Source organism: Candoia aspera, chromosome 4 (assembly GCF_035149785.1).
Source record: "Candoia aspera isolate rCanAsp1 chromosome 4, rCanAsp1.hap2, whole genome shotgun sequence".
Classification (NCBI taxonomy): domain Eukaryota; kingdom Metazoa; phylum Chordata; class Lepidosauria; order Squamata; family Boidae; genus Candoia; species Candoia aspera.
The window spans coordinates 34,193,157-34,265,245 of record NC_086156.1 but is presented as its reverse complement, the minus strand read 5'-3'; the positions used below and the strand labels follow the sequence as shown (position 1 = coordinate 34,265,245).

General features: G+C 38.7%; 1 protein-coding gene and 1 long non-coding RNA gene across 2 annotated transcripts; one reads left to right on the top strand and one right to left on the bottom strand.

The window, feature by feature from the left end:
• Positions 1–21,970: 21,970 nt before the first annotated feature.
• On the top strand, positions 21,971–26,841 carry LOC134497843 (uncharacterized). Its single transcript, XR_010067961.1, has 2 exons — positions 21,971–22,098; positions 26,145–26,841. It is a non-coding gene; the product is annotated as an uncharacterized LOC134497843 (long non-coding RNA).
• Positions 23,607–65,385, bottom strand: SNX10 (sorting nexin 10). The gene is made up of 7 exons (XM_063303788.1): positions 65,317–65,385; positions 53,859–53,906; positions 46,177–46,263; positions 41,578–41,678; positions 40,261–40,359; positions 26,090–26,302; positions 23,607–25,665 (listed from the first exon to the last, which is right to left on the bottom strand). The coding sequence occupies exons 2-7, from the start codon at positions 53,880–53,882 to the stop codon at positions 25,584–25,586; spliced, it is 606 nt and encodes a 201-aa protein (XP_063159858.1). The 5' UTR covers positions 53,883–53,906; positions 65,317–65,385; the 3' UTR covers positions 23,607–25,583.
• Between the last annotated feature and the right edge of the window lie 6,704 nt (positions 65,386–72,089).

Sequence of the window (72,089 nt, the reverse complement as noted above, 5' to 3'; positions counted from 1 at the left end):
GTGATCATTAAGTGAGGACTACCTGTATATTTTCTGGAATTTTCTACTATTTAGTATCTTACTGCTTCTGTATATATGTTTTGTGTGGGATTTTATTGTAAATTGCCCAGAGTCCCTCTTTTGGGGGAAATGGGCGGTGGCTAAATTTGAGAAATAAATAAATAAATAAATAAATAAATGCAGAAAACTCATGCATATAGAACAACCCTGATTCTCCTATGGATCACAAAAGCTCTTGTCCTAGTAGATATTCACCTGGCACTTTCATTATTCTTGGCTCATTTACATGGCAGACCAAACTCCAGTGTGTCATGTCAATGTATACTTTGGGAGCTCTTAATCAAAGGATCATTGGCAGAGCAGTGCTGTAAAATTTTTGTAGGAACTGTCATGATGCAGTCATTCAATGAATACTTAGCAACACTTCCTTCTGCATGTTGTTTATAGTGCACCATGTTAGTGGATACTTGGGAGAGCTTTTAAACTTGTAATCACAAATCATTTGTAATCCCAAGTAACCAGGTGCAACAAAAAGATTTCATATAATATATAGTATTCAAAATACTACATATTACAATATACTATGCAATTTTCTAAAAGTATTTGGTTGGTAAATGAAAAAAAATCAAGTACCACACATGACAGTAGACTTCATATTTGCATAGCCTGTTTCTGAAACTGGCCCTAAAAGGCCAAAATTATCCTACAATATACAGTATCTCTGAAAGTCAAGCAAAATCAATGCTGCATTTTTCTCACATTTAATTTTAAGAAGCATATAAATATATAGCATCTCTCCAGTGTTACATAAACATAGTGTAGAAATCTATTCTTGTTGCTGGAGCATGGTGAGAGGACCAGATGCACAACTAAATATTACAGAAGAAAGGAAGTCCTACCATTTTTATTAATCTTTCTTCATTAATAGTTAAAACACTAGCTTTCAAAGAATTACATCAGAAAAGGTAACGCTAATGATATGCCCTAAATGGAGTCAGTGGCTTTAGTGAAGTAACTGTGTCATTTAAGAGCTAATAAATTCCTTGTCATAGTATAATACTTGCAGCGGATAAGCATTTGGTAGACAGTGTTATCTTTTATCAATAACAACATATTATCAGCCCATTCAACACAAGAAATATAATGATCAAATGCAATGCTATTGTATTACTTTCCAAGTCAACATGGCACCCTTCCCCCCAAATGACCAGATCCTAAAACAGATGAAGCTTGATGAAGTTTCTGATAGTTGCAGATAGGAAGAAGCTGTAAAATTCTCCTGGGAGACAAATTACTGACAGGTCTATCTTCTAATTTCAAGTAGAAGTTTACCAAGGCTCTCAAATAAGGGAAAATATGTTGAGTTCTAAATAATGCTACCTTTAAATTTGCTCTTTTTGTTCATTTTCTGACTCAGTTGAGCCTATTATTACTGGTAATAGTATAAATAGTATAGTATAAATCGCATGCATTGTTTAGGTTACTATTCCAGTTTGTTGGCTTTAAAATCTATTTAAATATCTGAAAAAAATCTGCAACTTTCCATATGATACTTTTAAATGAAACTTTGTCTAATATATAGCTGTAATTCTTCACACGAATGTCCTAGTCCTTTCATTACATAAAATTCTATGAACATTTTTCAATTCCTTTAGCAGTACATATGCAGTTTATTATTGTGTCCATTATTGCACATTTGTAGTGTATGAATTTCTAGTTTTGTTGTGTGTAAGTATGCATGTGGGAAAAATTATAATCAAACAATGACTGTACATACAAAAATGAAACACAAACCAGCTTTCTAACTGAAGGATGAGGAGTGAGGGAGGATCAATTGTTCATAGCCATAGTTAGCTCAAAAATGCTTGGACTTCTATAAAGATTTTTAACGATCCAATGCTTCTAAAATACTACTAGCAAAATTTTTACTCTTCAGAAATTTCAGGACTAATAGTTATTGATCATTTTCATAAGTGCACTGAAAATATACTTTACTCTCAATAATTAACAAATCAATGACTTAACATTGAGAATGAGAATATTGGCATAGATAGTTATCAATAAAATCAGTTAGTTAATGGCCCAAAGTCTATGGTGTTATATATTGAAAGCATCTTGAAAACGAAGTGGTTAAGTTGCAAAACTTAAAAAAAAGTAACAACTCTGTCAGCATTCAAAAAAATGCTACCACTTTAAAATGCAACACGTACAGAACAAATGCAGAAGCAGAAGTCATTAACTTTGGTGAATCTGGGCTATGAACTCTATGAACTCTATGTTTGGTATTAAACAATTATTTGATTGTTTGGTATCAAACAATCGCTAATGCCAAACTGTTAGGTGGACAAGTTTTTAAGCACATGTATATACTGCCCTGGAAACTGATGATGTTGAGTAGTTTAAAAATATTGTAAATAAATATATCATTGCTAATTTTTCACATTGTGAGGTCATTATTTATTTGCATTTGTAACTTGATAACTTGGCTTTTTTCGGAGAGCTCAACACAGCATACATGGGGATCTCCATTTTATCTTCACAAGAACAACTTTGGTAGGTTAAACTGAGAGTAGGTTGCCCAAAGACTGCCACCTGTTGGGGAGCTTTGGTGTCCTGCACTGGTCAGGAGGATGGATACAATCTCCTAAATGGCCCTTTAAACTCTATGATCTTAAGTCATTCAGTGAATACTGTGTCTGAGTGAAGACTGGGCCTCTCAGATCAGAGTCCAACCACTACGATACATTAACCATCTAAGTAACTATGCATAAGACTGCATTGCAAGAGACAATACGCAATCCAGTGTATAGAAAGCTGGATTCAAATCCTTGACCTGTCACGGACACATTGCTTGAATCTGGGCAATTGTTGATTATTTTATAGCCTTAACTCTTCATCTGTGAAATAGGAATATTACCAAACTATGCCACAAGCTTATTGGAAAAGGCATCAGCAGGACTGTAAAGCACATTGTTCTAGAAAGAAGAAATAACAACACTACTCCTAAGGCTAGGGTATAGAGGAATGAAGGAAGGCTGACCTCACACAATTTATTAACACTACTTTTTAATGGAGTGAATTTGTGCTTGCCTGATCCCTATACGCTTAGTAATTTAAAATATACATTTTATCTCCCTTAGTTTTACATTTCCCTCCATTGTGAAATTCATATGCAAATCAATAGATTCCAGCAAACGCTGGCAGTGGCTGAATCTGTACAAGACTTCTTTAAAAATCTGCCAGAATGTCCATGATAGTAGCAACCATGTGCAAAATCTAAAAACTATTCAGAAAGCCTTTGTGGAACATCCCTTCTTGTGACTCTATATAAAACTATAAACTGGAAGAGGTGCAAGTAGAGCCTGGATCTCAGGGCAAATGTCCAGGGCCCTGCAATCAAGGAAGAATCCACATGACTATTGAGAAAAGTAACTGGCACAGCAGCAAACAAATCCAGCTTCAATATCTCAATGTGTCACAGCCCACAGAGCTCACCACCGCATCTTTTCTTAATTTTTTAATGAGTATGCACATTGGTGCAGATGCTCATATTATTGTTTTAATTTTTTTCCTGAAAGAAAATGGTGCTTATTGCCTGCAAAGCCATACAGCTGTCTAAAGGCAGTGGTAGAAAGGATTACGCTTACAATTACATCCAGAATGTAAGATTAGCTAGTGGTACCTTTATAAAGTACTATCTTACTGTATATCCTTGACCTCTCTAGCATTTTATGTAACTATAAAATGTTAGAGATATCAAGAAATATAGTCCAGCATAATGCAACACAAAGAAGCAAACACTGCCTTAACTAAGAGCATCCTGTTAGTGTGAGCAGCGCTCTCTCCTCGGTCATTAGCAGTCAGACTGTGACATCTACTATCTGCAACCAGTCTGAGCCAGTGTGGCCACCCAGAGCTTCACAAACACAGACGCAGCTGTGATGCTCCTTCACCAATGCAGAAAGCAAACGGGAGGAGGGGATCAAGGATGAACATTCAGTGAGAGTAAGTGCTTGTGGAATCCATGAAACGGTTCCCTTGGTTGTTTTCTGATCAGCTGTGGGGAGGGGGAGAAGGGGAAGTGCCAGATCTATTTGAATATCAAGCCCAGCCACACTCAGAGCTTTGTTGACAACTTCATTACCTCCACACATAAAAATGACTGCAGGGTAATGCAAATGGCTTTTGCGTCACACTCTCCTGCATTCCACACGCATACTGCAGCAGAGGAGGCCCTGAGAGGTAGCCCAGAGGCAGACAAGCTTTTGTCCAATTTAATAAGATCTCTTTTGGAGACATTATCCTCTCCTCCCACTCGCCTTGCTTTATGCAGTCAAGTGACCCAGCTTTTCAGACAATGGGTGTGGGTGTATATGCATAGTAGATGGGAAGGATGGTCTTCGCTTGACCTCCCTGTCCATCAAAGCTGAAAGAAAGGTAGCAACAAGGAGAGAGATGCCCATCTATCTTTTAAAAAAATGAACATTTAGCAAATTTCCTACAAACCTGACAAGGTGATCTGATTAATATTATAACACTGTCAACAGAGTATCACTCGGTAGATAGGATTCATCACCAAGGACAGCTGCATAACTGAAGACAAAGGAATTGACACCTTACTACCCCACCATGCTGATGAAATAAGACAAGTATCAATAGGATATTTTTAGAGGCCAGAAATGCCATGTTGTTGCTCATCAGTTAATCAGAGAAGGGGATTTAAAAAATAGACTATTTTTTTTGTCTATATTGTTAAAGAACAGAAGGAAAAGGGAAACCAAAAGGCAAAGGTGACAACTCCACAGCATGCAGAGTGATTGTTCAAAAGCTTAACTTTGGATATTTGGGTTTACTGACTTCTATGGTAAATAAGTAGCCTGATTACATTTAAGGACTTTGGGGGGACCTAAATTTTCCATATGGTGTTAAAAATATTTGCAAAGGATGTCTTGTTTTGCTACTGCTTCATGTCATTATCTTTGTTTCTGAAAAGGCCTATGGGCCTTTGACCACAGAGGCAATTGGAATGAATGGCAAACCATTCTCTGCAACCCTAGTTCCCAATATTATCTTAGGGTGAAGTGGACTTGTCAATTAGCATTTTGAAGGCAAAGAAGTTGTATATCCAGGCAAGTAGGACTGGGAAATAGGCAAGGTGACTGGAGACAGGCATTGGAAGAGGCAGAACATCTCCTCTAGTATCTGAGCAACAAAGTCTAAAATATACATAAGGCCGTCTATCCCTACTTTAGAAGCTTTATACTGCTAGGTGGAATGCTGCTTGTGTAGAGCAGTACAGGATATATATCAGGAATTCTGGCAGTGTAGCCTAGATCCCCCTCCAAGCCATCAGGAAGTTCTCAAAGACTTTATTGGACTACACGTAGTACTCTATACAGGCCAGGAAGAATCCCATGCTTCAGTGACTTGAGAACCAATAGTAGCTGAGTTCTAAGCCTGGTTTCTCACTTTGAATGTCCTTATCCTGCAGTAGTAGAAGGTAGACCAGCAACTTCTGCTGCTGCTAATGGTGTATTAAGAGTGATATCCTTAGGTCTCGTTCCCTAATTTGAGATCTTTAAACTATTCACAGTCTTTTCTTGAGGGCCTTACATGAGTGAGTTCTGAGTTATGATTCAAAAATTGCTGTCATGCAAAACCAGAGCCAGACTTCTTTTGAAACAACACATTCTGTTTCAGGTAGCAGATTCCAGAAGCTCTTTAAGTATTTCAGTCCAGTACTTTTTGTACTATTTTGAGATATGGGGAGGGGCACAAAATGGCCTGTACTGACCATCAATATAATTAAAACATGTTAAATTTAGACACTAGAGGTAACAAGACATCTGGTAACTGTAGCTTACAAAGAATGTCCTATAGATGTATGAGGGGACAGGTGTAGGATATCAGTCTACTGGGTTTCTGGCAGGATCAGAAATGCCTCCCCCAGTTGTTCTTCCTACCCAATATGCTCATTACAAGTCTTTAAAGAATGCAAACAAGCCTCACAACCTCAGTTAATTTGAAAATGTAAACTATTAGCCCCTTAGCAAGCTAATCAAACCATGTTAAGGACACTAACTTATGGGGAAAAAAACTAAATTAGCACACTTTATAAAATATTTGCTGATTGTTAAATGGTTGTGGAAAAATTATGCCTGTGACTACTTCCACAATCTTATCAACTGGTATCTATTTAGAAAGTTCCACTGGCATCCAATTCCTTAGTGAATAATCCTTTTCTTGGTAAAACAGAAAGAAAATGAAATTGCACAATGGTTTCTCAATCACCCTAAATGCTGAAGAAATAAGACTTTTTTTTTCTTTTTGCAATGAACATAGGCCTTACTAATGAGTAGATGGTTAGGGAATTTCTTCACTTAGCATTTCTCATTATTAATAAATTTTGCACTGACAACTATTAAGTGAACACTTTGGATTTATGCACCTAACCTAATTACATATGCTGCATGTACGCATTTCATTATTTACTTGACAGATTCATTCCTTGAAATCATGCATAATTAAAGAAGAATCAAATATTAACAATTAGATACATGTTAATTTTCTCCAGATCTAGTGAAACAAATACATTTTATTCTTCTATACAACATAGACAGCAAAAGATGCATTGATTCTTTCTAGCTGTTGTTTTATAAAGCTAAATTCTCTAGCTTTATTTTACTTGTAATGAAAATGATATGTACAATTAATTGTCCCCCGCCCCTTTACTGAAAAATATATCAGTAGTTTTAATAAGTGTAAGAGGTTAGTAATTTCTTCCTGACATTTTATAAATGAAACAATTTGTTCTGGTTGTTTCTTAGCAATTCCCAATAAAAGGTCTGTTCTTGGCCTCACTAAGTCAGTGGCACTTTTGGTGACCTCAGATGAAGTCTTAGTAAATTGAAATACTTCTATTAACTTTTCCAAAGGAGTAAACACAAGGGGTGGGGGGCATATCCACAACCAGCATAGATGTTTCAGAAAGAAGACTAATCTCTCATCATTTCATACTTTTTGTTATTGTCTTTTAATACAGTCTAACAGTTCTTCCATTTTCATACGCTGTAACAATTTCATTACCACAAGTGTAGACCTCTATGATAACCAGTTCTTCTTTCCCATCCAAAACAGTACAAACAGCTTTTGTTGATAAAAATGTTTTACCCATTATAATTGTGATTCCCTATGCTAATTACTACTCTGACATTGTGGAGGATTAAAACTGGAATAGACAGTGTACTTACTTTTTTAAACTATAGACCACGCCTATCTAAACTCATTATTTATCACTTTAATTTTCTCCAGATCTAGGAAAACAGAGGTTCTCAGAAAATATCTACATTATTTAGAAAATTGGTTTCATCAACACATACCATGTGTTTACAAACATAAATGTTTAATTCCTTAATGACATATTGCATGTGTGTGCATGTCTTAATGAGGATGAGATTATGTACTCAGGACACTTCCCTTGTACATGTTCACAATTCTTGATTGGTATTTATGGTATATTACAATAATCTGAATTACAGTAGCTTGTTAGGAATGGATTCCTACATTCTACCTTTCTGAATTGGCCTTTTGTCCTAGCAGGTATGGATAATCCAAGAGCCAAAATGACTCTGGGCAAGCCATAGATGAGGCCACAGTGAAGAGTGGATAGGAAAAGCTCCATGTAGCACAACATACTTTTTTCCACATACACTCCATTCATTGTTACATATGTGTACACACACACACACTTTAGAATATCAAGGAACTGTCCTTGAAGACCAGAACCTGCAGCTGTTACAGCATGCAATGGCCAGGTAGTTAAGGGCATGGCTAGGTTTGTCCATCGGCACTTCTTGAGGAGCTGCATTGACTAGCTTCTGGGTGCAATTTAGAGTGGATGTCTGTCACGTTTAAATCTTGACATGGCTTAGGTCCCAGATTTCTTTGAGACTGCCTGCTCTGGGGGAATTCAGAAAGAAAAGGCATGTTAAAGGTCCCACTACTATCAGGGATCCCGATGTTGAGCCTTCTCAGTGATGGCTCCCTTCTCTAGAATAGTTTAGTCTTTCCCTGATATAAGGACAATCCCTTCTCTATTACTTTTCTAAAGAGCCTTGACGAACTAGCTCCTTTAGAATGCCTTTGGGGTCAAGATGGATCCATGAACTATCCCTGAAAAAGAAACATAGTAGGCTGATGAAGTGAGAGCAATTGTGTTCTATTGATTGATTTTTTTTCTTTGTTTTTATGTTGTTTTAACCCTGTCAGCTCAGAAGCTCCAAATAAACAAACAACCTCCACAGTGTATACATAAACAGTTTGGAGACATAATGCTAACATTAATGGAATAACCTCCCCAAGTATGCAAACTTATGACTAATGGAAATGGTATTCCTGTAATATTATTATTTTTAGGTGGGCTCCAAAATATTTGGCCTTACAGATATATTTTGTTTGTGTGTGTGTGTGTGAGAGAGAGAGAGAGAGAGAGATTAGCTGTGACTTTCCTAAGGTATGTCCTAAGGTATGTCCTAAGTAACCTTTTTCTATAATGATTTATACTTATCTTCAGAATAAGTTATAGGCAGAAAACAGTATTAATGACTTGATCAGCCTTCCCAAATCTAAAGGGAGAGAACGTACTACTGAACACTTATTTTACAATGGATTTTCAAAATTATATTATATTTTACTTCTTACATTTCTATTTTTGATCTCCTACTGTTATAATGCTTATGCAATAATAAAACTAATCAAGTGCGAGAGAGAGAACAGCCTTCCCAAATCTGATATCCAACATATGCTTTGGGACTACAATTCCCAGACTTCTCAGTCAGCATAGATGTTGGTCATTTAACTGAAAATTCTGGGGACTGCAGTCCCAACACATCTGGAGGATACCAAGTTGGAGAAGGCAGGAGTATTTTTTGCATCCCTTAATCATACTGCACTTACTAAGCAAAAAGAGACATAAATAGCATACAGAACAATTTAAGGATTCAGAATCTAGCCTTTAAGCTCAAAAGTATTAACACAAAGTACTGATCTATTAATGAACTCTCTTCAGCTCCTTATGAATTCAGAATGCTCAGCAAATTACCAAATTACAGACAGCTTTCAAGATTTTGGGTACCACTCTTGGGTACCACTCTCACAATCCTTACACACTATAATAATAAGTACAGTTTGTTTTAGAGAACTCAAAAATATATTGCTTCTGAAAAAAATCTATTTTTCTTATTACTAAATTTGCAAATTTATTAAGTGACTAACCTACTTAACTTCCCAGGACAAACTAAAATAAATATTGTTTTATTATCATACTATATAGTATTGCACCTAAATGGATGCTTAAACACTGTTGTACATGTTATTCAGCATTTCTATTTGATGAGAAATATTCTCATATTTGATCAAATTTTCTTTTGCCTATATCATCTTACAGTCTCATCATTTTAAAGATGTTAAAAATTCATAAGTTGCCACATTATTCATCACGTAAGATTAATGCATGCTTGACAGGTTTTGTAAAGATCTGGATTTCTCCACCGCCCCCGGTCCACCCTCATCCAATAGCCCATCTTCTTGAGTGCATATACTGTCTCTGAAGATGATGTGTTTTGGATGTTGAATATTGATTACTCCCATCTTCTTTTTTCTCTCTGATGCTAAAGGGAGAATATTGTTATTAGGGTGTGATTGTCAGGGTTAGTGTCTCTTTGACCTACACATGTATGATTAATAATGTATGAGTTGATTCAAAACAGATCTCCATGGAATAAGCAGGAAGTAAGTACAGCTGCTGAAGATTCAGAATGGGACAACTAGTGTACAGAAGGAAAAAGAAAAGAAAAGCAGTTTTCTTTTCCAAACATTTAAGAGATTTGAATGCATATACAATAATTGTTATCCTGTTACAATCTACTTCACTCTTGTTTGATCACTTTTCTAAAGACTTTCTGAGGCATTCTGTTCATCTGAATGTAAGTTTGTAGAATGTATTATGTTTAGGGTGAAAAATACAATAGCAGCTGCTGTTTAGCCATGGCAGGTCAAAGATATAGATACTGTATAGAGTAGATATATAGATATAGATAGATGATAAATGTAGAACTACATGAGAATCACTCTCTTTTCAGATATCCAGGGGATGAAATGTTGATATGGGTTTAACAAATCAGATATTGACACACTTTGTTATTAATCACATGAAGGGGACTCAGTAAGTACAAGTTTCTTGATTCTCTCCCATTGCTGTGGGTCTTACTGTCTGTCACTGGAAAACTTAGCTACCTCGTTTAACTGGGGTTGCTGGTAGCCTTTTTCATATTTGAATTCCCACAGTTCTTTAAAGGACCAGATGTAGCATTACTCTGAGGCACTGTGGGAGATTTAAAATGGCAGTTCATTCCCATCCATGGTGTCTGGATTTTTAGTTGGGGCCATGACGTATGACTGATCACTGCAGGGTATAAATCAGCAATTATTGCAAGGGGTGGGGAATCTGTGGCCAGTGCCCATCAGCCCTGTCCATCATGGCTAATGATAAGAGATGATGAACATTGCAGTTCAGCATTACCTGGAGAGCAACATGTTCCTCATCCTTGCTCTACCAGTTCCATAGCTGCCTCATTTTCAGATAGTTGATCCAAGCCTGCTACAGAATTAACCTGCTGCAAAGATAGTTGTTGATACAAGAAAAAAGATGTTGTTTCCCTTTATGTGGCCTCTTCCTTGTCTTGCATACAGGGTATAGGCTGGAAAAATCAAAAAATGTTTCAGATGACAAAAATAACACCATACACATTTTCCTCACATTAGAAAATTATCTCTGTGAAGGTAAAACTATCTAGGAAGGATTGTGAAATATTGTAAGATCTAGCAAAAACAATTTCATCTCAGATTTTGCCTAGAATAGACAAAATGAAAAAATGCATCCTTAAGAGCCAGCAATAGCCATTAGATTTCTGAAATACTGTTGTCTGTACTCAGCAATCAGCTGTACAAATAAAAACCGAATGGTCACTTTACACTTGACAGGTGCTACAGAATCATTCATTGGAGCAAGATCTGAAAATTGTACATTCATCTATGAATTTCTTCAAAATAGCTAATGTAATATCTTGTAAATAATCTTGTATCATTTTTAATACATATTTACCTCATAGGACATCTCTATTCATTTTAAAGGCTTAAAAACTTTGATTAAATTATCTCAAAAGATAACAATATGTGGTTACTAATTTAAAGATCAAGGACTCACTTGCAATCACTTAAGAAACCTGGTCTAGCAATAACTGTATATATAAATAAGCATCATATAGTCCACTTTCTGAGGAATGCATTCCTTGGCATTATATTAGTATGCTTTCAGTGTTCAGGTTCAACTGAAACAAACCACATTTTTCCAGTAAGACGATTAAACTTAGATTGGGATATTAGATCTAACTGCCAGAAGTTGGCAGGAACAGAAAACTCCTAGCTCTTTGTCCATCTTATGATAATTAGGATGTTTGGCAATCAGATGAAGGAGCCCTAATTTAAGTAACCCTTTTATGCATTTTGTCTCACTGGGCCTATGAAATAGCACAGCAGTTAAAAGTCTGAGCTATGAGCTTGAAGTAATAGCTTCACTTTTTTAAAATGAAATAAATGGCTCTTAAACTCTTTGAACATTATGAAGTGCTATAGGAATGCTAACTATCCTGTGAAGCAAGGAGGCATTAGACCCTGGGGATCAGGATAAAGGGCTGCAAATCAAAGGTGGGAGCAGGCATACACACTTCAGCACTGAAATGCCATCCCAAGCTACATGCATGTATTCATATTATTATACGCAAAGATCATGTGGGCTTTGTTCACACAGCCATGATTTCTTTTAACCATGGTTTACTGAATAACCTACAGCTGATCGATTTTATACATGATATTACTCTATAAACCATAATGGCTGAGTTTGTACATGTTAAGCCAAATTCAAACAAATCAAATGCTAGTTTGGTACAGTGTATGAGCTGAACCACTGAACAAGCATACTTCTTGACTTGATTCATGTCCCCCCATATTTAATAATCTTTTTGCAAATGTTTGAAAGGTGTCATACTGACCAGGCAAATTGAATTTATCCAATTTACAACGCATACAGAGGAAACCCCAAGACAGTCAAATACCTACCAGAGCAGAGTCAAACACAGCCATTCAATTCAACAAGTAGCCAACTCATGGAACCCCTCAAACTAGTTAAAGCCTAGTAAGAAGTCTGAAATAAAAATGTTCAGCTGAGAAAATGACACCAGCTGTGGAAAAAAAGGGTGGGGAGGAAAGAGAACAGCCTGTCGGACTCATGCAAGTGCTATACTGTAGTGACATATAAACAATAAAATGGAATGGCACAGGTCCCTCTCAACAGGAAGGATTTTTTTTCCTGTTGCCTCCAGGGAGCTTCCTTTTTTGTCTTGTAGGAAACCTTTCAACTTAACATGTCAGGAAGCCCCTTTGAGGTCTTATTAAAATTCTTCCTTCATGCTGCAATATATGTTGTACAAGGCAGATGACAGCACCCCAACAGTTAATTCTTTATAGTGTAAAAATGGAGGCAACAGAGGCAAAGCAAGAATGCAGCTGACATCTCTGGATAAAATTGCACAGTTGGCATCTTGGAACAAGAAATTAATCAGGAGGGAGAATCAGCTCATAATCCCATGGCCAGCAGTCCTGAGGAGCTGGTCTGCATTATTTACAGTACACAGCTGTGAACTAGATTTACAGGCAATGGCTGCAATCTTGCACCTGGTTATACAAGCCCAGGATCCAGTGACCCCAAGGGGACCAACTTTAGAAAAGATCTATAGTACCAAAGATGACTAGTACACATTCTTGACTGATCATGCAGTAGTAATTTTGACACTTACTGAACTAGAATCTCCTATCTTTACTCTGCTCCTGGTTGTGTAAAAGTTTGCTTCATATTCATATTCAGAAAACCATCTTAAAAGAGTCAGATCTTTGATCTATAATAGCTTGTTACTGTTGACACTAACCAGGAGCTGCTCTTTTCAAAAGCAGCATGAAATTCTGCTCTTGAAATTCTGGTTATCAGAGTGTTCTAGCATCAAACCTTGATGCAAAACAGCTATACCATCCCACTACAGAACTTGGAAGATATTACAGCATCCAGAGAATTTCATTACTTCTCATGATGTTTGGTCTAGAGATGGTCAGACAAAAAATTAGTATACTTTAGTGAAAGACAGAGGCATTATTAGAATTAATGCAAGCTACAGAGGACTTTTATACACCTGACATACTAATTGAGGTAGCAGAAGTAACTTTCAGATCTTCCTCATCTTACCTTATATTCATTTCTGTAGAAGGGCTAGACCTTAGCATGCAGCCTTTTATATGCTCTTTTATTTGCAGTTATAAAAAGATTATCAGCATCAAGTAAGGTGAACTATTGTTAGAATTAGCATGACTGTGAACTGTAAGCAGGAGGTAGTCGTATATGTAAATGTCAGTTACTTATCTGCACTACCTGCCAATAAGGGATCTAAGCTGAGAAGCAAGAAATGCCAAAGCCGAGAGTCCAAATCTGTAGGGGGTGACCTTTATTCATCACATTATTTTTACAGCCTAGAGCATTTCTACTGCTTGGAACTGTAATTCTCAGTCTCATGTTCCCCAATATTGCTGGGCTGCAATATGAATCATTCCAGACCACTGGCCCTTCTGCCTAGAGATAATGTGAGTTTTAATCCATTACAGTATCGGGGACCTAATGTTGGGAACCACTACTCTAGAGCAGTCTTCCCAAATATAATGCTCTTAAGATGTTTAGGGACTGTAGTCTCAAAAATTCTCAGCCAGAAATTCTGGGGGTTGCTCTCCCATACTACTGAAAGATACGAAGTTGGAAAATGATGATGGACACAAATCACAAAATAATCTTTGCCTCCATCCACAAAATTATTGCCTGACTTTTGGGGGCCTATTTATTTATTCATAACATTTACAAGTCATCCTTTGCCCTATTTCAATTTCAGATGAAGTACAATGCAAAATTTTGTCATCATATAAAATATATTAATAAGATATCAAAAAAAGATTTATTTTTCAGAAGAGTGAGAAATGAAAACAATTTATAATACTTGGGTCATCTAAATGTTTTTGCCTGGTGTCAAAAAGACTGCAGTGTTAGCTCCAGGTGAATGCCTTCCATAATCAGGTACCACTGTCAGAAATCTGTCTCCCTTTTTATTGAATAACATGCCTCTGGTAACACGCTGCATCTGGACAAGAATCTCACGAGAAAAGCTTTATTTATGGACAAGCTTGTATAATCCTGTTTCAAGTATTTGGGTCCCAAGACATTTTAAAAATAATCTTGAACTATTTTTATAATAGCAAAAATTAAGTGATTAATGGGAGATAAAAAGCGTCCATCCTCTGAGAAACAAAAGTATTAACTTGTTCACATGAGCCATGAGGTATGCAGAAGTAGAAAATTGAGGCTGTTTAATGGCTTCTAGCAAACAAACAGAAAACCTGGGATGCAGAAAGCATCTCCTTTCTTGAGCCCTTTTCAGTTTACAGCCTTCTGGAGGGAGGTATGATATGTTGGCCTGCTAAATAGGACCATTCTTATTAGAGGTAAGGATCTAAAATGTTGCAATATGTACATGAAAACTGGAGAGACCTATTTTTTTTTCCATCAGGACAGCCAATCACATTCTCATTCAGATGCATGCTCCAATGCAAAAGGGATAAAAATGTGCAAAGGGTTGATGTACACAAACCATTGCCTCCAACATTTGTGTTTCTGCCATCAAAATTCCTTTGGTTGTCTCAAATTCTTCAGCACAGTAATTTTCTACTGGCTCTACGACCAATTACACACTTTCAGCAATTATTCTAGACATCTAAAAGTCCAAGTTTTGTTGCATGGAAATTATTATGCAAAGTCCAAGTTTTGTTGCATGGTCCCCTTTTCAGGGGAGATGGGTGGTGATAAAAAATGTGAAAAATAAATAAATAAATAAATAAATAAAAATAATTTAGTTCTAAAATGTCAGCAATAAGAAAACATGTATTTTACCACAGAAGTAAATGTCCGATTACCACCCTTCAAAAGGACCACAATGGTTTGTTACAATCAATTTTGTACAAATCCTTAAAAAGCATTTTTCCTACTTGGGTTGCATTCCTATACCCACTTCTCTGGAACATGTCCAACTGAGTTCAATGAACTTATTGAGTTGATATGTATAAGATTGCAGAGTTTTCCCCTGTCATTTTCAACTCACTTTTCTTTTTTCTCTCTTCAGAAAACTCTACTTGCCTAAGATTCACAGTTCATTGTTACTATATACAGGCACACATCATTAAAATCTCCCTTCAGATCTTTCTGCTCAAGGAAGATGAGGCATGGAGGGAAGGCCAATATATGCAATGCCATTTAATATAAACCAGATTCATGCATCACACAAAGTTATGGTTTGCTTAACTATAGTTTACAAGTATAATAATTATACAGTATCGTACAACTGATTGGATTTACACATCTGGCTAACCATAAACCATGGATTATAAACTACAATGGCCAAGTTTCCATAGCACAGTCAGAATCAAACATATCTCATTATGGTTAGCAAAAATGTATGAATCCAGCCATTAACAAAACTATTTTTAAGCATTAAGCATGCTTGGTTTTCAATATGATTTGCATATATACAAGTAGACCTGCAAAAGCAGTGAGACAGAAACCCAATTATGTTCTCATTATATTTATTACATTTATATCCTGGTTTCTCTCTAAAACTATAGCATACATGGTTCTTTCCATGTCACCTCTATTTTATTCAACCTATGGGGAGGGTCTGCCTGAAAGATACTGATTTCTACTCAGAAGCAATTATGAATGGACATATCATTGATTGTCCTAGTGACTGATGAACTGATATGTCCCAGGCCTTGAATCTGCTTTAAATCCATTTCCTCCACAAAGTCTGAAATCTCATCCTTGTAATTGTCTTCCACTGGCTTTCCAGGTACAGAGAAAGAACACATCAACAAATATGATGCCATTTATACTCAGAATGGTATGAGCAGGCAAGATACACATTCATAAACTCAAAAGAAAACACAGTATTCCAGGCAGCTGAAAGATCAGAGGACCACATGGGTAGGAAAGAAGGTAAAAAAGGGAATTGGCAAATAGCTCTTCAATTATGATGACAATGATCTCATAGTATCAAAATAATTTCTATACTAGCACATATTAGCAACCCACAGGAAATGTGCAACACGCCCTCTCCCCCAGTGCCCATTTATGGGGCCTGGAGCTCTTCAGTGGATTTGATTTGCTGCCAAAATTCAGCACTGTAATTTGCTGTCAAGGCTATTCAAGAATTGTAACATTCATTTTTACTGTAATATTTTTAAATGAGTTGGAGGTAAAGATTTGATTTCCCCTCCTGTCTCACCCGCTTACTCCCATGGCATGGCTTAGCAGCCCTCTGCCATAGAGGGAAAAAAGAGCAAGTGAGCCCTTACCTGCAATCAGTGAAAGGCTGCACATCCCTACCATATATTTTTATGTACTTATTCAACAATTATACCAACTGCTTGTATTTAGTGCTCTGGAGGTTAACATTTCTTTGCTTTTCCAAGCCCATAATTCCTTTGAAAAATGCTAACCTCAAAACACACTTTTAAGTAAGAATGAAAATAAAAAAGACTGGCAATAAGATGAGGTTTTGAGGCTGTTCTCCTTTTCTTTTTCTCCAAAAAGTTTCCTTCACTTTATGATTGCAATTAATATTTTCATTCTCCTGCAAAAGCTGGTGCTCAATATAAATATTAGCCGAGCGAGCAAAACTGCCATCCTTTCCTCTGCAGTCAGGGTAAGCTCCCCCCCCCCACCCCGCCCCGCCTGTATTTTTCCCATTATTCGTTTAATGCAGAGCAGGGCTGCTGATTACAAAGAGGCAGTTTGACTCCAGCAATAGGTCTTCTTCACTAATCCTCACTGTCATAGAAATTCCAGCTGCTACATGAATAAGAAGCTCAATCCATATTTGCCAGCTCTAATATGAAATCTGTCAGCGCCCAAATTAATGAGTTCCAAATTCCTTACATCACGATAACAGGTTAAGACTGGTCAATTAATTACATAAATCCTTCCCGATTCATTGTGCATTTTCAGGCAAGATTGTGTCTTACATTACTCCATGACACAAGGCCTTTTGGCTCTTGTTGTTCTGGAAAAAAGGCCCCTCATTTAAGCACAGCCTGGCTGCCACCATGAAGTGTTAAATGTCATGCACTGGATTTGCACTTTTCTGTAATTGCTTTTGTTTAAAAAAAAATTAAATTAAAAGCTTTAGCACAGTAGTGCTCTCAGGGAGGGAGAGGGTACATGGATGGGACCCTATAAATCCTTGCCACCTTGAAACTAACTCCCTCATTGCATGTGAGTGGGTCTCTCATAGTCAACTATATTCTCCATATAGGCTTTCCTGGTTAAGGCAATTTCTTCTATTTTGAATAATAGCCTTAAGTTTTGTGATCAAATGTGTAGTGTGTGCTCTTATTCAGAACTCTATCTAGACTATCCTGTAGCCAATGAGAAGATACTGTATCTCTACTGTATTCTCACTGCACAAGATTTTTTTTTTTTTTTTGCAAAACCTTTCATCTGTACGTGCCCCCTTGTGGTAAAATCTAAACTTACCACAGTTTTGGTCTTCTCAATTTTTCATTACTTTCACCTGATTATCCCCAAACTACTTCTTATACCTTCTTCATGTTATTTTAAAAGATATATATAGGCACCTAATATGATACTATATAAAATGAATGGACACAGTAGGAAAATTCTTGTTTGCGTTTACTATTTCTAGTATTGCAAGATTTTTTTTTTGAGAGCATCCTTAAATTTTGTAACAACCTTGCCCAGCTTTCATCATCCAAAGGACTTGGACTGCAATTACCAAAGTTCCCAATCAGAGGGCACTAGATTGGGAAAAGCTGCTAAGTAGCATACTACAGGACTCTTATGCATGATTTTAATTTTGAGTGAACCAAAACATCCTCAAGAACACGTTTTACTTTCTTACAATAAAGCCTTTGGAATGCTCCTTTCTCATCTGGTGAGATGCAGCATTTCTTAGGCATGTTTCTGTAGTTTAAAATATAGAAGGATAGAGAAGTACAATTTGTGGAAATACTCACCCTGAACATATTGTGGCTAAAGTAATAGTTTGCTCCTTCCACATCATTGCCAACTTTGCTACCCCAAGACTTCAGTAGCTTTTTTTGTCTTGAGATCCTCACCTTCCCTTCCCCCCATGATCCATCCAGCACTGCTGATGCCCCCTCCCTTCCTTATAAAATACAACTGGTTACTTGTGCAAGGGAATGTCAGGTCTGCCTCTCAGAGCACCCAAAAGACAATGGCAACGGGTGGGAGATCGGGAGGCAGTAAGCATTATAGTGCCTTTACTTCACAAGGGGCAGGAAAATCCCAGGAGCAGGGAGGTACAAGGAAGTAAGGTTCCCACCGATAGAGAACCATCCATCCAGTATTTGCAGAGGAAATGCAGCAAATCTATCTTCACTGTGTCTCTTCTAAAGGAGCAACTAAAAAGTTTGCCCAAATTTTGGAATTCATTCTACCCTCTGTCTATCTGCTGAGCTTGCCGATTGGAAGGTCGGCAGTTCGAATCCGCGTGACGGGGTGAGCTCCCGTTGCTAGTCCCAGCTCCTGCCAACCTAGCAGTTTGAAAACATGCAAATGTGAGTAGATTAATAGGTACCGCTTCGGCGGGCAGGTAACGGCGTTCCGTGTAGTGATGCCGGCCACATGACCACGGAAGTGTCTACAGACAAACGCCGGCTCTTCGGCTTTGAAATGGAGATGAGCACCGCCCCCTAGAGTCAGACACGACTGGACTTTATGTCAAGGGAAACCTTTACTTATACTTAATCCAATCTATTTCCACACAATTCAGACCATTATAACTGGGTTTAGACAAGATGCTATGCCATTATTAGATTTGCTTGATTTTGGCATAGCACAATGTGTGAATCCAGCCAATGAAATAATCATTGCACCTTAACATCGGCATTATGTGTCTCTCCACATTTCTGTCCAGTACTTAATTTCAGTCGACCGTTAGTTGCAGGAAAATGTAAACGCCTCTGAACATGTGCTGAATACCTCCTGTGATTGAATAACTACAGTTTACTACCATACATCGAAAGTTACAGGAATTGGATTTGAAGCTTCTATTCAGGCTAACTGTATGCCAATTGAAAACAGCCAAAATACTATGAATGTTTTGCTTCTAGAAATAGGAAATTATTATTTAATTACTAGTAGGGACAAATAGAGCATATGGATATAACACTGCATATATTATGACTGCAGTTGGGCGGGTAATGAAATTTTGCAGTATCAGAACATTCTAATCCGCTCTCACTTCATGCACAGATCCTTATATTTTAGATGGTGCATCAATACTGCCACACACATTGCTCTTCCAGTTCCATATACATATAAACTTGGAGGGGGGGTTGGATGATGATGACATAGATTTTATCAACGACATTAAATTCATCTCACGCAAAAGCTTTCCCCTGTTAATTTTAGTTAAATATTTATTTATTGGATTTATCTTCTACCTTTTGTATAGGAATGGAAGGTGTTGATATCATACTCCCTGTGAAGTAAGTTGGCCTGAGTGTTGGCCCAAAGTCACCTGGGGAGCTTCTGTGCCTAAGGGAGGTCTAGAACCTGGGTTTTCCTATTCCTAGTCCAACATCTTTATACCGCATTAGCTTCTGGATAAAAAGATGGAATATAAACTGAATTTATGCTCAATACCATTTGTAGCACTTAAATGCAAAGGCCCTGAGTACTTCACTTTCCCAGAAAAAGTTGCCAACTTTAATACAGCCATAATCCCACTCTCAGGTCCTTCATTGTAAGCAGCACTCAATATCTGGTATCATTTGACTAGTCCTTCTACGCCATCTCTTAATGAATAGAGAGGGTTAAAATGTTTAAATAAAAAGCCTAAGTTAAACAGGTAAAATAGGATCTGGAATAAAATAATGTGGTTAAATATTGGATGTAAGAGGCCTCAATTTATGGATTACTTCTGTCAGCTATTCCCAGTCAGGATTTCTCATCTCCTCCACAACTCCTAGCCAGTACAAAGGTGTTCTTGCACTAAACAATAATGTGTTTTGCCTGATTTTGGATTAGCTTATTGCAGGAATCCAGATGCTGTGATTTATAAATCACAAATTATGGCTTAGTATTACATGAATCCAGCCAGTTAATTCAATAAACCAGGGTTACAAATGTTGAGACCCTCCAAAAACTAACATCAAATTCTAATGCTTAATGTGAGAGAATGGGAAAATTGTGGAATAACCATAATAATTGTATGAAAATCATTGATTGATTGATTGAACTGATTTAACATTAAATTTACATTTAAACTGAATTGAATCTAGATTTTTCCTAGGACTTCCATATTAGTCAACCAGGCTTCCCAGCCAATTTGTGATCTACGTTTCTTAGGCTCAAAACCCCTTCTGTAGAATGGTATTTTCACACAACACACTGTGCCATAGTTTATTAACAATTATAAACCACTCAGAGTCACTGGGAGTTGGGCAGCATATACATTTAATAATTATTTAACTGAAACAACACACTGAACCATAAACTACTGTAACCACATTGGCTGTGTTCATAAATATACTGAGCCATAAAGTACAAACTACTTTACAGCTTATACAGTGGAAATTGAACACTAATGATGTGACAAATATGTCACAAGTCTGCGAGGCTTTCATTGGCAAGAGTCACAGATTAAGCCAAAATGTGGTTTGCCTATTTGCAGTTTAGCTAGTGTGTGATGCACAGCCAACCAATGGCTTCACAAGCCTTGGTTTATGGTGTAATAAACTGTGTGAACCCTCCAGCTGTGATTCCTTCAGTATATAACGTTTAAGCCAATCATGGCTTAGCCTATTGCATGGTCATGTGGTATGTGGAGATTTTTGTTTATTTCAACCACAGGAGCTTGAGAAATTACCAGTGTGTCTTATTCTGGAAAATTCAAGGCCTACTGAGCAAACAAAAATCTTGCTTTCCAGTAAATCCCCTTCGTTAAGAATATGTAACCTAGGTTTGAGTTTTTAAGGATTTTTTTTTAATCCATGCAGTCTTCCTCGTTTTTAAAAGGAGTCCAATCTCCCAAGCCAGGCTTGCAAGCACCACATCCTGCTTTCTTTCCCATCGTTTCAGCTCCCGTATCACTGCAGAGCGCTGAGAAAACAATAACCCTCTTCTCCTGTCCGCCCCCCTCACCAGCTTCGCTGACCTTTATTTCAAGGAGTCACCCGACTACCTCAGTCCCTGCATAGAGAACGACAGCCGGCTGCCTGCGCTTTTGTATAACAAAAGCCCGCCATCCAGCCGACGCCTGGGAATGTAGTCGTCGCCCCTCGCCCTCCTTCCCTGTCCTCCCCCTCCGCCACCACAGCATAGTTGCCTCTCATTTTCCAGCCTCCTGTGTCTGTCATTTCATACATTCATCCGCAAAAGGCGTGGGGGGGGGGGAGCAATGAAGTATTTGCAAGGAGAACGATGCCTCGAAAATCCTTTGTCGTTGGCAATCTCGTCCCCGCATTGTTGCTCCAAGGCGACCGCATCGCTTTCTGGGAAGGGAGGGAGGGGTGCGCGTTGACGTATTCTCTATGGGTCTTTTGGAGGAGTGGGCTGCTGCTCCCTTGATTTGGGCCGTTGCTATGGGTTACGGGATCACGGCCGGCGACAGGCTTCTCTCTCTCCCTGACAAACAGCCCCCAACAAAGCTCAGGCACATGGAGGGCGCCTGGAACACACATTCCCCGGACGGGAGGGGGAGGGAGGGAGCGGGCTGCTGCTGCTGCTGCTGAGCCGTCGCCCTGCGCGCACCGGCAGTTTTGCGTGCGGCATTTGCAGCTGCGGGGGGAAAAGTCCAGCATGCGGGGTTGAAAAGAGGGGGGCGGGTGGAAGAAAAAGTGGATCAAGGCCCTGAGGTAAGAAACCAGCGGACTACTGTACTCTATTCCAGGTCGTGGGTTCAAAAAGTGGCCTGAGAAACCAGGTTTGGAGAGAGAGGAAAGCTAATCGCTTACTGATGACGAGGCATTCCTGTTTTGCTTATCCTAAAATGAAGCCAGATGGCTTGCGGGTGGATTTTTTGCTTCGTGCGGCGGGGGGATGGGTGGGGAGGATAACAAGCAGGGGAGGGAGACCGGATCTTGATGCTGGAGGTGATCCCAAAAAATCAAGCCTATAGCAAGGAATGGAGGTGTCGCTGAATAGAGTGACTTTAAAAAAAAAAGTTACCCAGCGAAACAATTAACCAATGAGAGAAAACTTTTTGAGTTTGAGGAAGCGGGATGACGGTGCAATGCTAAGCAGTTGGTTTGTCGGTGGGCGACTGTTTACAGAGGCCAGTAAGGAAAGGGTTACGTTGAAAAGCGATTTGTCAGAAAAGTTAAGAGATGCGGCAGTCCATGTCAACAGATTCTTTTTCTCACACACACACCCGGCCTTTTACAGTTACAATTCTCTTTTTATGATTTTATTTGAAATTAAACTCGACAGCTAACCAATTCATCGTATGGACAACTGTAGGCAAAAATAACTATATTCCCAAATTATTTTTAATCGGCGTAAAATCATGCAGGAAGAGAGAGTAATATATGCGCAGAAGAGCTAAGCATTTTCGAACAACAAAAAGGTGTATAGAATTTTTTCCTCTTTGAATTTTGTAAAATGTGATCTGACTAAAAAGAAATGGCAGCCAAATGCACCTTTTATTTGCTGATCTCTATAAGGGTTTTGCTAAAAAGAAACTTTGGGAAACTTTAAAAAAAAATTAAAGTATCACTGCAAAAACAAATACTTTTTAAAAGTGCAAATATTTATTATGGAAAAAAATCACATTAGTGGACTACTGCTTATAGTTACCAAGAAAATAGAGGGCTTTATAGTCTGCTAGATATTTTTGCCTGCTTTACATGCACTTTTTCCAGATGTAGCTGAGAAAATGAGCTGTACAAATTACAAGCGAATAAAGAGTGAATTTATTCTCAAAGCTTTGTAATAGCAAGTTGTTACAGAAAATCTTCAGCATATGAAGGTGTGTGAATTACATATAAAATATGTAAATCGTCAGATTTATCTTTCCATAACATACTGAACAATAACAAAAAATATGGCTGACAAACTATGAAAAATATGAAAACTTAGAAAATAAATTCCTTTTCCTTGCCTTCTATATTTATATTGCACAAAATAAAAGGAACAATTTAAACATGGGGGAGAACAAATAATCCAAAAATGGGACATGTGACTTGGAAAATTCATGGTGTCTTTTTAGAAAACTAACAACTTGCTTTTATACATGCTTACTCAAAAATGTCTCAGTAAGTTCAGTATGGCATATTCATAAAAAGTGTGTATAGAAGTACAGGCAAAATAATTGGAGATAATCTTGCCATTTTTCAAAATCAAAACACCACAAACAAAAACAAAAGAACATAGAAAATGTTTTATTTTGGAAATGTAACAAAATAGGAGCACTTTATAGACATTTTAAGACTCCAAACATTAGCGTTTAGGTATTTCACTAATATTTGATAGACATAAAATATTTTAAGGGCCATGCTGCAATCAGATACACGTACCTCAGAGTAAACAATTCAAAGGGATTTACATCTAGGTAAGCATGTATGGGTTTGCTGTATGAAAGGTAGGAATACAGTAATACTGAAGCAGCGCAATTAATATGCACCATATTGATAAACTGAACGACAAACTGCATCACATCTAGCAATTCACAATGGAATTTGAATGTGACAGTGGATCCCAAGCCTTGTTTGCTATACTTAAGGCTGAAATGTTTATTCTCCAGCAGGCATCAATTAAATGATACCACGGTCTTTAGACTTCATATACTAAAATTAGTAACCACTAAATTTATAGCGTACAAATTGCTTCAAATCAACAGAAATGGCTCTAGATTTCTGTAATCTTAGTAAGCAATAATACCTTATTTCATTTCCTTTGGTCTTTTTTTCTCTTTCCTCTGTTGGATGCCTTTTGTTCTTTTCACTGTAACAGTTGCAAGCACTGCACTTGCGACTTTAATTACGTGTTCTGACAGTTACCTAAACATAACCAGCTAGCCTTCTTTTGGTAATTAGGCCTAAATAGTTTTATCCAATTCAATAAAAAATGATCTGCAAGATTCTTTTATGTTTATGCTCAACCACAATAGCAAAAGGATTGTTGGCTTTAAATATGCTTTACCTGCATTTCTTTTTTCCCCTTCAGTTCCTAAATATATTCCATGACCTTCAAAAATATTACTTAATGTGAATAAAACTTGAATATGAAAATGAATTCCCTAGGTTGTCACCTAGGGAGATGCATGCATTTTTTTTATTATGTACTAGTTAATTTTACTGGGCTGTCCAACATGAATAAGTTTAAAAGTTGTGCAGCTAGATACTTTAAACATTCATATCCAAGAAATTCAATTATCTTTCGTCTACTCCAGTATTTCCTGCTCCCCTGTTTACTGGCTAAAATCTAGTTCCTCCATTGCTATCTCTAGGAAGAGAAAAAAATCAATTTGAGAATATAGCAGACATTTTTATAACAAGAAAGTTTGCTGCATGATGCTGTTTCTTCATTGCATCAAAAAGCAAGCACACTAGGTTTCTCCAACCTGGCGCCTTCCAGTGTGTAGGACTTCAATTCCAATGGGATTATGGGATTGAAACATACATTTACGTGACCTGTGACAATCGTTAGGCAAGCTTAAGCCTATTGACTTCAACTGCATCTAAGCATACCTAACTCAGCACTTGATGATACTCTATGACTTTGACAATAACACTGTGCCCAAGAATTTATTGAGATGAAGCTAATATTTTACAATGTCTATTGAAAACTCGTTTGGTCATTTATTCCTCTATTGCTGAACACTTTTGCGTACTTACCTGGCAATGCGTCTCATTAAAAATTGTTATTTTTTTTAATTAAGTTTTACATATGGATTATGATTTAGAACTGTTTGGTTTGTATAGTATAATAGAATTTTGTAGCTATATTGTCATTTAAAATGCCAAATGAAAATAGAATTTGTACATTTTGAGGTCAGATACTCCAATATATTTCAACACCATTCTTTAGGAGATTTTCTCTGCTCTCCTTTATAATGTGCCCCACAGGATCACACCAGGAAATCTAAGATACTGAAAGTGTCTACAGGTGTAATTCATACCATTCAACAATATAAACCAGCTTTCACCTACTTGGCCCCCAGATTTCTTAGACTATTACTTCCATAATTCCCAGCCCATAGGAACTATACTGCATACATTGTATATTTTTCAAAACTGGTTTGAAAACAGAAAACACGTGCTTTGGCAAGTGGGTGGAAGGGTCACATGCAACTTTCAAGTTATGCCTGTCATTGCAGGGACAGCAGAGTGCAAGTAATATTTCAGGGTTCTTCAGGAGCTGTGCTTCCTTTATGTCTGTGTGAATTGCTATCATCGCTGCTGTGTTCAAGCCCAGAGGATGAACTGCAGAGAAAGGGGGGAGGGGGGAAGAGAGAGAGGAAATTGGTTTTCACAACACACTCAAAGCCTGAGTAACAGAGGAGAACTTTAATTATCCCCAGTCACAAAAGAGAGACAGGAAATTTGGACTTTTAATTAGTCATTTGGAGTGCAGTTGGATATTTTTTTTAGTGAGATAATTTAAACGCGAATAATTCAAGTCTGACTAAATGAAATTCACATAATCAGAATGCAGATAATTGAATTTCTACTGCATTCATTAATTCAATGTGGAGGTGTATGCAAAGACTTCTATGATGAGCTGTCACAGCTCAATAAAATCTCAGTCAATTAATTTTTTCATTATCTTAGTATTGCATCAACAACAAAAAAGCTGAAGTGTTTTTATTATCATGTGTGCATGTTTAGCAGAATGTAAGGAAGTAACCTCTCAGAATCTGAATCGGCATAATTTTCTTTTTTCTTCTCTTCATGTTCTGCAGGAAATCGTCGTTTCAAACTGGCAAAGCCATGGATTGCTTCAGCCACAGAATATTTCGTGTTTCCAGATACACAGGCCTCAATGTCTTCAGGACTCAGCTGTGTTTGTACGAAGAGATGAAGTCTACTGTCTGAAAGCAACACTGGATTCTGGAGTACCCTTTAAAAAAATACAAAATTTGAGCTGCCTTCCAAGAACATTTACTCAATATTGTTTTGCCTTAAAGTTACTTTTAATTTCATACCCATTGCAGTTTGAATGCAGTATAAATATTATAATGTGTTTGAGCAAGTGATACCTACCTTTATTAAATTATTTGGAATTTTAGGTGAGTAAAAAACATGAAGCTAATAGTTATGAACATCTGTTATATAAGTAATTTTCAAGGATTTTTTTTTAAATTTACCCATCTGTTACTACCATGTGGATCAATTACTTGTTTGGCTGGGAGAAAGGGTGTGTGCCTCTATGTGTGGTGGTGGAACTAACATAATATTATGGGAAATGATGCATAATCGGTAATTTTGAATATGTGATAAAATTATTGCCTTGGTATTATAGAATTTACAGAAATCAAATGCCTATGTAAAATAGAAATTATTTATTTTGCAAATATATGTATTTTTCTCAATATAAAAAGTGCAATTACCATTATGTATGTTACCTTTACAAAGGTTGATAAAATTACTTGAGATGAATGGGAAAAAGAATCTTTTACTTCAGTTAATTTTAAAAAAAAATTTAACGGCATATAATCTTAAAATGAAAATGTTCAATTCAGCATGTATTTAAGACAATTTAATGTACAGTTAACATTAAATACATCCAACTATAGTAGCATTTTCCCAGGAAATTCAATAAAACAACAGAATGGTTTTGCTTGCACAACACCATGTCATAAAATCTATTTTTTTCAATCTAGTTTTGTTCAACATCAAAATACATTTCTATTGGTTTATTTAATTAAGCAAATACAAATCCTAAAAGATCATTACTTATGTATTAAAATTGTAAAAGTTTCGATCCTTTGCTGTTTTACTTAATATTTGTTGATGTCAGTTACTCTTATCCTTAATGTTCTCTTAATCACAATCCTGAAATTTAACTGGGGGTAGTCAAAGTAAACAATTTCAGGACTGCAGTTTATAATTGGTAACACATTCATGATAATTTTCTCCCAGAGAAGCCATTAATTTAATATGAATAACTAAAGCTATACTCTGCCTTCCTTACAGGGGACAACCTAAAAGCACATCTCATAATTCTGTTTTGGAGAAAGCCCATTTAGATTAATCTTATTAAAAATAGCTGTGAGGGGATCAATATTGACATTATACAGCCTTCCCAACCTGGTGCCTTACAGATATTATGGGATTACAACCTCTGTTATCTATCATCAATGATGGGACTTGTAGTCTAACACATCTCAATGATGTCAGATTAAGGAAGTCTGATACAGTAAAACAATATTTTGATAATTAATGGCTCATCGGGTTAAAAAAAGTAGAAAACTAGGGTTGGAACTATTTCCTACAGGCTGTATAATATGAAAAAGAATGGCTGTAGTGTATATATCCTGAAGAGGAAGGAAGAAGAAAATTAAATAATTTCAAAATTGGGATGTGGGAGAAGAGAGAAATAAAATGAGATAAGGGTTAGACCAGCCTCAATTATGTGTGCTAGAAAAGAAACATTAAGGCATCTCTCTTGATCTGGGATACTCATTTTAAATATCTAAGTAAAACTTTGGAACTTAAGAAGTTTGCAAAGGTTTAACCTGTTTCTCAGACAGCTGGGCAAGAGAATGTCTGAATGACTAACAGTTTCATCAGAAGAATGAAATTAGTATTGAAATACAAGTTCTGTCATTAATTGTGTGCAACATCATGATGCACATATAAATGGAATGGCACTTGTATCATGATGCCTGTTTCATCATTGGCCCCTACAATGGACATCCATAGTCCTGAATTTAAGTCCCCACTCAGCCATAAAGCTCCTTGGGTACCTCTGGATTCTATTCAAGCCCACTTAAGTCTAACCCACTTTACAAGGTTGTTGTGAAAATAAAATTGGGAAGAGGGGGAAGCATGCATGCTACCTTGAGACCTTGGGGAAATAAAAAGGAGATAAACAGGAAGCATACCAAATCCTGAAACTCTTCCTCCCTTAAAATTGAGTCTACACTATTCACATCCTTCCTCCAAATTTCTAATTTAGCCTTTAAAACAAGGACATCTTGGATAGTGCAGGATGTATGGGTATGTGAAGCAGCACTCCTGTATGGAACCCCCCAGTTCACTGCAAGGTGGCACCCCCCACCTCAACCCCCCAGTTCACTGCAAGGTGGCACCTTGATACAGAAAAGCAAGTTGCTACACCTTGATATCTCCAATTGCTTTCTTCAGTGAAAATATCTTCTGTGTATGCATGCACAGAACACTACTGAACACCAGTGAAGTGGCCAATTTGTCATGCAGCAGCTCCAATACAATGCTTAGAAGCAGGATACTATGCTTTGAAGAGCTGTGTTCAGAGGATGCTTCACCCAAGTCACAATCGAAGCAAAGCAATCCTTCAAGGTTTTATACAGATGTAATTCATACATGCACACAAGTATGCTCTGATATATTATCTAATTGCATGCACATTAAAAACAACATTATGCAGGAACCTCAGATGATGATGAACTCTAGTGGACTCCACTAATTGCCATGGCCATTAAAGGTGCTGCATATGTCGTACTCCTCATACTACAGTGATGAAGGTGAACAGGGAACAAAATACTACTGATAATCCAACTTGGTATTATGTTCTCTTACTCATACAACTATTCAAACACCAACAATCTAAAATATCTAATGTCTATACTGTATTCATTTTTGACTGAGTATAGATTACACTTTTCAGCACATCAGTGTAAGATACTGGACACTGTTCATAAACAAGGGCGGTTCAGTAGGGGAAATTTACTGTCTTGTGGAATTCATGAAAATCAGTTGGACTTCAAAGGACTTCTTAAATTTGAATTGCGTCCAAATGTGAATGGAGAACAGCAGCAATGTCCATGGCTTTAAACCAGAAGTACATAACCTCAGCCTTACTTTCAGCCCCAGAAACACTCTAAAATCTGAAGCAAAATATAATTCTAATATGATAAAAAGGGAAAATTGATAAATATGTGGGAAACAATCACATTAACGGTATCTAAACAATGTATTATAATGTAAATTAAATTAAATCTAATTTAATTTAATTTTTTGTGTTGCCCTATCTGATTCCAAAAGTTTTTTGTCTTATTTTCGGTAGTATACCTTCTACCTCAGCACCCCACTGAAAGACTAAGTGTGGCTCTTGATCTGAAAAATGTATGCAATTCTGCTTTAACTTCCATTTCAAGCTGACTCATGTTACATACGAAATCCCAAACAAACAAATCTAAGCATTAACCATCCCTCCCCACCCCAAAAAAGTCCTACCTATTTCCTAACAGATACTCATAACCAAATACTATTGTTTGAAATATACATACAATTCAATTCTCAATAGATATTTTCAACGGTACCTTCAGTAGTTTGTGTCACCGAACTAAAACCTAAGTAACTGTTGATAAGATTACACCACAGTTACTTCTTTGTTACTATTTGAAATGTATTTTATTTTCTTTGTAAAATAATGGGTAATCTTTAAAATTGATTTTTGATGGTTTGAGGCACTGCACCGCAAAAATAATGAGCACTAATGTCAATGATATTGGACAGAAATTCATTTTAGCTTTATTTCATGTCCAGTGCAATTTTGCTAAGCCTTGAACTGCCAAAGCACTGTTATTAACTTGCTGGTAACCTAACATATGGGAACAGCAAACAAAAGTGATAAGAGTATAGGTTGATCTAACCACATCAAGGCTAGCATTGCCCCTCCCCCTCCCTGCCACTATAATTCAATTTCCACTTTTATTTTTCACTGGATTCATTATTTTACAGTCATTCTCTTTTCTGCTTAATAGTGCCATCTGGAGGTTAAAAGAAATGATCAGAGATAATAAATTAGAAACAGGTAGGGTATCCCAGAAATGCAAACATGCCAAGTGTGAACAGACATGTACTCAAAGGTCTGTAATGTCTTTCTGTCCTTTGAGGTAGGCCAGGTCAAGAAAAAGGCATGACAGGAATTCCAGAAATGCTCTTTATTGTAGCAAAGTAGAATAGCAGAATCTTGTCGCAATATTGTTTCTGCCCCATCTTATACTGAACAAAATCAAGGTGGATTATGAGCGTTTTTTCCCCTCAAGTTTCCCTCTATCTCAAAACTTCGTAATCTTTTTCTCAAAGTCCCCCCTTAACAGATTGCTCCTTCCTTCCAAGTATCCCTAAGGTCAGTTCTACATTCCTATATATTTTCCTACCCCTTTATTAGGAAGAATAACATTTAATGTTTGCCCTTTGCATCCAGGGTCCAGATTTTGATTGAAAAGGGAGAGAGTGGGGCAGTTTAAATCATGGTTTAACCAGCCCTTATGCTGCCCCCGACCTCCTTGCCTTGTACACTTGGCTTCTAATTTACTGGCTTGTAAGCAGTCCTTAAGCCAGTTTTAGGCATCACAGGAAATTATGTTTCAGAGATGGGAATCAATGTTTGTTCCTTCTTTCTTCCCTTGATAGAGATATACGTGGAAACCAAATCCACATGATAAAGCCCCAATTGAATGCAAGTAGTCCATTCCCACATCCATCTTACAATGTTGCTGAGTTAACACACAGTTCTAAGCCATAATGTGGCTGGTTTGGGTTTGGCTTAGCATGAACCATAATTTATAACTTATCATTATATCTGAAACTCATGGTTGTCATTAGTTCAACCCCCCCCCCACTAAAATTAAGCATGGTTTAGCATGCTGTGGGAACCTGGTATGTAACTAAAGGTAGTCCTCGAGTTAAGATCATTTGTTCAGCAACCATTCAAAGTTATGACAGTGCTGAACGAATGGTGGTTACGATCAGGCCTCAAAGCTCTGGCCATCCCAGCATCCCCGTGGTCATGTGATTGCAATCTGGGCATTTGGCAACTGGGTCACACTTACGATGGTTGCAGTGCTTTGCAGTCACAAGATCGTGATTTACGGCCTTTCCTGCCAGCTTCCCACAGCCAAAGCCATGGGGAAGCCAGCAGGAAAGGTTAGTTACTTGGGTAAGTCTCCCCCACCTGTGCACCCTCCCCCAGCCCCTCTGCGCCACAGCTAGCTAGCCACTTGCACACCCTCCCCTACCACTCATGCACCCTTCCCCACCTGGCAACAGCCACCCCAAGCCCCACCATGCTCACGCCGTGCTTCCCCTGCCGCTCATGAACCCTTGTGCACCCTCTCCCACCAGGTAGCAGCCACTTACCTGCCTGCCAGCCTGCTTGCAAGCCGCCTGGGACTTGCAACTTCTTGCTGGCTTCCCCACTGGCTTTGGTTGTTGGAAGCCAGCAGGAAGTTGTGAGGAAGTGCTCACTTAATGACCCATGATTTTTGCCTAACGATAGCAATGGGGTCTGCAGGGATTGTCGCTAAGCAGTGCAGTCACGTGACATCATGCTTTATGATCACATCACTTAGTGACAGAAATAGACATTTCCCATCCCAATTGCCATCGCAACTTGAGGACTACCTGTACATGCAGTCTTAGTAACTGAGCCGGCCTTTTAAATGCATTAGCCTAATAGGGATTTTCTAATTTAATAAATAAGGTTAGAAAATGTTGAAGCTGTGTATGCAACCATTTTTTCTGGGGTTGATACATCACTGCTTGTCAGGTTGAGATTTGAGCTAGCCCTTGTTTCCAGTTATCAGAAAAATCCATTAGGTTGCAGAGGGCTGCCAAGAGAAGCTTGCTTTCATCCTCTGATCAGCTGAGATCTCCAAAGCATAGTTTGCAGCCCTCTGTTGGACAGAATTAGGTATGCTTGAAGCATATTAATTTCACTTGCCTAACTGCATACGTGGTGAAGAAACAGGCTTTCAGCTCTATTTGTAACTGGCTTCTATATGCTTTAAATAATTATTTTATCTTCCACTTTAGTCTAAGCAATCCTAGGTGGCCATGAAGCCTTTGGCAGCAATTGGCTTAGTTGATAAAAATGTTCTAGAATGTTCACAAACACTTCAACTGTTGAGATAATGACAGACACTTTCCAACTTTGAATGTTTGCAACCTGTATTTTGCTGAAAGAAGCAAAAGTCACTTCAGCTATGGTGATGGAGAGAAATGCAAACAAACTGGGGAGGGGGTGGAGACTGCAGCCCAAAACAATGACAGGATTGAGAGATCAATGCAAAGAAATAGTGGGAATAGAAGTGCTTAAAGGGTAAAAAGCCTAGAAGGAATATGGCTGGGAAACAGGATTTTTTTTTAAAGGCAGATAATAGACAAATAGACAACAGGGTGGAGAAGAAAAATTGTTGAGATGATGGACCACTGAAAATAGTGACTTGAAATGAAGGGAAGTGTCCTAGCACTACTGGGTAAGAAATGTGTCTGCAGCCACTAAGGTATCTCCTATCACCAGGTTCTATGTCTTGACCACTTTTTTATTTTTTTATTCTTGTAGTTTAAAGAAGAAACTGGCATACTACTAAACAAGAACTAGAAAACAGGATAATGTATTATTGTGATGGTGGAATAAGAAGATTGCACTGGAATGGCAGACAGTATCCTGGGCAGCTAAGTTACCTTCCAGTAAATTGATGTTTTGGCATCCATGGCAGACATTTGTGAAAAAGCAACTATTTGTGAAATTAGCCTACTACATGCTCTCTAAATGTGCTTCCAGCCCCAAATCTTGCCTATCTCTGAGACAACAAAAACCATACAGGTATGTGTGGACTAGCTACCAGCTTCTCCACGTATTCAATACTTATATAAATTGACTGTCCACCTACCAGTATAGACTTCTACTTGAGGGGAGGCCCTACCCTAATCAATAGTTTTTTTGTACATTGGATTACAGCATGTGTACATTGTCATACTCACAGAATCTCATACATGCACGGCCAGCAAATTGGTCTAGCTTATGATAGATGAAAGAAGAAAAGCAGAATAACTATCAAGTGTCTCTCAGATTTTAGGTCCATAATGCCTATCAGTCTCAAATTGCCTGAGACAGCACTGTTGTGGGATTGATGGAAGATCTGGACCAAAATATTTGGCAAGATTCAAGTTGGGGGAGGCTAATTAAAATCTTGCTCAAATGTACACATCTGTGAAAAAAGAGGAAAGAGAAAATGGGAACAGATAAACACTAAACTGAAAGTGCTTAAGCAAGTCAACACAAAGAGTACAAGATAGCTGAAAGTATTAAGCAGTAGTTGTTATGAACCTTTTGATCATGCATCTTAAATTACAGGAGTTTGATTTATGGTGGTATCCATTACTTTGTATCAAACTGAGATATTACCTATAACATATTTACAAAGCATTAGAAAATAATTATATACGTTTGTGTATGCTAACGTTCAGGTACAGATCTGCCTACATTGCTAAACTCTCCAATACCGAGAGTCCAATTGTCCAATAAGAAGTGTGGAAACCAAGTCTTTACATCCTCAGACACATCTACTGCTTCATATAGCCCTACTTCCATTATATTCAGCCTAGAGAATTCAACTTTTTCAAGAACTGAATTCCAGAGATTAAAATCAACTTCTAAATTATGGTAAGAACAATTTGTGCATAAGGCAGTCTTCAAGCTGTTCAATTTATTTAGAGATTCTATGTGAAATTTGGATGTGCTTCTTTCTAAACTAAAGCCATATTTTTTAAACACAAACAAAATGAGCGGCCTGTCTTGTTTGGACAGAAGAGAAGTCTTGGGGGGGGGGGGCAGGTTATTATGCATATTGCAAACTATTCTGTTGGAAGGGAACATATGGCTGAGCAGTGCAACTTAATCCTAACTAAAGATTTTCTGTATCTTCTGCAACCCAATTTAGTGACAGATGCATGCTTGCGTGTGTGCAGAAAGCTAAAACTCTGATTTGTTTTCAACAAATTTACTCAGCCTATTTACTTCATTTCCTGTGTATGTGTGCATGAGAAATCTAATCTACAGAAACAAGCAAACACAGCCTGTGTTTTGGTGCCCTCTATTGAATGCACAGAGAGATTTGAACAGGAATTCATGAGGAATGCAGCCTACAGTAACGTACAGTAGATGAGGTTGCTCCTTTTTCTATTAAAAATAAAACAAATCAATGGGTCTTAAAGGTTGAACAGAAAGTTAATCAGTCTTAAAAGTAGACCCTCTTAGAATAGACTCAGTGAAATCAATGGGACATTAAGAAACTTACATCCCATTGATTTCAATGGCTTTGCTCCATGAATTGTCAAAAAATAACTACAACTACTTCTACTACTCCATTCCTTATTATTATTCTTGAATGGAAAAACAAGCAGAAACAAACTTAGAATGCACAGCAGGAAAATTTTCATTGTATTTGAAATGGAGGGAAGCAAAAGTAAATATTCTGAGCTTGAAACAGCTGTTTTAAGTATCACAACTTTTGTTCCACTCTGATTTGGTTTGCTTGTTTAATTCCTTTAACCATGGAAACTTGCAAAGAACCTTAGCAAATAATAGACACAAGGTTCATTTCTCCTGTTATTAACTACTGAAAGGAGGAATTGGGAGAGAAGGTAAGTTAAATGCATGTTCCAAGACTGAGAACCATTTTGGATATAAGAAAATGCAACATCAGAACCACTGTTGGCTGGAAGGCAGTTGGCATCTATAGTATCTTCAGGTTGTTTTTTTTAATGTACTTCACACTTGTAGGACTGCTGCAAGAACCAATCAATTCTACTCCAGAACTGGCAGCTTCCAGGAATGAGGGACCTGCCAGTTGTAGTGAGCCACCACTGATGAGTCTTTGAGAAGTGACAAGGACAAGGGTCCACCTTTTGTCTGGGATCTGATGTGGGGCGGAGATGAAGGGAATTATGTAATGGGCTTCTCAGAACTTGAAAACAAAGGTGGCAGTTTGAAAATATTACAAGCACAACCTTTATCATGAAAGCGAGCAACCCCCGCCTCAGTGTATCACCAGGTAATTAGCAAGAGGTTCATCCTAAAGAACTTAAGACATAAACTGGGTATTAAAGAAAATGTATGCAGTTATCAGGATTTCTGTAACCTGTAACCTCTTCCTTTTCCATAAATCTTATTAAGTCTCCAAGGAAACCTCGATTCTAGTTATAAGTGGCTGCTAAAGGCTTGGTAAATAAAATGGAATAAGCTATTACTGAAAATGATACTGTAGATATCTAGGCTCAGTACTGTTAATTTTAGAATTCAAAGCCTAAAGTCATATGTGATGTTTTTCTATCCCTTGCCAGTCACTGTATCTTGCAGGCAGCTGATATAGTGGCTCCTAAGTTGGAGCAGCTGTGGACAATAAAACACGAGGATAGGTGGGTAAAGCAACTTCGGTACAGGTCCAGGGGCAAATCTGACCAAATACATCAGAGGCATTATTGTAAGACTTATGATATTGTAATCAGGCAGACAGGAATATACTGTGGAATTTCTCTCTGGTTGCATCCACAGAGAACCATCCAAGAGTGTTCTTCTAGGCTGTCAGGTGGAAAATCAAACCCCCAAAAGATTTGGCTGATGCCCTGATGCCATCTGAACTCTATTATGAGCAACTAGGGTGGTCTTTAGCAAACAAGACCCTTGGATTTGTTCTAGGCTTGATGTCGTTTGGGGCAAAATCACATGTCTTTCTACCAACTGTCTGATGTCATAAGTGTGCTGGTGATATTCAGCTAATAACCTCAAGGCTGAACTATTACATTGTGCTCTTCATGGGAGATCCTTGAACTGTGAAAAATTGTAGCTGGCCCCTACTGTGGCAACAGGCATGATGAGTGGAGCCTCCTTGAGATCCTTGATTATCCCCATGTTGAAATAGCTTTATTGGTGCCAGTTGTCTTTCAAATCCAATTCATGGTGCTAATGATGTTACTTTACATAGCTTACAGCCAAGCTAATTACAGGACTGCTACTTGCATACAATCTACCCCATACTCCAAGTCATCAATATACCATGGATAAGTTCGACATCAACAACAAATTTAGTTTTCTCTATAGGGGGGAACAGGTAGACTCAATTGCCACTGGAATTAAAGTAAGCCCGTTCCTCACAAGTTTAGGAGGTATCTCAAAGCATTTATTTTCCCAGGCCTCTTCTATTTTAGCTTCTATTTTTTATATCTACTATATTTAAATATTATTTTTATTAACGTATTTACCATACCTTGCAAACTGCCCAGAACCATTATGAAAATGGACATTTTTCTAAAGAAATAAAGAAATAAATTATTGGTCCTGCCTGGCAGCTGTTTATCGCTGTTTTTAGATTCCTTGCTATGGAGAAGTTAGCACACTTGCACTTTAATATAATGTTATTGTTTCTTTGTATGTTGTGTTTTTTTTTCCCCTGAAAGGTTGCCAAATGTAAAAGTGTGCTTGGACAGTTTGTTGTGAGCTGTTCTCCTTCCTGGAAGGTTGACAAATGCAAACCATGCGCACAAGAAGTACCTGCATGACCTTACCTTTGTAGGCAATTTGCAAAATGTAAAAATGTTGTTATGCTGTTTGTTGGGACCTGGTTTCTTTACAGGCAAGATGACAACTCTGAGTGTGTGTTAGAAACTAGTCTCAAGCCCACAGAAAAAGCAGTGTGTATTTTCTAATGTGATGTTGTTCATGTTCATGTTGCTGGAGTAAATCTATCACTGTTGCTTGTTTATAGGCTAAGTTCTGTGAATGATTTGTGCAGACAGTCTAGGCTGTAAAAATATGCTTAACTTTTGTTTCCATTATTTGCTATAGGGTTTTTTTAAAAAAAGTTTTACAATTAAAACAAAAATGCTCTTGGCTAATTTATTGGTAGGTTGGAGCACAGTATTCAACATGATCTCTCTTCCACCTATTTTAAGGGCTTAGGTCAAAACAGCAAAAAACACCTGTATAAAGTCCGAGAGGAATTATGTTGGGAGGAAAGGATGTCCTTCCCCTTCTTCTCCTCCTTGATTGTGAGTTAGCTATCCAATCTCCTCTGTCATACAACCAAGCCTTCCTTGTGGCCAAGGAAACAAAAGCCTGCAATGGGCTCTTTTTTAGGATCCTGCAAGGGAACTGGCTCTAATCCTATCAATAAACCTGTCAATTTATTGACGCCCGTGCAAGATCTGAAATTAACAGGCAAAACTATCAGATAAACTTCCCTTCTCAGTATAAATCCCTCTTACATGCAGACGATGGATTCATTACACAGACAGGTCTAGAGAGAGGAACATTTGCTTGCTTCTCTGCTTTCTTTTCCTCAGTACTTTTTTTTTTTTTTGGTGCCTTCAAGTTAGTTTTTGACTCCTGGAGACTGCCTGGACAAATCCCTGCAGTTTACTTGGCAAGATTTTGGAAGTGGTTTGCCATTGCCTGTTTCCAAGGGCTGAGAGAGTGTGACTGGCCCAAGGTGACCCAGCTGGCTTTGTGCCTAAGGCGGAATTAGAACTCACGGTCTCCCGGTTTCTAGCCTGGTGCCTGAACCACTACACCAAACTGGCTCTCTTTTCCTCAGTACTAGATAGCAGGAAGTAGTAGCACCAGAGGAAGTGGAAGTAAAGTATCACGGCCATCCCACAAGGAAACTTCTTTCCTTTCTTCTCTCCACTTAACCTCAAAAGATTTCAGTTTCTTTTGATCAACTCCCATAAATAAATAGGCACTAAGAGACTACAGTTCACAACACAGACCAGTCAAGAGCTGTCTAAAGGAATCAGATCTACAACAAAAGACAACATACCACAGTACCAACACAAACTGAAAGCCAAAAATGAACGCTATTTCTTTATTTTACATTCAAAAACATTCACTTTCGTTTGTGTTGGGAACAGATCTGTCCCCCTGCTGCACAAGATGGTGAACTGGAAAGAAGTGAAAGAAGCTCACCAAAAGTAGAAACCAGAACCTATGCTTCAGTATTGCCTTTTTTGTTTTTTAAGGAGGGTTTCCTCAGAATCCAGAAGAATCAGAGGGACAATAAACTTCTCCACTGAAAAAAATGCAGGTATCTACAGAACTGCAGGCAATTAATTTTTATTTATTTATCATTTATTTATTTTTAATCTCCTGCCTTTATTATTTTTATTAATAACTAAAGTGGTGAACATACCTAATACTCCTTCCTCCTCCTATTTTCCCCACAACAACAACCCTGTGAGGTGAGGTGGGCTGAGAGAGAGTGACTGGCCCAAGGTCACCCAGTTGGCTTTCATGCCTAAGGCGGGACTAGAACTCTCTGTCTCCTGGTTTCTAGCCCAGCACCTTAACCAAACTGGCTCTTTTGGTGCAGAAAGGCAAACGGGCTATGCTTCAATTAATTAAATGGGTACATCAGCCAGCCTTCAACTTTTAGGTTCACTTTGATGCACAAAGGAAATTGTTTGTATTGGGGTAATCTGACTCTTTCCTGTAATTTATAGCCTGACTAGAGATTTCATTGGTTTAGGAAATGGCAGATTTCTGAAAACTTTTAGAAACAAAAGCTGTGGAGTTATGTTGAGTTAGGCTAATGGCTTCTTTAGAATACAGGTAGTCCTCATTTAGCAACTGCCTCAGATAGTGACCATTTGCAGTTATGACAGTGATGAAAAAGTAACTTTACAGCCAATCCTCACACTTATGTCTGTAAAGCAAAGGAAAGCTGAAGTAAGATCATAAGCACAGCCGTGGTTTCACTTAGTGACCATTTTGCTTAATGACTGAATTGTCAGTCCCAATTGTGGTCACTAAACAAGGACTACCTGTAATATCAATTCTCTCAGTTTTGGAAATGCAGGGAACTGAACCTGCAATCTTTTGCATGCAAAGCCACTGGGCTGTGACCTTTTGTCTAGAGAAGAAAAAATATCTAATGCCAACTATTGAAATGTTTACTTTTCACAGTACTCTAAACTGAGGGTAGAATTCTAGTGCTAATGGAAACAGAATATCAGAATTCACAGGGTTCTTTCACTGTAGGGGCTGAAACAGTTTTACGTTCTGAAAAACTAGATAATATTCAGGCAGATGCCTCCCTGATTCACCAGAGAATAAGAAGGGGGAAGAGGTACAGCAAAACCAGACTTGGAAGATTCTGTTATTATAGGCAATCTCAATAAAGGTAGCTTTAGCCATGGATCTGCTGGAGCTGGCTTGCACTGGCTCGCGAGAGCCAATGGTTAAATTTTCTGAAATTTTGCAATATGGTTGAGAGCAGAGCTGAGCTACTACCCTAGTGTACCAATCAGCTTTTCTGCAGTTAGCAGCACAGCATTGGCAATGGAGCTAGCAGAGCCTGTTCTTAAACATTTACCAGTGCACCATTAGTTTTAGCCATCCTGTGGAGTTGATTTCCTGGTCTGGTCTACCTAGTGGGGCTGACATCAACTAAAACATTTCAGCCCATTCTGGCTAGGTAACAGTTCCTGCATAATTCTCTCAAGGTTATCTTCATTACTCTCTACAGGAGCTTTCTAAAAATAGAAGATCTAAGTTCTTTTCTTTCTTTTTTTTGCTGGGGTCATATGGCCCATGGCCTGCCACCTTTTATCTAATCTGATGATTATCTAATTTTCAGCTAGTTTTTCTTTAAAAAGATCACAGAGAATTCTGGTTCAGCTATTACCTTCACCTGACATATTATGGAACATTTCTTTGCCTTGTATGAACTTCAGATTTAATTAAGTACTACCACCTTTCTCCACACTGCCAAAAAGGCCAATTCATGTATCGCCGTTTTAAAACAACTTGGCTTTCACAGTTCAGCAATAACAACACACTGTTTAAGAAACTGTTAGTTCAAAAAGGAAAGCAGAAAAATTCAAATGCCAGAGTAAAGAAAGAATATGCACTATGTAATGGAGCCCTTTCCATACAAGACGAGATGTGCAAATGCATAATTATGGCCACAAGGTGGCTGCCACGCGCAAGAGATGAGCTGGTATTGCAGGTTCAGTACAAGAAATTAACAAGTTCATTAAAGCAGCAAGAAACCAAATTAAAACTACCCCCAAAGTCAATCTACTCACTTTTGGAGAAATTCTTGCAAACCTTGCTGGCGCTGGTCCACATGTTGAGAATTATTTGAGTTAAAAAAGGGAGTTCTGGGTGGAAGATCTGGTAATTGTCTTTAAAAGAAAAAAGAAAAGAATAATTAGAGTTCCCAAATGAATACATGACTAAAATCACTTTGAAAAAGGAGTCCTGGATTCTTATAGAAAAAAGGGAATGCAAAAAAAAAAAAAAAGAAATTCACCGGCCAATTCAAATGTTAGCTATGTTAATTTGTTGCTAGAAGCAGTCTTGGGTCATAGTTAGATACAAAGACATCCACAGACTCCAGTAAAGACCTTTTACAACCCAAGAATGCCTTGGGAAAGGTGACAACGTTACAATGAATAGACAGAGCTGAGACGTGTGCACTTGATTTGGCTTTATTATTTTCTAAATATGTTAAACTTTTTTTTCTTTGCTTTTTATCTGAAAATTAGTGAGAAATCCAGTTCCATAATTCCTACCAAATATAACAAATATAGCAGCACAACCTCTAAAAGGTCTGGGAGCTACAAAATAAAAAGGATTGGATGGGCTCATGGTGCTCATGAGTTACCCAATCCAGAAGTATCATCATCTCCTTTATTGGATATGTTAAGTGTTGGATTAAAGTTATTCTGCTCTATCCCAGGAAAAATGACATTCCCTCCTAGCAGAGGGTCATTCCAAATCTGAGGTAAATGTTAAGAATAAAGTGAAGCCCTTGAAAACAATGACTCAGTACAAATTCTTGGTTAGAAAGGTTTGATGTGATACCTGCACTGACAAACTCTGATCTGTGATCATCCACCAATGTGTAAACCATGTAATGTTGCTAAGTTTTGTTACCTAGCCTGTGTTTTTTTTCCACTGTGTCAGGGATGCACAGTGAAAAATAAGTCAAAATATTGTATATGCTCATTATATTTGTTTCCCAGTTTTTGTCTTTTCTTGTTTTGTCTTTAATATTTATTTGCTGGATTATGCATATCATAAATTGAAATTGCAAATTATTAAACTATGGTTTGCCTAAGCACTGAGGTTTGGGTTCTGTGCTATGGTTGGAATTGAATGAATATGCCAATGAAGACTGACAGATAGAGAAAGATCAGTGACAGGAAGAAAAGCAGAGAGAGTAAATTTCTAAGGATCATACTGCATACTATGCAAATTACATAAAATGCAAAAGACCCTGTGGGTTCTACTTACTCACTGTAAATTAGTCAGATTCTAATTAGGACTATCATAGGTGGGTATGGGTTGTATAAATCTTGAGTTATTTTTAATTTAAAGGTGTTTTGTAAATTACTCACATTAATACAGCATTACTCTGAAGTTTCTGTCTCAGCCATACAAATTCTCGAAAACGGCGTCGGACACAAGATGTTTTTCTTGTAAAACACATGCTATTTGTCTGCAGAAACGCAGAATGTGTTTGATATGTTAGTAGAACTTAGTGGCACAGTATTTTCCCAGTAACAATATTCTGACAATCCAAAATCTTGACTGTCTGAATGGTGAACTAATGAATGTTCAGCACCTCCGTTTCCTAACCACAAACTTCTGTGCTCCCTAAGAAGCATGAGAAGCACTCTGCTCCCAATCTCACTTGAGAAAAAATGAGTCTCATAACAGGAAAAGGGAGAGGATTAAATAAAAGGACTGAAGCCAAAAATACAGCTTAAATAACCAAACTCAGAAATACAGATTTAAATACAAGTAGTTGGATCTGCTCCGCAAAGGATCGTTACCTTGTCGTGGTGCTGGAGCTTGAGCACATCAATGATGCCATGAGCTAAACCGTGAAGGGCCACCCAAGACGGGAAGGTCATGACAGAGATGTCAGACTAAATGCGATCCCTGGGGAAGGTAATGGCAACCCACCCCAGTATTCTTGCCGTGAAAACTAAATGGATCAGTACAACCAGAGATATGTCGGTATACCATCGGAAGATGAGACCCCCAGGTCGGAAGATGGTCAAAATGCTACTGGGGAGGAACAGAGGATGAGCTCAACTAGCCCCAGACGTGATGACGCAGCTAGCTCAAAGCCGAAAGGACGGCTAGCGGCCGACGGTGCTGGTGGTGAACGGCGAATCCGATGTTCTAAGGATCAACACACCATTGGAACCTGGAATGTAAGATCTATGAGCCAGGGCAAATTGGATGTAGTTATTGGTGAGATGTCAAGATTAAAGATAGACATTCTGGGCGTCAGTGAACTGAAATGGACTGGAATGGGCCACTTCACATCAAATGACCACCAGATCTACTACTGTGGACAAGAGGACCACAGAAGAAATGGAGTAGCCTTCATAATTAATAGTCAAGTGGCTAAAGCAGTGCTTGGATACAACCCAAAAAATGACAGAATGATCTCAATTCGAATTCAGGGCAAGCCATCTAACATCACAGTGATCCAAATATACGCCCCAACCACAAATGCTGAAGAAGCTGAAGTAGAGCAGTTCTATGAGGATCTGCAGCACCTACTGGACAACACGCCTAAAAGAGATGTTATTTTCATCACAGGAGACTGGAATGCTAAGGTGGGCAGTGAAATGACACCTCAAATTACAGGTAAGTATGGCCTGGGAGAACAAAACGAAGCAGGACACAGGCTGATAGAATTTTGCCAAGACAATTCACTCTGCATAACAAACACTCTCTTCCAACAACCTAAGAGACGGCTTTATACATGGACTTCACCAGATGGACAACACCGAAATCAGATTGATTACATCCTTTGCAGCCAAAGGTGGCGGACATCTGTACAGTTGGTAAAAACTAGGCCTGGAGCTGACTGTAGTTCAGATCATGAACTTCTTCTTGCACAATTTAGGATCAGACTAAAGAGATTAGGGAAGACCCACAGATCAGCTAGATATGAGCTCACTAATATTCCTCAGGAATATGCAGTGGAGGTGAAGAATAGATTTAAGGGACTGGACTTAGTAGATAGGGTCCCGGAAGAACTCTGGACAGAAGTTGGCAGCATTGTTCAGGAGGCGGCAACAAAATACATCCCAAAGAAAGAGAAAACCAAGAAGGCCAAATGGCTGTCTGCTGAGACACTAGAAGTAGCCCAAGAAAGAAGGAAAGCAAAAGGCAACAGCGATAGGGGGAGATATGCCCAATTAAATGCAAAATTCCAGAGGTTAGCCAGAAGAGATAAGGAATTATTTTTAAACAAGCAATGCGCGGAAGTGGAAGAAGACAATAGAATAGGAAGGACGAGAGACCTCTTCCAGAAAATTAGAAACATTGGAGGTAAATTCCAGGCAAAAATGGGTATGATCAAAAACAAAGATGGCAAGGACCTAACAGAAGAAGAAGAGATCAAGAAAAGGTGGCAAGAATATACGGAAGACCTGTATAGGAAGGATAACAATATCGGGGATAACTTTGACGGTGTGGTCAGTGAGCTAGAGCCAGACATCCTGAAGAGTGAGGTTGAATGGGCCTTAAGAAGCATTGCTAATAACAAGGCAGCAGGAGACGACGGCATCCCAGCTGAACTGTTCAAAATCTTGCAAGATGATGCTGTCAAGGTAATGCATGCTATATGCCAGCAAATTTGGAAAACACAAGAATGGCCATCAGATTGGAAAAAATCAACTTATATCCCCATACCAAAAAAGGGAAACACTAGAGAATGTTCAAACTATCGAACAGTGGCACTCATTTCACATGCCAGTAAGGTAATGCTCAAGATCCTGCAAGGTAGACTTCAGCAATTCATGGAGCGAGAATTGCCAGATGTACAAGCTGGGTTTAGAAAAGGCAGAGGAACTAGAGACCAAATTGCCAATATCCGCTGGATAATGGAAAAAGCCAGGGAGTTTCAGAAAAACATCTATTTCTGTTTTATTGACTATTCTAAAGCCTTTGACTGTGTGGACCATAACAAATTGTGGCAAGTTCTTAGTGGTATGGGGATACCAAGTCATCTTGTCTGCCTCCTGAAGAATCTGTATAACGACCAAGTAGCAACAGTAAGAACAGACCACGGAACAACAGACTGGTTTAAGATTGGGAAAGGAGTACGGCAGGGCTGTATACTCTCACCCTACCTATTCAACTTGTATGCAGAACACATCATGCGACAAGCTGGTCTTGAGGAATCCAAGGCTGGAGTTAAAATCTCTGGAAGAAACATTAACAATCTCAGATATGCAGATGATACCACTTTGATGGCTGAAAGTGAAGAGGAACTGAGGAGCCTTATGATGAAGGTGAAAGAAGAAAGTGCAAAAGCTGGCTTGCAGCTAAACCTCAAAAAAACCAAGATTATGGCAACCAGCTTGATCGATAACTGGCAAATAGAGGGAGAAAATGTAGAAGCAGTGAAAGACTTTGTATTCCTAGGTGCAAAGATTACTGCAGATGCTGACTGCAGTCAGGAAATCAGAAGACGCTTAATCCTGGGGAGAAGAGCAATGACAAATCTCGATAAAATAGTTAAGAGCAGAGACATCACACTGACAACAAAGGCCCGCATAGTTAAAGCAATGGTGTTCCCTGTAGTAACATATGGCTGCGAGAGCTGGACCATAAGGAAGGCTGAGCGAAGGAAGATCGATGCTTTTGAACTGTGGTGTTGGAGGAAAATTCTGAGAGTGCCTTGGACTGCAAGAAGATCAAACCAGTCCATCCTCCAGGAAATCGAGCCAGACTGCTCACTTGAGGGAATGATATTAAAGGCAAAACTGAAATACTTTGGCCACATAATGAGAAGACAGGACACCCTGGAGAAGATGCTGATGCTAGGGAGAGTGGAAGGCAAAAGGAAGAGGGGCCGACCAAGGGCAAGATGGATGGATGATATTCTAGAGGTGACGGACTTGTCCCTGGGGGAGCTGGGGGTGTTGACGACCGACAGGAAGCTCTGGCGTGGGCTGGTCCATGAAGTCACGAAGAGTCGGAAGCGACTAAACGAATAAACAACAACAAAAGTTGGATCTGGGGTTGTCCTAAGAGAGCTCGAGAAAGGGAGCAGGGTAGTGATCTTTTCCAACTCTTCCTTCCCATACAGTATTTGACGCCCCATATTCTCCTTCCAAATCTACTAACTGTAAAATGGTACTGGGGCTGCAAGGGGAGAAAGACTAACAGAAAATTGCCACTGTACTTTCTTATTCTGTCTCTATCTATCCCTCTACCAGTGAAAGGGCCCTTGTTGAAGGATAACTCTGGATCCAATAAAATATCCAAAAAAATCTTAGGAAAAATGGTGAAATATTCAGTATAAATATTCAATGCAAAATTCCCCAGCTTTTCCATGGCATCAAATGTACCTTTATGAAAATGCAGGATATTCCTGTAATAAGACTGAAGCTGTTGACTTAAGAGTGAGGAATTACAAAAAGGAACAGAATCTAATCAAGAAAATAATTCAGTAAGGCAAGAAAGAAAGGAAACCCAGAGAAATCAATTAATAATAATTTATTAAACTTGTACGCAACCCAACTCTCAACAACTCTGGGCAGCTCACAACAATCAAACAAAGAAATTACAATAAAATCAATAAAAAATAAAGATAAAAAACCCTTCTCTCTAATCCCTTAATATTTTAACCCACAAAGGCCATTTATGATTCAATCACTGCAAAGTAGGGTCAGTTTTTTATATGCTGGCTGGGGATGATTTGAGTAGCAATTTAAGCTAAGAAAGCTGCTGTTAAGGCCTTTCGCCCTCTACCTCTCTGAAGATTCAACTTCCATTCATTTTCTAAGACAGCCTTCCCCAACCTGGCGACTTCATGAAAAGCTTGGACCAGATTTCAAAATTCTTAGAATTCCACAACTGGGGATTCATAAGCACCTTCCACATAGCTTATCACATATACAGTTCAGAGTTTATGGCCAGAAATGCCTTAAAAACCACTTTCACAGAACAGCATATCTACTTACATGAATGAAGATTTCATAATCTATATATGAGTGCCAAAAATCTTCCTTCTGTAATCTGGGATCTCGCACCAATACTGTTACAAATTCCTGCAAGAGCATAATAAAATAATTAATAGTTGACGAGCCTCAGAAAAGTTCCTCTCTCCACTGGCTGGGTATGTTTTTGTCACCCTAAGCTGTATGTATTAAAAATAATTCTGAAGGAGGAAAAACAACATGCAGACAAATATAACACCAGATAACTCCTTTGAAAAGCAATGACTCATCTCTGTTGCTTGTCTGGGAAATTTCTTGTCAACTAAACAAAGGGGAAATTCTAAGTTAGATAATGCGGTATATTTCCAACTAGGAAATGTATTTCTTATAAATACACTAGTCTTAGAAGAATTTTTCTGACCTGTCTTTAAAGCCGTGCACAGGACAAACAGAATAAGAACAAAGCAAAGATCTTCCTTAAATCTGTTCTTGGAAAATCACACTGATGTGCAAGCTTTACAGCAGGAATGAGAAATCCAGTTGAGATTTCTGAAAAAAGTCTGCTGTCAGTATGCATTCAGTATGCAAAATTCTTGGCTGGAGATGGATAAATAAATTGCTTCCAATGCTATGCCTTCTTAGAACTTTCTATTTCTCACCAGATTCCCTTGTTGTGGTTTGTGAACTGAGCAATAGAACTATTGTTATAATAGGAGAAGTTCTCCAGTTCTCCAATCAGGACACAGGACATTCTTTGGGTGAAATTATCTTCTTTTGATGCAATTATTTAGCCACAAATTACTTTTGTAAAAAAAAAAAAAAATCATGTGATATAAAAAAGATAAAAATAATTTTATATGTAAATGTTATCTTTGAAACCACCTTCTTCCAGGATGTTTTTCAATTTCCTTGTTCTACTGCCTTGGTATTCCATGGTAGTCTCCCAAGTACCAACCAGGTCCAACCAAGTTAACTCCCAAGCCCAAACAAGATAAGCTAGGTGTTGCCACTTGGTAGGGCCACAACGTATATTAAGATAACTGAAATCTTGAATAATCCAAATTGTCAGCAGCATTTCTCTATCTATATTATTCCTGCTTCACAACAAAAGTTTAGTCTGTTGTTGTTATTATTATTATTTTAATTTCTACCTCCTGTCCCCAAAGTCTCAAAATCCAACCTGTATAGTAAATTGCACTATAACCAAGAAATGAAGATGCTTATGGGACAGCACAGAATAATTCTACTGTAGGCACAATAGGGTCTAACGTGAGCATAGAACAAGCCCAGTAAATGGCATCATCTGCGGACCCACAGTGCAAACCTAAATAGGGGAAAATCCATCTATCACTAACGGGTACCCAAGGCAAGGTAGCTTCTGTAACCTTGCAGCTTTGCATCTGTCAGTTAAGCAGTCTTCCCTCCCCCTCCAAGAATTTATTTATTTTTATTTATTTATCAAATTCTATCACCGCCCATCTCCCCCCAAGGAGGGACTCTGGGCAGTTTACAAAAAACTGCTGGACAGGCTGAAAGAAAGAAGCAATTTAACCAAGATGCCAAAGGGAAGTAGACCTCTAAAGTGGGGAGGGGAAGCAACAGTAGAAAAAATGTCAGTTAGCCACAAAACATGTTGAACATGCAATAGCAGTTCAGCAGTTTTCCTCTTCGAATCACAGTAGCAACACAAGGAGATAATTCCTTTACTCATTGTTTGCCACTCATTTCCTGCAAGCTCACTAGTAAGAAGCTAATAGGTAAGACTAAAACTAATAGTAAGAAAATAACAAGTCAAAACAAATTTGGTTTTAAGATTAATACAATATGCATTAAGGACTGGAGGCTATTTTTAATTTTAGCCATTTTAATTTTACAATATTTCTGGTATAGCAGAATTATAGTAATAATCAGTATATGGATATCCTTAATACTAGCCCACCAAGATGTCAGTAAGTTTTAAGATACTTTCCTAAATACAATTATAACCAAGTTATTAACTTTTTCTGGCATGTAGATTTGTTTTTGTCAACCTGAACTTCTGTTGGTTTAGTTTGGGCTCATGAAAAAAACAAATTCATATATCAGATTAGCTGAATTTGCACAATATTTTAAGCCAAAATCTCTGGAATAAGAGTGTGGGATTGGGACCCATTCAGTTCCCATTCAGCCACAACGGGTCACTTTCTCTCAGCCCAATCCTATCTCAAGGCTGTTGAGATGATAAAAATGAGGGATGTCCTATATATGCTACCTTAAGCTTCTTAAAAGAAAGTTGAATTAAATGCAATTGGTCTGTATTTAATTTGTAAATTTTCTGCTTGGATGAATGTACTATTCATTTATGGCATTCTGATGTGCTTCTGATACCTTTTTGAACCCAAAACTTGTCTGTTATAATTGTGGTTAAGAAGGTATCGAAAGACCTCCAAAATAGAAGCAAGCAGTACTTCTAGACTGAGTTTATTCAGCTCAGAATAAAAAGGTTTCTGCATATGTCATGGTTCTGCAAAGAGGCAAACCTGTAGAAGGAATAGGGAATGGCCTTGAAGGACAAGAGGCAGAGCAGCTACAAAGGCAACAATCAGATAAAAGGGGTCTGAGCCCAGGGCCTATAATGTAGTGTGAGTAAATGTCTCAGACAAGCCCTTCCCTCGTTCTCACAAAAATAAAGGAAGAGGGGGTAAACATTCAGCCAAATTCTATTACTAAAGCTTTACAATAAAAGTAGTTCTGAACTACATGGCATTGGTTTCCTAGTCTGGTCTGCCTTGAAGGGGTGACAGAAATCTGACTTATAAAAATCCCCAAAAGGGAGAAAGCCTCAATAAGCTTTACTCATATATTTTTTTGCACAAAGCACAATACCAAGGAATGACATCCTCATTCAGATACATAATCAAATGTTTGTGATGTTCATGGTTCTCAAACTACAATACTACCCATTCTGTGGTAGCCCACAAGGTTCTAGTCCTTACTGTTAATGATTTTCCTACTAACAGATTAAGGTGCTATTGTATCTAATCATTTTGGCTGGGTGCAGAGGTTGAATTCAACTGCCCCCTTTTCGAATGTTAATTATTTGCACCTGGGGGGAGGAACCTGCCCAGACTTGTTTCAGTTCCTCTTTCTCTTGTCTGCCGGCGTGTAGTCAGCCAGGCTTGCTCTCAATGAGAGCTAAGTCCTTTAAATGTTTTGCTTTCGTTTTGCTTTCTGTAAATAAATTATTTTTATAGAAATGCCTGTGTGTGACTTTTCTGATCTCTCCTGGGCTAAAGGCTTTCCCAGCAATCTGCCAACAGGTTATGGGCCCAGTGAGCAGCCCAGTAAGCCCAGTAAAACCCAGAGAGAAAAGAGAGATCAGCTCCACACCTCATGTACAATTTAAAGGCAGGTAGCAAAGACCTGTGAAGATTTTCTTTGGAGCCACCTGGAGATTTTCCAGCAACTGCCGGTCTACAGGACAAAGAAGCCAGCTGAGGTGACTTGCAAAAGAAGGAAGAAGCCATGGCTACCTCCCAGCCCTCAATGATGCCTCTGGAGCACCTATCAGAGACCAACTATTTGAATTGGGCCCTGAAGATGGAGATGTATCTTCGCAGAGAATCTTTGGCTGCCAATTGGTGAGCAAAACCCCCCAAATCCCAGTGCTGAATGGCTGAGACAGGATGATCAGGCTAGAGCCGCCATTATCTTGGGAGTTGAGGACAATCAGCTAGTCCACGTGCGAGGCATGCAGTCTGCAAAGCAACTTTGGGATGCTTTGAGAGACTTGTATGTAAAGGCAACAGCAGGGAGTAAAGTTACTCTGACAAAAAAGCTGTACAGAGCCTACCTTGCAGAAGGAGATAGCCTTCCTGAGCACCTGCATTATATTCAGTAGCTGTTTGTTAAGTTGCAAGAGAGAGGAATGGAATTTACACCTCTCACAAAATCATATATCCTCCTGTCCTCACTGAATGAAATGTGGGACACGCTGATTTGTACCCTGGAGGCTATGCCTGAAGCAGACCTCACCCCATCGTATGTTACACAGCACTTACTCGCTGAATGGGAGAAGAGAGAGGAAAGATCCTCCCCCCCCCCCATCTCTTCTGGAAAGCTGCAATACCAGAAAATGAGGGAAAAGAAGAGAAAGGAACCTGAGGCCACAGCGCTAGCCAGCCAGCGATGCTTCACTTGTGGTTCAGCTGGACATTTGCAAAGAGACTGTGCCATGAGACCCAAGAGTAGAAAGACAGAGAAGAAGAACACAAGGGCAACACAGAAGAAGGCTCTTCAGACAACCCAAATTGCACAGGTTGCTGAGAAGGGTAATTCTGATGTATGGGTGTTAGATTCTGGGGCCAATTGTCATTTATGTAATTGTAAAAGCTCTTTTGTGTCACTGTCTAAAACTGAAAGACAAAGTGTATCTTTGGCTGATGGGTCTATGACCAAAATTATGGGACAAGGTGACTTGTATTTATCCTGCTTAGGAGAAACTGTAAAAGGTGTGTTGTATGTGCCAAATTTACAATCAAACCTTTTATCTGTGGCACAATTGGCTGCAACAGGGTATATCATAACATTTAAGAAAAATGGTTGTGAGATACGAAAAAATGGGAAATTGTGTGCTACTGGTATGTTAAAAGATTCCTTGTACATTGTGCAAAATGCAAGGAAGCCAAGCTGCAAGGCTGCAGTTGGCAACACTCCATATCATGACCAATGTGTACACCTGATGCACAGGAGATTTGGTCATGCTAATTTCAAGTACATAGCACAAATGCCACAGCTGTGTGCTGACCTAAAGATAAAACCCTGTGACAAATACTTAGATTGTATAGTTTGCAAAGAATGCAAAACACTAAAAGCTCCTGTGAGTAAGCACAGTGACAGAGTTACAACTAGACCTTTGGAAATTGTACACTCTGACATTATTGGTCCTTTTGCTCCAAGTCTTGGACAAGCAAGGTATGCAATGACCATCATTGATGATTTCTCAAGATACACATTTATCTACATCTTAAAACATAAAGATGAGGCATTTGAGAAATTTAAAAGTTTTGTGACATGGGCAAATGGAAAATTCCCTAGGCCTGTATCTGCACTCCAATGTGATAGAGGAGGAGAATACCTTTCTCACAAATTCAGAAGGTTCCTAGTGGAAAAGGGGATAGAACAAATTCTTTCTAACCCTTACACCCCTCAGCAAAATGGTGTTGCTGAAAGAAAGGGCAGAACCTTGCAAAATGCGATGGAATGCATGCTAAAAGATTCATATTTATCTTTTAAGTATTGGGGAGAGGCCATATCTACTGCTTGTTATGTACAAAACAGATTGTATAACTGTGATTCAGGACACTCCATTCCATTTGTTTTATGGTGTGAAACCAAAGGTAAACCATCTTAGAGTGTTTGGTAGCACTGCATGGGTTCACATTCCAAAACAGCAGAGAAGGAAAGGAGGCCCCACAACAAAGAAAGCCATCTTTGTTGGCTATGAACAAAGCCAAAGGAGCTACAGGTTCATAATGGGAGAGAAATTAATAATTAGCAAAAGCGCTTCTTTTGCTGAACAAAACTGGGGGAGATTAAATTCTAGCTCTCCAGTTGATCTGACCACCACAAGAGAATAGCAAGGACTTGCTGATGGTGATTTTTTGCCTGATGAGGATGTTAAACCAGAAAAGCAAACTGAAGATCTGCCTGATGAGACAGATGCTTCTCAGGAAAGTGATAGGAGTCAAAATTTAAGCCCTGTATTACCTCACAGATCTCAGAGAAGTAATAAAGGCGTTCCTCCATCACGTTTTCAGGCTGAAACAGTAAAGGCTTTTCACATATTCACAGAACCTGAGTCTTTAGAACAAGTGAATGCTTTACCACCTGAGATTGCACAAAATTGGCATTCTGCCATGCAACAGGAATTAGCACCCTTGAAAGAAAATAAAACATGGAAACTGGTACATCTACCTCCCAATGAACGCTGTCTGGGTTGTAGGTGGGTTTTCAAACTAAAAAGGGATGCTGATGGCAAAATCCAAAAATATAAAGCAAGGTTAGTTGCAAAAGGGTTCACTCAAAGGAAAGATTTAGACTTTGACAAGACTTTTGCACCAGTTACTAAAGGTGAATCAATTAGATTACTGTTAAAAGTTGCTGCACTGAAAGGAATGTCAGCTAACCACTATGACATTCAGACTGCATTTCTCTATGGTGATTTAGACCACAAATTATACATGCAGCAACCCCCTGGCTATGAAAAAGGGGAGAATCTAGTCTGTGAACTGCAGAAGTCAATCTACGGGTTAAAACAAGCTGCTAGATCCTGGAACCAAAAAGTAGATGAAAAACTGCAGAATTTTGGTTTTGAAAAAGGAAAAGCAGATCCCTGTGTATATATGAAGGACAAACAAGGCTGTATGTATCTGTGCATTTATGTTGATGATTTGCTGCTGTTCACATCAACAGAAAAACAGGCTTGATTTTGAAGCCTGCATGAAAAGCTATTTCACATTAAAAAGCCTTGGAATTATAACAACCTAGGTTTGGAAAAACACAGGAAGAAGAATGGTAGCTTTCTGTTAAACCAAAGGGGAGATAATGGTAAAATAATGTGAAAGAAAAGACATACAGAGTTGTCAGAGAAGATTGTTTTGCATCTTAATCTACAGTATAAAAAGGGGAGTGTTAATGGTTTTTCCTACTAACAGATTAAGGTGCTATTGTATCTAATCATTTTGGCTGGGTGCAGAGGTTGAATTCAACTGCCCCCTTTTCGAATGTTAATTATTTGCACCTGGGGGGAGGAACCTGCCCGGACTTGTTTCAGTTCCTCTTTCTCTTGTCTGCATGTAGTCAGCCAGGCTTGCTCTCAATGAGAGCTAAGTCCTTTAAATATGTTTTGCTTTCGTTTTGCTTTCTGTAAATAAATTATTTTTATAGAAATGCCTGTGTGTGACTTTTCTGATCTCTCCTGGGCTAAAGGCTTTCCCAGCAATCTGCCAACACTTACAGTATTGCTGCAAAGGAGGATGTGTGTGTATATATCTAGCAAAGTTACTTAACATTCAAAACCTGTTTTGCTGTACAAATAGAAGCTATGTTTACTAAAGGGAAAACAGCTATGAAAATTAATAGCAACACTGCAAGAGTACCATAATTTTTCACCTACAGGAAAAATACTTCTGTATTAGTTACTAGAGTCCTGTGGGAAATTAAACTGAGAGGCTTGACTTAGCTGCCTAGTGCCGTCCCTGCTGCCAAGTAAACTTGCTAGGACCCACTGATGGAAACAGAGATATTTTGCCGAGAGCCTCTCTAACCTTGAATTGTGCTCACTTAGGTCAGAAATTTTACTTTGGGAAAAATTTACTTTAAGGAACTTTAATGTTTTTTTAAAATGTACATTCCAAAGGCCTCTAGTTTCTCTTTGCTTTCAACCCTTAAGAAACAGAAGGTGTCAGTGGAATTTCCTCTGCTTGCACCCATACTTTCAAAAGCTGCATGACTCTAAGTATTTCAACATTCAGTCAAAAGAGCGTTTTTCCTTCCGAGCAGGAGTTATGCAATCTTCGTCATGTCCTAAGATGCTACCAAATATATCTGCAAAAGGGAAACTGAGTTTCGCAGTTCATTCATCAGAGTTGGTGATGTTTCCACTTTCACTGAGGTAAAAACCAGCTTAGTGTTGCATTTTTAAAATGTAACATTACAACACTTACCTGTTTTTCATGCTTTGGGGTCATCTTCCAAGCTGCATGTAAATCAATCTAAAATATAAAAAGTCATAAAGCCTGGTTAAATACAGCTGAAGGAATTGGACCACTTTTTAAAAAGCTAAATGGGTTGTAATTAACTTTGGCCAAAATTTCAAACCATGATCTGCTTGAAAATGCAAACAAAAGTACCCAAAAAATTACTTCAAGCAAAGCAAATATATGTCTTCTTCATTTTTGCCACCAGAGGAGTCAAGAAGTTATATCAATCCCTTGGTTGGCACATGCATACATACAGTGTAAGATCTCTAAAAGACAGAAGAACATCTTCTGGCTTTCAGAAATATATATGTTTGCTGCCTTGAGTTATTTATAAAAATAATAAAGGTGGGATAAAAATTAAATAAATAAATATTTGTGCCTTCAAGTCAGTCTTGACTCATGGCGACTGCTTAGACAAGTGCTGGCAGTTTTCTTGGCAAGATTTTGGAAGTAGTTTGCCATTGCCTCCTTCCTAGGGCTGAGAGAGTGACCAGCCCAGCTGGAATGGTCAGAGCAGTGAAACAGAGATACACGTTTGAGTCCCCGTGTTGCCATGAAGCTCTCACTAGTTGGCCTTGGCCCAATTACCATCTCTTCACCTAAACTATCGCATATGGTTATTGTAAAGATGAAATACACTGTCCAAAGCTTTTTGGAATAAAACTAATGTAAATTGAGTTATTTATTTAAAAAATAATAATAATAAAGGCGGGATATAAAATAAGTAAATTAAAATTAAAAGCATTGGCTACTGATTGTGGGCTATATCATATACTGACACACTCCATCTGCTCGCTTATTATTAGATATTTAAAATATTTCTCTGCCACCTATCATACAATGCATACCCGGGCAGTGTACAAGAAAAAAAATCAATGAAGTGAAATAATACATGTAAAATATAATAGACAAATGATATGACCCATTTCTGTAAGTGGTTCAAAAATACCATTATGAATTCTTAAATGCCAAGGGGAATAAAAATATTTTTAGCATACATCTAGCTTGTACAAAAATGAGCATACAGGTCATATGAAGAGACTATATTAAAAATATGGGCTCTAAAATAAATGAATATGATACATTTGTGGTCCTTGTTCAAAAATGAGATCCCTCTCTCTTTCTCACAGTCAAAATATACAGTGCACAGTCAGAGCTCTATCAGAGCAAACAGTAGTGGAGTTTCCCTTTACATATCCCTTTCTTTGCACTGGGAAAAGTCAGGGAACACAGATAATGACATCTAAACAACCACACACTTACTGTAGTTTTCTTGAGATATGAGTCTGAATTTACATGCACTGCCATTGCACACTAGCTTGACTTCAAATTATGATGGGAGATAATACGTCAACTGAACCAACAGCCATATTAACCTAGGGCAGGGAAAATGAAAGAGGTGTGCTATGCTACCCTCTTGGTACAATCAAAGAGCTCTGCCCGTCAATAAGGAACAACAAATGTTGGTTACACAGCATTATATAACACCAGAAAATAGTGGCATGTTTATTATTTCTTTGGCCCAAATTCCTGCCCAAACTTCACTTCATGCTTCAATTAAAACTACATGCTGGCTGGGGAATTCTGGGAGTAGAGTTCACAGATCTTAAAATTGCCACGTTTGAGAAACACTGGTCTAGGACACGCTTTAGGCAGTTGTTGCTCCCTCATCTATGATTTGGAGCTATGGAAGCTTCTAAGCCACTTCTTCACTTTGTAATGAACTCAGACTCAAGTTGAACATATTTTATTTCAAGTACACTGCTATATCATGCAGCATTTCCAAAGCCCTCTTCATATATCTGGAAACGAAGCCATGAAGAAGATTATTTTTCTCAACTCAATGCCAGGAGCAGGGACCATAAAACACTTTTGCATAATGTTTGGGCAATATCAAAATAACAAAATAATAGTTTTCTAAATAACTATTAAGAAAATATGGAATATATTCCCTTCCCTTTTTGCTCAATATTTAAATTCAAGGAGGTCTGAAAGTATCACCAAAAGAAAAAACACTTTCCAAGGTATACTAATCTCTTGGGATAGAATGCATAAAGATGTAAGAAATTCTGTTCAATATTAAATGGACCTAAGAATATATACACTAAATATTGATCTAAATAAAGTCTCATGATTTAATGGATGTGTCCATGTTGTTTTCTTGGCAATAGTTCAGAAGTAGTTCAGCACTGTCTTCTGGGATGTTTTTTCAACTTCCCAGTCTAGACTATAGCGCTGAGATTTCCTGGAACTAACCAGGTATTATCTAAGCACTAACCAGATCTGACTTGATTTAAGCTTTCTGAGGATCTTCCAAGATTGTCTGAGTGCTGCCAGCTACTATAAAGAATACCGATTTGCAGTTTCTCAAATGACAAGGCTATTTCTATCTAGGGAGCATTATATATCAATCCCTGGCCCATTTGACTAGAAATGGTTCTTCCAGATAGGGCTTTCCTAGCCCATTCTGAAGATGCCAGAGTTCAAACATGGGATCTTATACATGGAAAGTACATGCCTAACCACTTCTTCTACACATGGTGAAAGCAGGAGCTTTTTGCAGAAGTGTTCAATCACATTCCTTGCAAATACAGCTTAATTTATGTTTGCTTAGTACCTGGCTCTGAAGGGATTAAACACACATCCCAGCCAGTTTTCAGTTGAATGAAGAAACAAACAAAATGTTCAGGAACTGAATTAAAAGCATAAGCAAGCAGAATTTTAAAATAAAACACAGGTATTAGAACAAAAAAGGTTTATGACCATAAAGCAAAAATTACTAATGCCACTGTACATAAAGTTTCCAGGAGGTTGGCACAATAATGATTATGAGACATGAGTCTGATGGACTTATTCATCATACACTTGTGACACACTAAGTATTTACCATGAGTACTGCACAAGGCAACATGGAAAATTGCTGCTAGTCCCCCTCCAAAGTCTTCTGATATCTCATCCATTTCATGGTAGCTCTCAGCCAGTATTTCCTATCTTGTTTCATGAAAAAAGGAAAAAAAACAATTGTGTGATGGCCAAAGCAGGCTCTGAATCACCTTGAACAGGTTACGGAAAGGCTATCTTTCCTTCAGCTTGTTTGTTTCTATAAAGGAACCCACACTTAAGCCCAAGAGATGGAAAACTGGAGTTGCAACACAGGTTCTCGCAGAGGACTAATCGCTACAAGCTAGCCCTTAATTTTGGTTCACATAACATGCAGGGCCATGGTGAGAATTGAAAAAGCCCAAAACAAGCCATGGTTTCATATTGGGGTTACGCTCTTTGTCTTAACTGCAATCTTTAAAAATTTACCAGTTCTCACGTAATGATAAGTCCAACCACAATCAATCTAGTGAGCCCTAGCAACCTGACTGATGACAGTTTAATGCAGAGGTATAAAATTAGCTTCTATATTGGTGGCCGTCTCTGTGTTCTGAGCCTGCCCACATGACCCATTTCCCCCCATCTCCTTGCAGAGTGGAGAGATTGCTGGTCTCTTTCTGAACTGCTTTTCTCCACAACACAGCCATCCCTAAGAAGTGCTAACTGCAAGTTAACAAGTTCAGCTCTGTGACCTTAATTCAGTGTCTCTCAACCTTGGTAACTTTGGTAACTTTGGCCATTGGCTAGGGAATTCTGGGAGTTGAAGTCCACAGTCTTAAAGTTGCCAAGGTGGAGAAACACTGCCTTAATTAGTTGATTAAAAGGCTTGGCCTCACAGGAGCTGCCTGAAATTGACAAGACCCCAATCAGTTTCACCCTAAACGCTTTTGTTTGCCTCCTAAGGGGTTAGGCAACAGCTGGCTAGTGCATTCCTTTCAGTGTGTATTCCCCATTGTCTGCCTGCTTGCCCTCTTGTAATCTTTTCCTCTCCAATGAATCCAAATATAAACATTTAGTTTCTCTTACTAATTATTCCAGCACCCAGGGTGAGGATTCCAAAAGGCAGGGAAGTGGGGAAAAAGGCTGTAAGATTTACCCCCTTTCCTCAGCTTCCTCACAAGTCTTCCGGAAACCTTTCCTACCGTTTGGGCTCAGCTGGCTGTTTGGGATTGTAGCCTTCTGGCGCTGTTAGTATATTCAGGGGCAATTCTTAATAAAATAATTTATTAAGATTTATTACTGTCCTGAGGTCTCCCTTAGTGTTCTTGTTCTTTGGTATCCTTCCAGAAAATTCTAAATTAAGTGTCCACACACAGATGAATGGCAACACTCTGTGAGGACTACTTTCTAGTTGGGTGTGTGTGTGTGTGTGGAATCCTAGGGAACTCAATTTAGAATAAGGGACCTAAGCACTGTAAGACTGTAGGAGTTCTACTAGACAGATATGACTTCATCTGAAGTCGTTCATAGGATACCCTCTATAGAAAAAAAGGATACAAACAATGGTGGGGAAGATGCCAGGTAGAGAGCAACAGGAATTGAGAGATATATTTGACACTGCATAGGAGGTCATGAAAATGGTTGAGGCTCTCTGTATTGTGACAGAGAAATGCCTTGTTTATAATATGGGAGAGACAGGGAGGTATTTAACCCAGGCCACAGAGGTGGTGGGACACTTATTTTTCCATTTCAACTGAATGGAGAGACTCATTTTGTTAGCTTAGCAAATAGAGAGTATGGAAGCTGGGAGAAACATTAGGAAATGTTTCTCACTTTTTTTTAACCTTTAACTTTTAAAATCAGTTTACTCTTCTCATTTGTTTCTATCAGTTTCTTAATTATAAGAGCCAGGGTGATATGCATTTTAGTCTAACAGCTAGGGTAAAATATTCAAATTTCTCTCAACCAAAAAACTTACTAGGAGATTGATCTGAGCCAAATACTATCTCTTTATTTTATTTTATTTTTGGTGCTTTCAAGTCAGTTTTTGACTCCTGGAAACTGCCTGGACAAGACTCTGGAGTTTTCTTGGTAGCATTTTCAGAAATGGTTTGCCATTGCCTCCTTCCTAGGGCTGAGAGAAGAAGGCTGGCCCAAGGTCACCCAGCTGGCTTTGTGCCTAAGGCAGGACTAGAACTCACCATCCTGGTTTCTAGTCTGGTTCTACACCAAAGTGGCTTTCACCTTGACCTTGACCTAATCTACCCTCCAGCATATAAAGCAGAGAACCAGATGTGAATCCTTTAAGTCCCTGGAAAAAGAGTATAAATGAGAAAATTCCACCATTTTCAGGCATTGTACTGGTTTTAACTGTACGCTCAGTCAGTTTTGAGTTGAGCTAGCCTTATAATTGAAATTATAAATAAATAATTTAAGTCAAACATAGTTTTATTATTTTATTTATTTATTTATTTAATAATAATTTAAGCAAATTAATTTTATATGCTCCTCATTGTTCCTTTATATTCCTGTACAATTTCTCATTCTTGGATTGTGCTATTGAATAGATAAGGAATGAATGTTTTTTCAATAAGCTGATCTATCACCAATGAATCCTGTACTTCCTATTCACCAAATATTCAGAGAAGATATATTTATGTAATGAAGGTGATCAGGGCTAAAAAATATTATGAAACTTTTTTTGTAGACAAACAATTCTTACAACATTTCTGGACATTGTTTTGGAAGTATAAAAATATGTATGGATGAAACTTACTTCATCTCTCAATAGGTTCTATCCAACCCATAGGTACCAAAAGGATGACTTAATTCAACATCATACATTCATGTGACAGCAGCAATCAGCATTTTCACATTCTTTTGGTAGTTAGACAGAGAAATACTCATCATTGTACTTATACAAAATAACTGACTAAGGAGCTAGAACCTCAAGGCAAAAGAAGCTGCAAAATAGAATAGACATTCTTAAGTAAGTAAATTATATTGATTTACTGTATTTCTATATCCAGCCATCAACAGAGCTTTCTCATAATTCATAAAACAGAAAATAAATATCAAAACAATCTCTTGTAAACCAACACAAATGAAAGCAGTCAGAGATATGCTAGCTATGCAGTTAGCTATCTTTCAGATGAGTGTGTACATCATTGTGTAATGTATGAAAGAGTTACAGTAAAGTGATAAATATCTCAATTATGCTACTTTGCAATCCCTGTTTTTTAAAAATTATTTCTGATGGTTGTGCAGTGCTAAAAGCAAAGAGGTATCTGTAATGAAACACTGCAGCATGGATCAACATGCTAAAGCCACTAGGCTGTTAATCAGCACTTGCTTATTTCTGGGGTCCCCTCCAATGGCTTAATCCACATTTAACTGTTTACAGGGATCCTCTCCAAGCATTTTTTCCTAAATATTTTCTTGATTTCTATGAACATAGATGTTCAGTCCCCCTGGACTGGACCGTGTGTGAATGTTACACTGCAAACTGAAATGTAAGCCTACCAATTGCAGAGAAAAGTTATCAATAAACTTGTTGGTGAGAATAGTGACTGTTGCAGATGTGTTATAGCCTTCAGCCTTTTCTGGCTGGTAGCATATCTGAAAAGTTGAGAATATGTAGGTGTTCTCAAATATTTGGTCCATGGCCAAGCTTATCAAGTTACCAAATGTTTATAGGCATGGTGAGTCACATACTATCCATTTACTGGACGGTAAACTGATGAAGACACTCCCTAGTGTCTCTAAGGGTTTTGTGTATGTATGTGTGCATGTGTCTTGAGAGTGGCAGGTGGGAATGCTTCCAAACAAAGTGCTGTGCTGTAGCCAATCACTACTTTGATTTTCTACAAAAGCCTACGATGCCCATGTAGAATCTAGATATGCTAGGAAGAAGTGGAAGGAGGAAAACAGTAATTGAGAAAGTAAGGGAGACAAGCTTTAAAATAGAAGCAGATAGAGATTTTTTGTTGTTCAGGTGCTCTCCCTTTTTTATCTAAGTTGCCAAAGGTTAAAGGAAAGAAGACACCTGTTGATTATGCAGACCTCTGCTATTTGGGGAATTCTGAGAGCTGAATACACACATCTTAAAGTTGCCAAGATTGAGAAACACTGCTCTACGCCCAATTCAAAAAGCTTTTTCAATTTGACTCTTGCACTTTCTTATCTCATCTTAAACAGATATCATACTAGCTGGGTTCATACCATATGCAAAACCACAAACACCATTTACAAATGACCGTGGCTGGGTCTGCAAAACACATGAAGCCAAAAACCAAAGAGATCACAGGACTTCATGCAATGTGAGAAGTCAACCTATATTTTTTATCATACCTGAATTTAGAAACCTGTTGGGAAACCTGTTCTGGCATCCAGAATCTTTCAGTTTTTCCTATTCAAGGCAGTCATCATGCTATAGAAAGCTACTCCATGATTCAATCAGTATCCCTTTGCCTCTACACATATACGTTTATAGTTAATACCACCTTTAAAAATGTAGAATAGTACTCATTTATTTGCTTAAAACTATTTGCATGTTCATGCAACTGCGACCCTGAGCAGCTAATAGAGGATTACAAACAAAACAAGGTAAACAATAAATATAAAAGAACCACAACACAATATAAAACAGCATAAACAGCGGACAAAAGCACAACACTTTCAAATTCTCCACCAGTTTTCCAGATGTGCTGGGGGGGGGGGGGAGAAGTTTTGAAAGCTTTATGAAAAGCCAGCAGGGACAGAGCTAACCAAATCTAGGGATGGGGGGGCACGCTGTTCCAAATGGCAGATGCTGCAACAGAGAAGGTATGTTTCCTGGTCCCATTAAGTATTATTGTTTCATGGAGAGGACCCAAACCATGATCACTCTGTTGGTTCTTGTGGAATAGGCAGACACAATTGGAGGTAGGCAGTTAATAAGATAGCCAGTTTGGTGTAGTGGTTAAGGCAGTATTTCTCAACCTTAGCAACTGTATGATGTGTGGACTTCAGCTCCCAGAATTCCCTGGCTGGCCACACTGGCTAGGGAATTCTGGGAGTTGAAGTCCACACATTTTAAAGTTCTCAAGGTTGAGAAACCCTGGGTTAAGAGATCAGGCTAGAAATCAGGAAACTGTGAGACAGTCTCTCTCAGCCTTAGGGAGAAGGCAAGGCCAAACCACTTCCAAAATCTTGCCAAGAAAACTGCAGGGACTAGTCAGGGCAGTCGCCAAGAATCAACACTGACTGGAAGGCACAAAAAGAAAAAAAAGTCCCATAAATAACCCAGCCCTGTGCCATGAAGGGCTTGCAGGTGGTAAGCAGCACCTTGAACTGCACACAGACTCCAGTAGGAAGCCAGTCAGGCACAGTGGGTGTGCTCTGGGTCCCTTCAATTGAATTATGTCATCTTGTCTGTTGCAGGGTGTGCCTCCCGGTGCTTAACCAAACTCAAAATGGGAGCTAAAACACTCAATCAGTATACACCCAAGGAAAAGGAAAAGCAGTAGGATAAAAAGTAAGTAAATAAATCTGAAACCTAATTATTATTCTAATGGCATAGAAAATTGTGAGGAGGTTGGCTGCTCTTCGTATGCCATCTTGGCTCCTCCCCGCCCCTGCCCTCTGGAGCAGCATCACCCCAAAGATATGAATGGCTCCCATACTCCAAATGTTCCAGGAAGCTCTTAAGAAAGACCTGGCTCTGTTCTCAGGTCTGTTGTTGTATATACCTATGTAAACAGTGTTTCCTAGGAGAAGAAGAGATATGGTAGACCTGGCATTTTCATTTTTTATGATGGACCCCTTGGATATAGTTTTTAGAAGCCAAAATAATGCATGATTTGGAAAGAATTGAGAGGAATCAGGCTCAACGTTTGTGAGTTTCACTGAAGCCTTGCCTTGCCCTGTCTCAAATTCACATACTAGGCATTACATTGTCTAAAGTCCCAGTGATTACAATGAGATTTAAGTGGCAGACCTAAAGGTCTCTAACATGAAATCAAGGTCATCTTGAGTCACCTGGCTTCCACTGTTAAATTGCCCACAATGCTGTATGGCAATTTGCAAAATAATTCCTGCACATGAGCCAATCTTCCTGAAGCTATCACATCTGCAGGGACAGAACTCTAGTCTAACACAGATGGACAGATTGGAGAATACAGTGAGCCTTAAAGGAGAGAGGAAGCGCAGGGACCAATTATGTCACAGTATTTGGATAACCAAATTGAGCACAGTTCTGTCTAATGATTAAAGTACATGCCAATTTCCAGAGGTGAAAAATGGTAAATATCCAGGCATATCTGTGATGTCACATATTAAAGAGAGAAACTGAGAACAAAACAAAATAGCAAATACAAAAAAGGAAACGTTATTCTTTTCAAACCCAGATTCAAGAAGTAACAGTAGGACAAGTATATAACAAACTAATCAAAACAAAACATGTATTGATGAGCTTGCCAATTTCATATTTCATATGAGTGTTGATTTACTTAGCTAACCATTCAGAGAATTTCATTAATACCCTAACTTTAATGGAACTGAGCTATTTCAATATAGTCAATATTTCAATGACTGAAACAAGAAAGACACACGTTGCACTTCTTCAGAGCTGGGAGAGCTAATGTAAAGTAGTGATTAGAATGTCAGAATAGCACAGAAGAGTTCTGGATTCAAATCTCCAATAAGTCATGATGTTTTCAGCCTATCCTACCTTGCAGGAAAAACAAAGATGTTTGCCTAGCCTAGGGGATTCAGAAACTTGCAAGCTGTTTTTGTCATTTTGGTTGCCTGCTAAAACATTGCTCTAATAATGTATTTTGGAGTTTTATGTCATGGGGTTTTTATAAGGATAAAATGATAAAGAGGAAAATTTTGTATATTGCCTAATGAAATGCAAATCAAGTATTAACACCAAACATTAGAGACTTTTCTTTTTTTGCCTTATAAATAGGGATGGATCAAGTCCATAAAATATTTAACCCAGAATGCCCCTAAAAGGACACCAACCCTGAATTCTCTCATATAGCACCCATATGCTTGGTTTACAGATTATCCTAACCCCTATAGCTGAGTTACCAAAACACAGTTCCTGTATACACTTGATATACTATGCCCATACAAGTAAACATATTATGCCTTCAAGTGATGGTTTGGATCACGCAACATGCTAAGACAATATCAGGATTCCATCATATGCTAAACAATAAACTACATAACTCCATTTTAGCCTGATCTAGCATGTTGTGCAAAAACCAACCAATGATGACAGACCATCTATTTGAAAAAATGGTTAGGAATAGTTACAGAACTCCTATAGAGTAGAAAGGGGCCATAGAGAATTCCAACCCCCTTGGCAGATGCTGTAGAGTCTCTTCTTGAACACGCTCAGTTTAAGGAAGACTATAATTTAGCATAAATGGCTCAATAGCAACTCTCTTTATTACCAGTACTGGTTTTCCCCAATCTGGCACTCTCTATGTATGCTGAACTACAATTTCCTAGCTGGAGCCCAGTAGGATTTGTGGTCTTGTGGTCCTGTGATATGGGAATGCTAGAAGTCCTGTGATATGGGAATGCTTGGAGTTTTTAATCACGGAATGCACTGGCAGCCATGACCCAAGGCATTTTGACACTTGAGGCACAGTAACAAATACCATACCATAGTCTAAGGCAAAGTATATAGACCTAAAAGCTACTTAAATATTTCTGGCACATACAGTATCATGGAAACTTCTTCCATCACCAACCCCTATATCAAGAAGTAGAATACATTACCCACAGATTAAGTAACCAATCCCAAATTTACTACCTGAGACAGTCACTCTGTACTGCTAATGGTATGGTCAGGCCTGGGTAACCAGTTTGGGGAAGGCTGATGAAAGCTAATACAGCAATTGTCTCATCTTGTTAACACCATTTGAAACTAATCTTATTTTTCCTAATGCCAGGCAGAAAAAAAAATCTTCTGCATTGTTTTTTATTATTCATTTGATCTGATAAAAAGGAATTTGCTATAATTTTTTTTCCAAAGGAACAGAAAATTTTGGAGAAATTGTCATTAAGAGAAGGATAGCATTCCTGCACTTATTGGTAGAATTCACACTACATACAGGTTCACCAAATCAAATTCGAGTGTTCACATAACATGGAATGGCTGAATAAGCACACTACATTATTGCTCAATTTGCTAGTCTGTTCTACACAATCTGCTAAGGCGATGGATGGATTTCCTTAACATGCAACCATAAACCACCCTATCTCATACCAAGATGGCAAACAGGTAAGTGTGGATGTCCTGGCTTTCTTTGTACAATTATCTCTTCAGCAGCCTGCAGCCTCTCTAGCTTCCCACCCTTCAATCAATTCCCAAGGGAAAGTTCTTTTGCTGAGCTTTTTCAGAACCAGTGCTCCCTATCATCACTAAAAGAGAGCCCTATCTTTAAGAAATTGTTGGAGAATGTTTCCACCCTCTCAAATTCAGAGACATCATCTACCCAATTTTTCTGTCCAAAAAAAATAAATAAGTGGAGAATTTTGAAAGTCCATTTTTGCCAAACCTCAAAAAAATTGTATTTTTCTAGTTTTTTCCCCACTTACTACTTACCCTGATGCTTTTGTTCACGCTGACTTCACAACTGAAGTAGGCAGGGGAATTGTTGAAAGATGGTGTATTGGAACCTGCAAGAGATGCAATATGAAAGATATAAGTTGTGTAGGATGTAATCTCGATAAAATAGTTAAGAGCAGAGACATCACACTGACAACAAAGGTCCGCATAGTTAAAGCAATGGTGTTCCCCGTAGTAACATATGGCTGCGAGAGCTGGACCATAAGGAAGGAGGCTGAGAGAAGGAAGATCGATGCTTTTGAACTGTGGTGTTGGAGGAAAATTCTGAGAGTGCCTTGGACTGCAAGAAGATCAAACCAGTCCATCCTCCAGGAAATAAAGCCAGACTGCTCACTTGAGGGAATGATATTCAAGGCAAAACTGAAGTACTTTGGCCACATAATGAGAAGACAGGATACCCTGGAGAAGATGCTGATGCTAGGGAGAGTGGAAGGCAAAAGGAAGAGGGGCCGACCAAGGGCAAGATGGATGGATGATATTCTAGAGGTGACAGACTTGTCCCTGGGGGAGCTGGGGGTGTTGACGACCAACAGGAAGCTTTGGCGTGGGCTGGTCCATGAAATCACGAAGAGTCGGAAGCGACTAAACGAATAAACAACAACAACAGGATGTAATGGCACCAAATGGTATTCTATTCCCAAACAATAGAATTCTCTGTTGGGTAAGACTAGCAAACTAGATTCTACTTATCTCCTGTACTAATACTGTTTTGTAAACTGTTGCCTCATTACAGATGGCTCAGTTACACAAAACACTAAAGTTGCTTTTGGACAATCCCTTATATCTGGAAACTGAGTTTTAGTCTATTGCTGAGTGCACAAAACTGTATTTGGCCAGTTTGTGCAATTTATCTTAAACTTTCATAGCATAAGAGGAACCTAGGTGCATTCACATGCATTAGGCCGGGGTTAACTTGAGGGCCACACCAGATCTTGCACAGCATGTCAAGTACCATATTCCAAAGGTAACAAAAAGTTCATTCTTGTGGGGTGGGGGTTCACCTAGGATTTTAATGGATTAAATGGGTGTCCTAAACCTCTGCAAGTTTTAAAGCACCTATACTGCCTCTTAAGCTTCCTCTAATCCCCCAAAATGCCAGGCTGAAATCCATGGCTCCATTCACTCCAAGAGGGTTCTGGGAGCATCAGACAGGGTGCTAATAGACCATACTTTTTGCTTTTCTGCCTTAGCTTCTTTTCCTCCATGGGACTGGAAACAGGTCCTCTGTCTAGCTTCCCAATTGCCTACCCCTTAGGAATGAGTAAACCATTAACAGGGTAGTCTCTGAAGCGATTACTCAGTCTTACGAACAAGCAAAATGTGAGAAAGAATCTCAAAATAACCTCACCTTGATTTGTTGAGTATAAGATGGAGTAGAGAGAAACTCTGACAGGAATTTCAAGATTCTGTTATTCTGCCCTACAACAATAAAGACTGTTCCAGGAATCCCTGCTGCACCTTACCTACTGCAAAGGGCTGACACTCATATATTAGATGGTGATCGCATAGCACTAGCAACAATACTTTTCAACTATTATTAATACAAACCTCTCATATTTAGTACATGGAGCAACAGATGCATAAGCATGTATATTAATTTATATGCATAGAGCTCTTCTACAAGTTTGTCTGAAGGAATTCTGGGAAAGTTTGGTGTAATGGTTAAGACACTGAGCTAGAAACCAGGAGACTGAGTTCTGGCCCTGCCTGAGGCACAGTGCCAATTGGGTGACCTTGGGCCACTCATATCCTCTCATCCCCTCTCATCCCTAAGAAGCAAGCAATGGCAAACCACTTCCAAAATCTTGCGAAGAAAACTGCAGGGACTAGTCCAGGCAGTCACCAGGAATCAACAATAACAAAGGCACAAACAAACAAACAAATTGTGGGCATAGACTTTGGTGCACGAGTCGAGCTCTTCTAACAAGTAATGAATGCATAGATGTCAAATATACAATACTGGGAAGTGGCAGGACTACTGTGCCCACCCACTTTATACCATCATTTAATGTAAAAAAGGAAACATAGACAAAAATCCAGAATCCACAGTTATGGAATATCTTCATTAGAAGCAACCAAAATAACTTTAAAAAATGTACAAGTTCTCTAAACCTCTTGCATGATGAAGAGTTCTGGAGGACTTGGCTACAGATTTTGGATTCTCTTAACACATTCAGATTTGTATGAAACCTTCTATTTAAACAAGAACCTTCTAAAATCATTGATGTGTAGGCTCACACCAGAAATTCAGCTACACGCATGTAAATCAGAGGTAGAGACAAGCAAGCTAGTTCTGTTCTCCAGCCCATGTTCCAAGCATAGACTTTTCTTTCCAGAAAGCACATCATCCCACTGTCTTCAGCAATTTTCTTAAGATTTTATTTCTGCTCCTTGCTTAGCTCAATTTTTGAGAAAGGCTATTTTATCTCCCAATAGTTATAATATATCTCTATTTGCCCAAAAAGGAAGATTAATTTAAGCTGGCTTCTAGAAAACTAGCATCTCTCTTAACAACTGAATGGGTTTTAAGTCTCTATATTTAATTACATCAGAATTACCCTTTTCTTTTTTCATTCTTTTTTCCAAAATCACAATTTAAAAAGTGATTATTTTCAATAGGCTTTTTAGTTTTGATCAACCACAGCATTTATCTACGTATTTTTTTACAAGAATCTGTATGAGAGGTGGGAGAAGTGGTTATCTTGCAGCATCAAGGGAGAGCTTGCTCAGTAAAAATTAAATGCATCAGACTCTTGAGATACCAAGTTTGCATGGTCTCCAATATGTTTTTCAGGATTGAGAAATCCGGGGAAGGGGTGGGGAACACGGATGTCTACCCCTACCAAGTGGCCCACAAACCCTGCTCTGGTGCGTTTGTCTCCTTATTCCTTAACGCCAGTAATAACATAGGAGGAATGAATCACAATGACGTTCTTCCAAGCAGATGCTGCCAGGAGGAGCAAAGGAAATCGAACTATTCTCTATTATTATCGTCATTATTCTCTTTGACTAATCTTTTCACCTTGGGCATAAGCAGCGGACTCCAGGAAATAAAACTACAGTACAGGATTTAACTTTGGACCACTTCCGATCCCAGCGCTTATTTGACGAGCATTCTACGCGCTAGACTTCTGGAGAGAATCTTTCAGGGCGGCACAGGTAACGATGGAGAAGAGATTCCTCTCCTAAACCACTTTGGTGTTGCCAAATCACTATCAAAGCAGCAACCAGAGTGGGGCGGCGGAGTTAAGTCAGGCTTAAAAACACGAAAGAGTGACCTCATGCAGGGAAGGAAGAGTGGAGGGTTCCTACCCATTCAGAGACTGGCGATCAAGGGTAACAGCTTCCTCTCTCTGCACCGACTGCCTTCCTGAAGGGTTTGGGACTTCATAATACCCATCTAGCGCAGTCTGGGGATATGGGGCTTGAAGTCCAACCCATTTGGAAGGGAACTGCCGTACAGGAACCTAATCGTCGGGCCACCCTACGGGTGAAGGAAACCTCGCTGTAGGAAAGGCGATCCTACCACGCTTCTGTTATGCCTTCCCATCCTTTCTCCCTTCCTCTCTCTCAGCCGCAAATTACTTACCGGCTACCGCGGCTCCGCGGGCACAAGGGGAAGGACAAAAAGCAACAACCGGCACGAGACTGCGAGCTTCTCGCGCGCCGCCACAAAGCCAACAAATAGAACAACAGCTGACCAAGGCCAGGCATGGACTAAGACCTTGCATCCACGTGATCGCCGGCGAGAGGCGGGGTTGCCGAGATTTCGTCACCACCTGCGGTTGCGCCAAGGTGAGTCGAAGGAAGAGGGCCTGCAAAAGCGCCCGTGGCTGGTCGGAGAGCCGGTGGCTGATTGGAGGAGCCCGGGGTGGCGAAAGCCGTGGGGCCTAGAGTGTGGGGAGCCGCCCTGACGCATTCACTTTTCCAACGGCTGCTGGGCCCTTCGACTTCAGTTTCGGTTTATGCACTGATTTTTAAACATTGGCTGAGGTACGACCCTCCCCCTGCCCGCTCTTTCCTCACAACTCTGGTTCTGTTCTTCCAGCTCTTTTCCCCTCTTGGGAACGGGAGGAGTAGGAAAGAGATAGAAACGAGTACCCCGCGCCCAGGACAATCTTGAAGCGTATCCCCCGGACAATTTATTCCAAGACTATCCGCGTTATTAAGAACATCAGAGAATCGGGGAGCGCCTTTTGTTAGCGCTGCCTAGGATTCTGGGAATTGAAGTCCTGCACGTGGGAAACACCGATTTGGGGACGACAGTCCTGCCTAATCAACTTTATGCCACCTCGTGCCAGCTCGGATTGATGGGCCTCCAGTCCAACAGACTCATTAGTACTAGAGCTGCCATAAAACCGGCAGCCAAATTCATTCGATGTGTTTGAAAAACCATGAAAGCCCAACTGAATTAGGCACAATGTCTATCTTATATGATGAGCCTGAGCAAGTTGCTCATGGGTTCACAGGATGTCAGCAACACTGGTTTAGGGCCTTTAGGGTAGTAACATCCTCCAGCAAATACATATTTTCCTTTCAGAAAAAGTGGCTTGGTGTGTCAAGTTTCCTCCCCTTGCTGTATTCTGGGGCTATTTGTATTATGCTACATTCTGTGAAGGTGTCTACTGACTGGCAGTTTCAAGAGGAATGAAAAAGAATATCCATTAAAATGTTCCAATTTCCCAGAACTATTGCCCCTGCTCCAAAAGTAGTATGGATGTACATTATAATGCCTCCCTTAGGCATGAAAGCCGGCTAGGTGACTTTAGGCCACTCTCTCAGCCCAACCCACCTCACAGGGTTGTTGTAGGGAAAATAGCAGGCAGGAGTATTAGGTATGTTCGCCACCTTGAGTTATGTATATAAAAAAGGTGGGATTAAAATATTTCAGTTTAATGATTACGGTGATGTGGCACCTCAACAATGGATGTTTGAGCATGTATCCACATGAGCGCAAGTCCATTGTTGTGTTGATCAAAGGGGGGCAGCTGCTCTACTCTGATTTTTATTTTAAGTGGCATTCAGCTGAAACTCCAAGGAAGCAAAGTGCCTTTTTGAAGTTCTGTGTTGTAGACAACACTAGGTAAAACAGTGAAGTACATGCCTGAGAAGATTATGGAGGGGATGAAATTTGTAGTAGAGCAGAAAGTTATGGAGGGAAATGTTTGTGGTAACATGTTGTAGTATACCCTGCCACTACTTGTCAAAGTTTAACTTATAAAGTTGATTTGTCTCTTATTTTCAAGAAAAGGATGAAAAAGAGATGCTATGATTGTAATGTGATTTCTGAAGCAAGTGATCCCCAAAACTGTTCTGTCTTGCTAGTTGGTGTCATGAAGTTCATCAAGATACTGAAATTAATGCCTGTCACTGGATATCAAATTCTGGACCACAGTCTTTCTGTTCAGATCTTAATTTGCTTATAAAGCCTGTACAGATAGGCTGTGGAAAGTATCTTTAATAAAGAATGAAAGAAGACTGACCATGTCTTAGTGTTCCAGGCTAATCAAGTTCCCTAGTAAATTTTAATGAGACATAAACTCCTAGTCTCAAAATCAAGAGCATCTAAATCTTTTGACTCCTCAAATCCACTTCGTATTCCATATTTGTTGCTCTGATAAGTATCCAATGTGTACTTTCCTTGTGTAAAAATACAGAGGTACCTGCTTCTGCATAAAGTTGTTTGGATTTATAGTACATCTCTACCTGGAATCAATAATTTTCCTAGATTTCAGCTATCTTGCCTGGTGAAGAGTTCTTAAAGTTGATGGAAATTGGTCCAATACATCTGGAACCACATTGAGAAGTGAATATTAATCTCTCTTCACAGCCAAATTTTCTCCAATTCCAAAAATGCTATGACCACCAATGGTGAGCTGATAATAAGCATCACTCTGATTTGTGAGTAGATCTTTCTGTCACTGAACCAATATTCTCCTCCCCTTACCAAGGCATTTTGCATGAACAACAAAGGTCCTACCCATCCCTCCACAGTTGTCATATTGCCACCCTTTAAGCAAAAGGAAATTCTGAATAAACATACTGGAAATAGGGATTTGTGGAGATGCAGAATTTGAACAGAGTGGGTGCAGACTCATTTGTTCCATTCTTAGTGAAACTTTGTTCTGAATTACCCTACAGTACTTTGTTTCAAGATTTAGAATTCAGCTGAATTCCTATCCACCCTATTCCTTTTATATTGTTATATAACAATCCTACATACTCAGTGGAATTTACATAAAAGTACACATACGTAGGATTGTGTCAAAAGTTAATAAAACACTGGATTTTTCCAGTGATAAATGGATTAAGGAATAAAGCATGAAGCTAGTCTGAAGCTAGTTAAAGCATTGTTTACTTTCTAAGTCCTACAAGACTTTGGAATAACTTGAAACTTTGCTGGTATGGCTTATCTGTAACATTATCAAGTTCTTCATTGCTGAGTATGTATTTTGACTGGAATATTTGCAGGCTTGGCATAGTTGAGAAGACAGTATGAACCGCTAAACAACTTCTGAATATCCAGCCTGAGTTCTCATGTGTTTGGATTTAATAAAATTATTGCCTTGGTTGCCTTGTGTTTCTTATACTGCGGTACTGAGACAATGACAACAATCCTTTAAATTGTAAAAATTATTTAGGTTACATAATTTTATAATTATATACTTCATAATGCATCATCATTCATACATGTTAGTCTATTTCTGTTTATTTCTCTTTGATTGGTATTTCTGTTTAACTGGAACTTT

What these genes read in the sequence shown, in the direction of transcription:
- SNX10 (XM_063303788.1), bottom strand. Translation starts at nt 53,882, where the DNA reads ATGACCCCAAAGCATGAAAAACAG. An exon ending in CCCCAAAGCATGAAAAACAG is followed by an intron (nt 46,264 to 53,858) that starts GTAAGTGTTGTA and finishes ATGCTCTTGCAG; the next exon opens with GAATTTGTAACAGTATTGGT. An exon ending in CAGAGTAATGCTGTATTAAT is followed by an intron (nt 40,360 to 41,577) that starts GTGAGTAATTTA and finishes TTTCTTTTAAAG; the next exon opens with ACAATTACCAGATCTTCCAC.